The sequence below is a fragment of the Sorex araneus genome, chromosome 2 (assembly GCF_027595985.1).
Source record: "Sorex araneus isolate mSorAra2 chromosome 2, mSorAra2.pri, whole genome shotgun sequence".
Taxonomy (NCBI): Eukaryota; Metazoa; Chordata; class Mammalia; order Eulipotyphla; family Soricidae; genus Sorex; species Sorex araneus.
In genome coordinates, this window is record NC_073303.1 from 220,628,472 (window position 1) to 220,700,560 (window position 72,089).

At 37.4% G+C, this 72,089-nt stretch overlaps 3 protein-coding genes across 3 annotated transcripts; 1 reads left to right on the forward strand and 2 right to left on the reverse strand.

Moving 5' to 3' along the window:
* Positions 1–3,723: 3,723 nt before the first annotated feature.
* On the reverse strand, positions 3,724–4,662 carry LOC101540697 (olfactory receptor 6C2-like). Its single transcript, XM_004601579.3, has one exon. It carries the CDS (start codon positions 4,660–4,662, stop codon positions 3,724–3,726), a length of 939 nt encoding a protein of 312 aa, XP_004601636.2.
* Positions 4,663–14,920: 10,258 nt separating this feature from the next.
* Positions 14,921–15,862, reverse strand: LOC101539819 (olfactory receptor 6C2-like). The gene has a single exon (XM_004601896.2). The coding sequence runs from the start codon at positions 15,860–15,862 to the stop codon at positions 14,921–14,923; it is 942 nt and encodes a 313-aa protein (XP_004601953.2).
* A 51,164-nt stretch (positions 15,863–67,026) lies between these two features.
* On the forward strand, positions 67,027–67,980 carry LOC101539296 (olfactory receptor 6C2-like). The gene has a single exon (XM_004601894.2). It carries the CDS (start codon positions 67,027–67,029, stop codon positions 67,978–67,980), a length of 954 nt encoding a protein of 317 aa, XP_004601951.2.
* The last annotated feature ends 4,109 nt before the right edge of the window (positions 67,981–72,089 follow it).

The following is a 72,089-nucleotide window of genomic DNA, read 5'->3' on the forward strand; positions in this document are numbered from 1 at the left end:
ACAAAGACAGCCGACAGCCTGTGAAACGGGAAAGGATATTCACCCAATACCCTTCTGATAATGTGTACAAGGCACTGGTTGAACTCTACAAGAAAAAAACATTGAACCCCATCAGAAAATGAAATGAACAAAACTTTTTCAAAAAAGAAATTTGAATTGCCAAAAGGCACGTTAAAAAATGCTCTTCATTACTAATCATCAGGGAGATGCAGATCCAAACAACAATGAAATATCATCTCATACCACAGAGATTGGCACACATCCAGAAGAACAAGAGCAACCAGTGATGGCGTGGATGTGGGGAGAAAGGGACTTTCCTTCACTATTGGTGGAAATGCCGACAGGTCCGAACTTTTTGGGAAAACAATATGGGTGTTTTCGAAAAACTAGAAATTGAGCTCCCATTTGACCCATCAATAAAATTCTGGGAACATTTCTTGGGGGCCCAAAAATACACAGCAGAAAACCCATCTGCATTCCTATGTTCATTGCAGCACTATTCACCATAGCCAGAATCTGGAAAAAATTTTAGTGCCCAAGAATAGACGAATGGATTAAAAAAACTATGTCACATCTACACATTGTAATACTATGCAGCTGTTAGGAAAAATAAGTCATGGAATTTGCTTATAAATTGATGGGCATGGAGAGTATCAAACTGAGTGAAATGAGTCAGAGGAAAGGGACAGATATAGAATGACTTATTCATTTGTGGTATATTAAAAATATATAATAGAACACTAATATCTATGGTCAGGAAAAACCGGGAGTAGGTGGTCAGCCAATGCTTGGATTCAAACACCTGTGTGTGGAGGGGAGATGGGGGTAGGTAGATGAAGAAGAGACCAGTATTATAATAATAGCTGGGAATGATCACGCCGGACAAGATCTGAGTGTTAAAAGTAAGTAAAGGGATATTCTTTTTTTTTTTTTGCTTTTTGGGTCACACCCGGCGATACTCAGGGGTTACTCCTGGCTTTGTACTCAGGAATTACTCCTGGCAGTGCTTGGGGGACCATATGGGATGCCGGGGATCGAACCCGGGTCGGCCGCATGCAAGGCAAACGCCCTACCCACTGTGCTATCGCTCCGGCCCCGTAAAGGGATATTCTTGATAACCTTTCAGTATCAATATTGCAAACCACAATGTCCAAAAGGAGAGCGAGAGGGATGGGTAGAGAGAGAAGAAAAGAAGAAAAGCACCAGCCATAGAGGTAGGCGGGGGGGGGGGGGGAGGGGGTGGAGGGGGCGCAGTGGGGGAGGTGCAGGGGTTGATGTACCCAGGGAACCTGGGAAATGTACACTGGTGGAGGGAAGGGTGTTAGAAAATTGTGTAATTGAAATCTAATCATGAACAGCTTTGTAAGGGTCTATCTCTCAGTGATGCAGTACATTTTCTTTTTTTTTCACTTAAATTTTATTTTATTAAAGTACTGTTAGTTACAAAGTTACTCATAGTTGGATTTTGACAATGCTCCATCACTGATCCTGCTACCCATTTCAACCTTCCTTCACCAGTGTTCCCAGGTTCCCTCTCCTATCCCCATCCGCTCCGAAGCCCCGTCATGCCATCTCGATGGCATCTTCTACATTTGGTTATTAAAGTTTGAGTCTTGTGATTTCAGTGCCTTTGACTCTGTGTTTTGGATGTTTAGCTCTATAATTCCTTAACGCCATGGATGTAACTGAATTTCCTTGGTTCCTGTCCTCGTTGTTTCGAATATTCTTCCTCATCCCTTGTTACTTAGGGGTTTTCATTTGTTTTGGTTTTTGGTTTTGTTTTGTTTGGGGGTCACACCTGGCAGTGCTCAGAGCTTACTCCTCATCTGTCCCAGAGATCACTCCTGATATCTCTTTGGGGACTTTGTGGGGTGTTGGGGATTGAACTCTCTCAGCTGCGTGAAAAGGAAGAACCTACATTCTGTACATCTCCCTGGCCCTCCTCTACTTAGGTTTTGTTTGTACAGTTTTCACATTTCAATCTGCTGTGTAGATTGATCCTTGCTTTATTTTAGGTTTGTTGTAATATTAGGGTTATATAATATGGAAATATTTTTCTGGAGAAAGGTGAATATTAAAAATAAAGATAAATAAATATATATATATATAATCCATGCCAAAGATCATAATAGTTATCTCAGAATATGTGAGAATAGAAACTATAAAATGTAGGATTAACTCAGATGAAATGATCACAGATTCTGTTACAGAAATGGTGCAAGACAGATTATAGAGATTGTGGATCTTTATTTATATTTTTGGTGGGGTGGGGGGCACACCTGGCAGTGCTCAGGGTTTACCCCTGGGTCTGCACTCAGGCATCATTCTAGAAGAGCTTGGCGGACCATAAGGGCTGCTGGGTATTGAACACTGGCAGGCCGTGTGCAAGTGCCCTACTGTACTACTGCTCTGGCCCCAAGATTATGCATATTTAAGAAGGAAACAGTTTTCAAATTAATTTAGTTCTTTATTAAAGAAGGTGCTGACCTAAATTTTTGACACTTTGCCCAATATAGGGAATAATAATAATATTGGCTCTGTGCCAGAAACTTTTCAATGTCCTTTAAATACATTATGTCATATCTTTGCAGCTCTATATTAGAGTGGCAATTTTTATCAACCTTTTATAGATCAAGAAAGAAAAGATAGTTGTGCTACCTCTTTAATGGCATCTAGACATTGAAACTAGAAAATGGTTAAGTTGGGGATGAAATCAAGGTGGCCTGACTCTAATGGTTATGTTTTAGTTCTCAGAACAGGTGTCAGCTGTTATTTATCTAGGGATACTAAATTTCAGGTTTTTAAATATCACTTCTAACTCCCATAGGAAGCTCAAAATTATATATTATTTCAGTATCCCTAGATTTGAAATGAAGAAACAAAGTTAAGAAAAGTTAGTTATTTTTCTAATAGCCAGGTGTTATCATTAGTTTATAGGACTATTTGCTAATCTTCTTGTGTTTCATGTAAGTTATCCTCCTTGTCTAACATAGTTGGAAAAACAGATTTTTCTTTTTTAAATTTTTTTGACTTCAAATATTCTTAAGATGCTCTCCAAGTAATAGACAATTTGGTATATAGACTAATTAAAATGAATTGTTTTCAGGTTTGTGGGCATACTCCCCAACCCTAAATCTTTATGACAATTACTTGATCAACTTGCTAACAATTAATCATATTAGATATTTCAAATGCATGTGAAAAAGAGTCAATGGAGAGAATATTTCTATAACTCTACTTATCTGCTATTGGAATTGATGTTTTAACATGAGTATCTTCTAAAAGGAAGACTATGATGAAAATAACATTTTTATTAGTATTATGATTGAGTATGCTTAATATAAACTCTGTTGTGCTCCCCAAACAAAGAAGAATCCAAAAGATAGCAGACAAGGAATACTTGTCATCCCAAATATGTTCTTTTGGTATATGAATTATTTGAACAGGAGGTACTTGAGAAACAGACAACCCCAGGGGATTTGACCCATGTTTCTTTTGAAATAATTACAAAATAAGTAAAAAGACAAAGATGAAAGTTCAAATTCTTACTGTTAGATTCAAGAAACATTGACTCTTTTATAATACTTAGAGCAGCATATAAAAACTTACTTTTGACTTCTAAAAATGCACACCAAATTCTTTTTTTTTTGCTGATGAGCTCTAGTTCTGTATTAATCTATTATATTAAACTTTTCTGAAAAAATATACTATTTAAAAACTTTTCTATTTCTTTGGAAAAAATGTAATTTTTTTGATTGAGTCCCTCAATGCTTCTTTCACTTGCTTATTTCTCAGGGTATATATAAATGGGTTTAGCATAGGGGCTATGGAAGAAGTAAGTACTGACACACCCTTGTTAATCTTCACTTCTTCTTTAGCTGAAGGTTTGATGTAAATGAAAATGCAGCTCCCATAGGTCATGGAGACAACAATCATGTGGGAAGAACAGGTGGAAAAAGCCTTTTTCTTTTGTTGGGCAGAGGGAAATTTTAGGATTGTCTTGATGATGTATATGTAAGAAAGAACGACACACACAAGTGTCATGATGAAGGTCATCACAGCAAAGGCTATGGCCATCTGTTCTATGAACCATGTGTCTGTGCAAGAGATCTTGAGAATAGGAGAGGCATCACAGAGGAAATGGTCAATGATATTGGAGTCACAGAACTCTAGATTTAAGCCTAGACTAAGTGGAGGCATTATGATTAGAAGACCTCCAACCCAACAGAAGAAAACTAATCTTTTGCAGACTTTGTTACTCATTATGGTCACATAATGCAAGGGTTTGCAGATGGCCACGTAGCGGTCATAGGACATCACTGCCAAAAGAAAAAATTCTGTGGATCCAAGAAAAATGTAAAAAAATAGTTGACTAGCACAAGCGTTATAAGTAATGGTCCTGTCTCCAGTAGACATGCTGTAAAGAAATCGAGGAACGCAGACTGTGGTGAATGAGATCTCTAAGATGGAGAAATTTTGGAGGAAAAAGTACATGGCAGATTTTAGTTGAGAATTTACTAAGGTCAGAGAGATGATTGTCATATTTCCAGTTACACTCAAAATATAAGTGACAAGCATAAAGATAAATATGAGAACTTGAAGCTGTGGGTCATCAGTCAATCCCAGTAGAATGAATGTGCTTATTCTGGTGTTGTTTCTCATTCTTTCCTCCCAACTTTAATCCAATCTATTTGAAAAAAGAAAGAAATGTAAACAGGTATTAAAATGAGATTTGCTATGATCACTGACAAAGAATATAACTGATACAATTCATATAATTTTTCTTCTTGGTTATAATAATAAAATTGCAATAAATAGCTATTCTTAGCTCTACTGATATGAATTAGAATGCTCATTGAGGAAAGTTTTCACAAATTTTTTTTTGCTCTATAAGTTTTCTCATTTTTATAATTGTTTTCCCTTTTTCACTTTTTTTCAGTTTTTCACACTGTATATACTAATTCCATTTTATTCATAGGAATAGGAGATACCATTGCTATGGGAATTTACCTTTATTTTTCCCCCAATTTCCAGCAAGAATCCTGTAATCAAATTATTTGTCAAATTGAAAAGCATTCCCTCAATTTTCATGTCTTTGATTATGATTCTCTATTAAGTAATAACCATAAGCTCTTTATTTTGGCATTTACTCTATCACTCTGTGTAATTGCAATAGAACTTTGCAAAACATTACACTGTATTATCTAAAGACATTTTTAAAAATAAAAGAGTAAAAGAAGGAATTTTTGCTAGAGATGTTCATAAATGCTCATTCTCTTTTCCTATCTGGTGCCGATTTCAAACTTTCAAAATGAAGAACTTACTTTGCATTCTTGTTCATTCTGCATTGTAGCTCAATTTTAGATGCTCTAAAATAAATAATATTCCACCAGAAACTTGGTAAAACTCAAATGTAGATCTTTTACTGCTTTGATAAGCCTTGGTTTGGGGGTTCTTTATGTGTAGGTCATTCTTAGGCTTATTTTGATATATAAAAATATCCAAGAATAATTTGGAGTCAATTAAATTTTAGGCAGTCAATCTAAAAGTAAAATAATGACATCTCGTAAAAGCATATTGAAAATTTCATGTGAACTTTGAATCCCTAAGAATAGAATACTCATAGTTGACAATCGTAATATTTCATATAAAAGATTATAAAGGCAACAATTTTCTGTTAATAGGAGTATATATGTCTTACAAAAACAAAATTATTTGTCAGTACATCTCATTATATCTAGTTATATGTCTTCTAACTACAATCCTTTTCTTCTAATATTGAGATAGATTTTACTAATTTAGGATTTCTGTTCTTTAGAAAGTCATTCTGGATTAAAGACCTATATATCTGACCTGAATACAGAAAGTATCACTGCACTGCACTCTCATCCCATTATTCATTGATTTGTTCAATGAATATCTCCATTGTGAGACTTGTTCAACAAGTAACATCTCCATTGTCAGACTTGTTGTTACTGTTTTTGGCATATTAAATATGCCACAGGTATCTTGCCAGGCTCTGCTGTGCGGGCTGGATACTCTCAGTAGCTTGCTGGGCTCTCCGAGAGGGATGAAGGAATCAAAACTGGGTCAGCCACGTGCAAGGTAAATGCCCTATCCGCTGTGCTATTGCTCCAGTCCCCAGAAAGTATATTGAGGAAAATATATGCAGAACTTTTCATGACTTTGAATCTAGAAGCATCTTCAATGATCCAGTACCACAGGTCAAGTCAATGGAAGTAAAGATAAACAAGTGAAGCAACATCAAGGTCAGAAGCTTCTTAACAACAAAAGAAACAAATGACCAGTATAAAAAGAAATGAGAGTATTTTCCTATCACTCTTCTTTCTTCCCGACCTCCAACCACTTTTCTGATAAAGAATTAACGTACAAGACACACAAAGCACTTGTAAATATTATTAGCAACAATAAAATAATCACCCCCATCAAAAAGTGCAGAAAAAAGATGAACAGAAACTTCCTCTAAAACGACTTATGGGGGCTGGAGAAATAGTATAGCAGGTTGGACACTTGCCTTGCATGCTGCAGACCCAGGTTCAATCTCTGGCGACCCATATGGTTCCCTGAACACTGCCAAGAGTAATTTCTGAGTGCAGAGCTAGGAGTAACCCCTGAGCATCATCAGGTCTGACCCTCCCCAGTCAAAAAAAGAAGAAAAATGTATAGCAATGGACAGTACATTTATGAAAGAATTCTCTGCATAATTTGTCATCAGGGAAATGTAAATCATTCTTTTTATCTGCTTTTCTACTAGTACAAAAAAAAGGCAAAAAGTTTGATATATGCTGCAAATAAAAGCCCCTTGCTCCCATCTTTGTCCTCAATACACACAAATACTTCTGTCCTCAATAACAAAGTCAACTATTTGCAATGCTTCTGTTTGCGCAAATAATAGCATATGTTTAATAATGTTAAGGGTCCTCTTTATAACTTTATATTTATGTAGCAGTCTCTCAAATATTTGCTGTCTTCAATCATTGTCTGGATAGGTTGTCTTTATCTAAATTGCTGAATTGCAAGACCTTAATTAGTAGTTGTATTTTCACTGTTTTAAAGAGTTTCCATCTTAATAACTGGGAATAATAATACTAGCTCCCATAATATTCCTAGTACCACAAATTAGCCTAAAGAATTTATAGGTAAACAAATTAAGTGAAGAATAGGCTAAAGTTTTCATAAAAAGTGAGTTTCTCCACCTCAACATCAAAGAAAAGAGTTACAAGGGACATCACAGCGTTTACAACTGTGGTATAGAAATGAATGATATTTGCAGACAGATGTATCTTCTTAATTGATATCACGTTAATTTCAGATATATATTCTCTCTGATGTACCTGATTCAACCTGAATATACTAATATGTTCTTCAACATAGTCACTTTCCCCCCCACATCTTAATCTAGCACCTTAGACTACTTGGCCATGCTACCACAATCCCCCACATCTTAAGAACACTTTTGTTGCAGGTAGGAAGATGGGATTGGGGAAGAGTGGTGGGGGAAGCTGCTAACGTATGTTGGAAAAGAACAGTGTCTGAAACCCAAACCAGCTGATAGGAATTAAGGCCTTTGACTGGAAAGATCCTTCGCTAGAGCTTGGAAAACCACTGACATGCAGAATTCCAGGCCTAAGTATGGATGGATTGCTGCAAGAGGTGCCAGGAATGCACGGATAAAGGCTGTCATAAAACTCAAGAATAGACCAGAAGAAGTTCAGTACTTTTCCCCAGGAAAAATTTCCTAATTGTGTAAGGACTTTGAGACACAGACATTTATGGAAAATATCCACACTTAACCTCCCTCCAAATGCTACTTTGAGCTCTCCCTATTCTGGAGAAGGAGGTGTTCTCTCTCAAACACTTGTTTTTGTTTGTTTTTTTGATTGATTTTTGCTTTTTGGGTCATCCTCAGCAATGCACAGGGGTTCCTCCTGGCTCTGCACTCAGGAATCACTCCTGGCGGTGCTCGGGGGACCATATGGGATGCTGGGAATCGAAGCCAGGTCGGCCGCATGCAAGGCAAATGCCCCACCTGCTGTGCTATCACTCCAGCCCCCCAAACACTTATGTTTATCTCCCTTTCTCTTCCTTTCTTCTACCCCTCAAATCAATGTGCTTTACTTCATTATTTATTCCCTCCCCCCAAAAAAACTTTTGTGTGTGTGCCTGAGGAAAAGGCAACAGGCGAAAAATTTAGGTAAGATTTAGGACAGACTTGGCTTTTCTGCAAAGAACAATTCCTTGCTCCGACCCGAGTCCGTGAGACCTGGAGAACATGCTGGCAGAGAGACCCTCCACTCAGTGCGGAGCGAGTGTAATCCAGGTTGAGGGTGGCTTGAGGGATCCTTTATGTGGCTGTTAGCGTGTGAGCATCTGTAAAGTGCAGGGACTCATCGAGGACTCTCCTAAATTCTCAATTTCCCAGACACTTTCCTGGCTGATAGAGGTGGGTAAAGAGAGAAGCTTTAGATTCCCTTCTGGAAGCTGCCATCTCTCTTCCCCACTTTACATAAACCATCCGGGAACCCTATTCCTTTGGTGGGAATGTGGAAAAGGAAGATGAATCTCTTACCAGCATCCCTTACAACTGATTACTGGGCCCTGGTTTTCCTGGCTCTGAGTTTAGGAATTGCTCCTGGCAGTGCTCAAGAGACCATATGGGATGCAAGTGATCAAACACAGGTCGGCCATGTGCAAGGCAAATGCTCTATCTGCTGTACTCCAGTCCCTGACCCTGATATTCATAGAGCAATTGATACACAAAAGAATGAAAGACTAAGAGAAGGCAGGATCATTCACTAAAACATCAGCAAATTAGTCCCTAATGGAGAAAAGAAATCAGTGTATTTGTCTACATTTTCTTTAAAATGGGGGTAAGTTTGTAGCAGATAATACACCTACCTTTTTTTTTGCTGTTTTTAGATGAATTATTTATTATAGATGAAAACAAAATGATAGCGCAGCGGGTAGGGCGTTTGCCTTGCACACGGTGGACCCAGGTTCAATTCCTCAGTCTCTCTTGGAGAGCCCGGCAAGCTACTGAGAGTATCCCACCTGCACGGCAGAGCCTAGCAAGCTACCCATGGCATATTCGATATGCCAAAAACAGTAGCAACAAGTCTCACAATGGAGACGTTACTCGTGCCCGCTCTCGTGCCCCCTTGAGCAAATCAATGAACAACAGGATGACAGTGTTACAGTGCTACAGTGCATTCAAATGCCACACATCTCATAAATTGTCATTGAGTCTTTTGTTAACATATTAATGTAACAAATAATTTTGGTCAATTTCTGAGACAAAAGCATCATTTGAGAGTTCAAAACAGAAAAAAATGATAGAAGAAATACTTACTTTCTTATAGCCTTATTACTTCAGTTGTTCACTGAGCCCCAGAGTTGCAAAGTGTGATAAAAACACATTTAGGGATAGTTTATAATAGAGATAGGTAGAGGGACCTGACTGTTAATTCTTATGAACATATTTCAGTAAAGGCAGTCTAATTAATTCTTCCACCATCCACAATATACTTAAAAGTCTTAAAAAATACTCAGTCTTTTTATGAACCCAGGGAATGTTTCCTTTGCTCAAAATAGTTTAAGGAGCTCACTAAGTATCTCTCCTTACAATTGGAAAAGTTGATATTATGACGTTTCTAGAAAAAGAGATATGCTTCAACACAGAAAATTATCTTTTAAAACACTGGAAACAATTTCAGTTTAAATGAAATAAACTAAAATTTCCTTGGTGACCTTGTCTAAATATTTGCTAATGAATATACTATGTAATAGTCTGCAGAGACTGAGCAACACTTGGGAAATACACAGCACTTGGGAAAATATCCTTAGAGACAGGCATACAACACTATCAACAGATGCAGATAAGGCCTGCAACTAAAGTTACATTATATATATGTATATATATACACACACATATATATCACAAAATAAAATATATATTTCTTATAACAAAGATATTACACTGCATTACTATTGTGGTAAATTGGCTTACAGCAGTGTTAATGTTTATAGTTTTGTACAGTTACCTTATATTCGGGCTGGAGCGATAGCACAGCAGGTAGGACGTTTGCCTTGCACGTGGCTGACCCAGGTTAAATTCCTTTGTCCCTCTTGGAAAGCCCAGCAAGCTACCGAGAGTATCCCACTCGAAAGGCAGAGCCTGGCAAACTACCCGTGGCATATTTGATATGCCAAAAACAGTAACGGCAAGTCTTACAATGGAGACGTCACTGGTGCCCACTCGAGCAAATCGATGAACGAGACGACAGTGCTACTTTATATCCACCACTATCAGAGTGCTAAATCGCTTTCTCACTCTCCTTACTTTCATACTAGTTTGCACTATCATCTCATCTCTACCCATTCTCCTCCATTGTTAACCTCAGTTTTCTTGTTGGAGTCAAAGGCCTTATTTTCATTGTTGCATCTATTCACTTTGTGTCTTCATATACTTATTATGAGTGAAATCATCAGGCATTTGGTCTTCCTCTGAATTATTTCTCTTAGTATATACACCCTTTTATTCCATTAAGGTTTGTGGCAAAATATTTTATGTTTTCTTACAGCTGAGGAGCTTTTCTCATATATATATATATATATTCCTCACATATGTATATATATATATGTATATATACATATATATATATCCACACACACCCCACAATTTATTTACTCACTTATCTGTCATTGGGCTTTCATTCAGATTTTCCCTTTGTAAATGGTGCTGCAATGAACACACTCTAGCACTATAACACTGTTGTCCCTTTGTTTATCGATTTGCTTGAGCAGGCACAAGTCTCCATGGTGAGACTTGTGGTTACTGTTTTTGGCATATTGAATACGCCATGGGTAGCTGCCAGGCTCTGCCATGTGGGCAGGATACTCTTGGTAGCTTGCCGGGCTCTCCAAGAGCGATGGAGAAATCGAACATGGGTCAGCCATATGCAAGGCAAACACCCTACCTGCTGTGCTATCGCTCTAGTCTTTTTTTTTTTTGATAAGTTATCATCTTTTTTTTTTTAAATTTATTTATTTTTAATTAGAGAATCACTGTGAGGGTACAGTTACAGATTTATACACTTTTGTGCTTATACTTCCCTCATACAAAGTTCGGGAACCCATTCCTTCACCAGTGCCCATTCTCCACCACCCGTAAACCCAGCGTCCCTCCCACCCTCCCCAATCCCATCTCCCCCCCACCCCACCCTGCCACTGTGGCAGGGCATTCCCTTCTGTTCTCTCTCTCTAATTAGCTGTTGTGGTTTGCAATAAAGGTGTTGAGTGGCCGCTGTGCTCAGTCTCTAGCCCTCATTCAGCCCGCAACTCCCTTCCCCCACATGGCCTTCGACTACAATGTAGTTGGTGATCGCTTCTCTGAGTTGCCCTTTCCCCGGAACATGAGGCCAGCCTCCAAGCCATGGGGTCAACCTCCTGGTACTTATTTCTACAGTTCTTGGGTATTAGTCTCCCACTCTGATATTCTATATACCATAGATGAGTGCAGTCTTTCTATGTCTGTCTCTCTCTTTCTGACTCATTTCACTCAGCATGAAACTTTTCATGCCCATCCACTTAACTACAAAATTCTTGACTTCCTTTTTTCTAACAGCTGCATAGTATTCCATTGTATAGATGTACCAAAGTTTCCACAACCAGTCATCCGTTTTGGGGCATTCGGGTTTTTTCCAGATTCTGGCTATTGTAAACAGTGCTGCGATGAAAATACATGTGCAGATGTTGTTTCGATTAGCTAAAACAATTCTTGGGAAAAAGATGATGGGGGGCATCACCCTCCCCAACCTCAATCTTTACTACAAAGCAGTAACAATTAAAACAGCATGGTACTGGAACAAAGGCAGAGCCGTAGACCAATGGAACAGGGTGGAATATCCCTACACACAACCCCAAATGTATGATCATCTAATCTTTGATAAGGGAGCAAGAGATGTGAAGTGGAGCAAAGAAAGCCTCTTTAACAAATGGTGCTGGCACAACTGGACAACCACATGCAAAAAAAATGGGTTTAGACCTTGACCTGACACCATGCACAAAAGTCAGATCAAAATGGATTAAAGACCTCAACATTAGACCACAAACCATAAGGTACATTGAAGACAAGGTCGGCAAAACCCTCCACGATATTGAAGATAAACGTATCTTCAAAGGTGACACGGAACTAAGCAATCTAGTAAAAACAGAGATCAACAAATGGGACTACATTAAACTAAAAAGCTTCTGCACCGCAAGAGATACAGTGACCAGAATACAAAGACTATCCACAGAATGGGAAAGGATATTTACACAATACCCATCAGATAAGGGGTTGATATCAATGGTATATAAAGCACTGGTTGAACTCTACAAGAAGAAAACATCCAACCCCATCAAAAAATGGGGCGAAGAAATGAACAGAAACTTTACCAAGGAAGAAATACAAATGGCCAAAAGGCACATGAAAAAGTGCTCCGCATCACTAATCATCAGAGAGATGCAGATCAAAACAACCATGAGATACCACCTCACACCACAGAGATTAGCACACATCCAAAAGAACAAAAGCAACCGCTGTTGGAGAGGATGTGGGGAGAAAGGGACCCTTCTTCACTGCTGGTGGGAATGCCGACTGGTTCAGCCCTTCTGGAAAACAATTTGGACGATTCTCAAAAAATTAGATATTGAATTCCCATTTGACCCAGCAATACCACTGCTGGGAATATATCCCAGAGAGGCAAAAAAGTACATATATCTTTTTAATTAGTATTTTTCTGCCCTTGTGATAGCCCAAAGGAGTGAAGTCACAGTGCATATGGTAATATGATTTTAACCTTTTGGTTTCCCATATCATTTTCCAGATGGTGAAATAAATGACATTGTCATCAAACTCCAACAATTACCAGGTTCTTCTTTACCATTTAATATAGACCATTTTCTTTTTCTCTTCCTCCTCCTGTTTTCAGGAACCGTGGTTTACTATACTGTTACTGATAGTGTATCATTCATCTCACTTTACCTCCATTCAGCATCCAGTTTTTGTCCAGAAATAACCCCTCCTTCTATCATTGCCATAGCTGTTCCTTCCCTGACCTACCACTCTTCCCCCACCCCCGGTGACAAGCTTCCTACTAAGACAGATCTCTTGCTTTTATTTCTGTTGTCTCCCCTACTCTGTTACTTTTTACCCCGCATATGAGTGAGATCATCCTGTGACTGTCGCTCTCCTTCTGACTTACTTCACTCAGCATGACACAGACTCCAGAACTTTGATGATAAAAAATTTATTTTTTCACGGGTAAAGTACCTCAGGCATTCTAGAAAGTAATTTGCCAATAATTTCTGAGAATGATCAAGATCGTAATGATCAAGATGTGTAATCCCATCAACAGCCAACATACAGAGACTATAAAACCAAGCTCCCAGAAGAGAACAACACAGAGTCTCTTGCCTCTGCACCTGGCTGTCTTCACTGGGGCTCTCGGAGGGGATAGGTTGCGTTTCCCTCCCCGCCCCAAGCAGAGCCTTGGCAGTTGAAGACCTCCAGAACCCAGCCGCAGCCATGCTCAAGGCCACTCTCCATACGTTTGGATGATCTTCACACATGAAGGAACTGGCAGAGGAACCCAGGTGTGCATGACCTGGGGCCGAGATCTCCAAGGCTGCTCGGATCTGGACTGGGCCTCTCCCACCCATATACCCCACTTTCCAGTAGCTAGGCAGTTCATACCCATAGACTGCCCCCGCCATGTAATCTCATCAACGGCCAACATCCAGAGACTATAAGACCAAGCATCCTAATGACCTAGTTCTTCCTCTTGGAGAACCTGACAAGCTACCAATCGTCTATTGCCCGCACGGGAGAGGTTGGCAAGATCCCCGTGGAGTATTCATATCCCAAATACAGTTAAATATATATATACCTCTCAGAGAGCCTGGCAAGCTATGGGGAGTATCCCACCCACATGGCAGAGCCTGGCAAGCTACCCGTGGAGTATTTGATATGACAAAAACAGTAATGATAGGTCTCATTCCCCCGACCCTGAAAGAGCCTTCAATCATTGGGAAAGATGAAAAAAGTAGGCTGCTAAAATCTCAGGGCTGAATGTAATAGAGACGTTATTGGTGCCTGCTCAAGTAAATTGATGAACAATGGGATGACGGTTATACAGTGATATACAGTGATCAAGATAGTTATATGTATGTACGTATGAATGTATCTATTTCTAATATCTATCATAATTAGTATCACAGTTTGACGTCCACCAACAGGTGATTAGTTGAATGAGTGACCCTGTTTTAGAGGTAAAATTTGATTGATTCTCCAAAATCAATCAATGAGAAATGTCAGTCTAACTTATTCGTTTTGCAAGGAGGGAAGATTAATTGGTAGGGAACTGTACTAACTGAAACTCCAAAACTGTTGTCGATACGTAATCTGAATGGTATGAAGATATCAAAGATATTAAATAGTTTGGAAATTCAAGGCCAATTAGTGTTTCCTAAATTATTTATGGTAAAGAACATAACCTACCCCACTCCATTTTTTACATATTAATACTGCTGTATATTAAGAGGGATTACTTAAAATAGAAAAGAAAAAGTCATGTAGTTTAAGCTCAGATTTTTTTATTGTTAGGCTAAAAATATTGATATTGTTACATAGTACATACAGTAGTTGATAAAGCTTATGTCTGATTTTTGCACATAAAAAACAATTTGATTTTATCTCAGTCATACAATAACCATTATGCAAACGCTCCTGATAACATTATTCCCTATTTTATTATTTTACAATTTCTTTGAAAAAGTGCAGTTTTTGATTGAGTCAGCGAAGTTCCACATTAAACACTATACATTTTTTCCTGATAACTTGATTTACTAATTCATTTTCTTAATTTTTTTTGAGAAAAAATGTAATTTTTTTAATTGTGTCACTGAATGCTTCTTTCACTTGCTTATTTCTCAGGGTATATATAAATGGGTTTAGCATAGGAGCTATGGAAGTTGTGAGTACTGACACACCCTTGTTAATCTTCACTGCTTCTTTAGCTGAAGGTTTAATATAAATGAAAATGCAGCTCCCATAGGTCATGGAGACAACAATCATGTGGGAAGAACAGGTGGAAAAAGCCTTTTTCTTTTGTTGGGCAGACGGAAATTTTAGGATTGTTTTGATGATATATATGTAGGAAAGAACGACACACACAAGCGTCATGATGAAGGTCATCACGGCACAGACTATGACCATCTGTTCTATAAACCATGTGTCTGTGCAAGAGATCTTGAGAATAGGAGATGCATCACAGAGGAAATGGTCAATGATGTTGGAATCACAGAACTCTAGATTTAAACCTAGGCTGAGGGGAGGGAGTATGATTAATAAACCTCCAGCCCAACAGCACAGGACAAATCTTCTACAGACTGTGCTGCTCATGATGGTCACATAATGCAGGGGTTTGCAGATGGCCACATAACGGTCATAGGACATGATGGCCAGGAGAAAAAATTCAGTGGCTCCAAAGAAAATGACAAAAAATAGTTGACTAGCACAAGCGTTATAAGTAATGGTCCTGTCTCCAGTAGACATGCTGTAAAGGAATCGAGGAATGCAAACTGTGGTGAATGAGATCTCTAAGAAGGAGAAATTTTGAAGGAAAAAGTACATGGCAGATTTCAATTGAGAACTCACTAAGGTGAGGGAGATGATTGTTAGGTTTCCAGTTACACTCAACATATAAGTGACAAGCAGAAAGATAAATATGAGAACTTGAAGCTGTGGGTCATCAGTCAATCCTAGTAGGATGAATGTGGTTACTCTCGTGTGGTTTCTCATCCTGCCTTCTTGACTTCAGCCCACTCTATTCATAAATTATTAAGATTAAATTTAAAATGTTAATTGAAGTACACATGTATCAAAGTTATAATAGATGTTATCAAAGAATATCAATTAATGTGATTAATATATTCTATTTTTGGATTTAGCAATAAACTGTGAATATATATATCAGTTCTACCTGATGTGTCTAAATGATTTATTGAGGAACAGATCTCAAAATTAGTTTTACTCTATCAAAGTTTTAATTTTTATCACTTAGGAAATTTAAGATTTTCTAAAATTTCTCTTTTTGATGGTTTTACCCTGTGAATACTTGTCTAATTTACTTTTTAATCATAGAAGTAGAGATCACTATAAATAAAGGTGACTTCATTGGTAATATTCTATCCTTCCCCTCACCCCCACAATTAATTATGTAATTTCAAGTCATATTAAAAATTATTTCTCCTTTTTATGTTACACATCAAAAGAATAGAAATATCTAATGCTGGTGATAATGTGGGGAAGATGTAGCCCTCTTGTAATTGATGTTACTGTAGTCTGAAAAACTCTATGAATCTTCTTCAAAACCTATAGGGGGACTTCTAAAAAATTAAGAATTGAGTTTCGATATGGCCTAGCAATGTCACAACTTTGCACCTAGCTAAAAAACTATGAAATGATATTTTTAAAGGATTTGTACATGTTATTGTTAATAGTAGGACTGTTCACAGTAGCTAAAATATGAAAATAATCTAAGTACCCCAAAATTGATAAGTACATAAAGAAACTGCATATATGTAAAATTCAATACTCCTCTACTGAGAATTATCTATAATTCTGGATTTTAGTATCCATCAGGAAGAAATTATCTGAGTCAATGATGTATACAAATTATGCATTGAAATTAGCAGGATTACAGAGCTATAATAGCACACTAAAATATTTTATATAGGTTAAACATTTAATCTACTAAAGTCAAATGCATTTCCAATGTTATTTTGAATCATCTAGCACATACATTTTTGTACTTATAATTTAAACACAATTTTGAAATTCATCCACGAGTTTGTTTTAATACAGTAAATTTTACAGATTTCGTTCTACCTATGTTTTCTAGTATTATTATAAAAGCTTCAAAATATTTGTATGAACCCAAAAGCTCCCAGATAAGTTTTGAGAAAAAGATGATAGGATGCGTCACATCACCTCATCTTAAATTATAAGACTATGTTTCTCCATGGGCTGGAACAATAGCACAGTGAGTTAGGGTGTTTGCCTTGCACACGACCGACCTGGTTTGATTTCTCCGCCCCTCTCAGAGACCCCGGCAAGCTACCGAGATATCTCGCCCGCACGGCAGAGCCTGGCAAGCTACCTGTGGCGTATTCAATATGCCAAAAACAGTAACAACAAGTCTCACAATAGAGACATTACTGGTGCCCACTCGAGTAAATAGATCAGCAACAGGATGACAGTGACAGTGACTGTGACAGTTTCTTCATAGTAACATACAGTTACGGAAACAAGGGAAAAAAGTAAGTGGTACTGGCTTCCACGATATTTTCAGTGATTCAACTCCTTTGTTAAAAAACCTAAACCAAAATAAACAAATGGAATTACATCGAGATATAAAACTGATGAGATTACAGTTAAAGCAGAAATAATCCTACTGAGTGGGAGAAAATATTTTCTCACCATTCATCTGACAAAGGACTAATATCCTTCATATTTAAAACACTCACAGACACCGCCAACAAAACAAAAAGAGCACCTTAAAATAATGAGAACAAGAAATGAACACACACTTCTCCAAAAAATAATTAGAGACGATTATAGGTACATTAAGAAATGCTCATTACTACTGACAACCAAAGGAATACAACTCAAAATGATGATAAGATTTCACTTGCAAAGCAGCAAATAGCCTATATTAAAATAAAAAACTAGATATAGAAAGATTGTGCTCATCTGTGGAATATAAAATAGCAGAATAGGAGACTAACACCCAAGAATAGTGGAGGTAAGTACCAGGAGGTTGGCTCTATGGCTTGGAAGCTGGCCTCACATGCTGGGGGAAAAGGCAGCTTGGATAGAGAAGGGAACACCAAGTAAAATGTGGTTGGAGGACCCTCTTGGGAAGGGAGATGCGTGCTGAAAGTAGACTATGGACTGAACATAATGACCAGTCAATACCCCTATTGCAAACCACAACACCCAAAAGGAAAGAGAGAACAGGAGGGAATAGTTATTTTTAATTTTACCTTTTAAAAATGTCTTATAGAGGGATGGGTGTTCGAGCATTGTATAACTGAGACTTAAACCTGAAAACTTTGTAACTTTCCACATGGTGATTCAATAAAAGAAAAAAAAATTAAAATGTCTTATAGAGTCTCCTTTGATCTCCTTATTCCCTTATTGTGTATCAATAATTCGTTTCTTTTTCTTCCCAGATTGACTCTTCTAGAACTTCACCAATTTTGTTAAGAAATAGTAGTTGAACTTATTTTTAACTATAATTTTCTGTTATTTTACTTTACCAATTTTTGCTTTATCAATATGAGTTCCCTTTTATTTCAGTCTAATTCTTTCACTTATTGAATGGAAATTTTAGATAATTAAAGATATTTACTTTGTAATTATATTCAAATGTATTTCTCCTGATTTTTGGACTTTGATATTTTCACAAAATTTTCTTGTTATCTTATATTTTAAAATTTACCTTTTAGATATGCAGAGGTGCTTTTTGTACAATCTCAAATTTTTTCTTATTCTATAATTATAATTTTCTGTCACTGTCACTGTCATTTTCAGAAATTTTTATTCCAACTTAATTTCATCACTGTCACTGTCACTGTCATCCTGTTGCTCATCGATTTGCTCAAGCGGGCACCAGTAATGTCTCCATTATGAGACTTGTTACTCTTTTGGCATATCGAATATGCCACGGGTAGCTTACCAGGCTCTGCTTTGGGGGCGAGATACTCTCGATAGCTTGCCAGGAGGGGCGGGAGAATTGAATCCAAGTTGGCTGTGTGCAGCCAAAAGCCCGCTATGCTATCACTGTATCCCATTTAACTTCATATGGTTATAAAATTATAAATAATTTTAGTATTCAGAAATTTGTTAGGAGATACTTTATGGTTCAATATGTGTTCTATTTTTCTAACTTTCTACATGCATTTAAAAAGAGTACATATTTTATATTTGTCATTAAGATATTACATAAATGTCAATCATAACAACTAGGTTGATAGTATTGTTCAAATTTACCTGTATTGTTTTTTTCTTGTTTTATCAAGTATAGATCTTATTCAAACTTATAAATTCTGAAATTTTATTTATCCCTTTTGCTCTGTAAAATTTTTCTTCTAGTATTTTGATATTCTTTACTGGATAAAATAACTTCTATATAAGGGCTTCTTAATTTGTTTCCACTTACAGCCCTTTCTTTGTTCACAAAATGTGTATTCAACCTTAGGTTTATTAGTATATGAAAAAGACTTACAGAAAAATATTTGCTGACAGTCATATAAAAATTTATTATACACAAAATTGTTTAAAATTGTGGGACTTCATTATGCACACATTAAGAAGTAGATTTATATCACCTCTTTCAATTAAACATTACATCAACATGTAAAGAATACTACCTGGCACAATCTTATCTTTAAAAATGTGTGTAAATTGTTTTGGGTCTTTTTTAAATCACAATTAGCAACGTTGATTGTGATATTAATTCTGTTTATTTTATTTTAAATGCTAATTTTAACCTGTAAAGATAATAAATATATAACAAAACGGGTGGGAGAATGTATGTATATATAGCATTGTAGGGATTCCAGACAAGAACATGAGAAGCTGTTACTAAATAAAACAGAAATTTAATATATCTATATCCTAAAGACTAACAGACTGAAATACAGGTGATAGCCAAATCACATTCTCTCCGACAGCTCTAGATAAGAATATGTGGCTTCTTGTTTTTCTGTGATACTTGTCAATAGTCTTTGGAGTTTTTTTTGATAGCACAGTACCTAGAGGAGAGCTCAGTTATCTTGGTGGAGAGTCATTCATGAATGAAGTCATTATTTTTTCATTTAAAATATTTTTAGTTTTAAATTTTTATTATGTTCCTTTGCTCATCATGATTACAAAACAGTTCACAGGAATTTTAGGTCTTCATATTCCAACTTCAAATCCACCAACAGTGTCAATATACCTGTATCTACCAGTGATCCAAATTACTCACTCTCCGTATCCTGACCCCTCAGCAAACATTTTTATTCAAATATATCACTGTAGCACTGTCATCCTGTTGCTCATCGATTTGCTCGAATGGGCACCGCACCAGTAACATCTCCATTGTGAGACTTGTTACTGTTTTTGGCATATCGAATACACCACAGGGAGCTTGCCAGGCTCTGCTGTTCGGGCGAGATACTCTCAATAGCTCGCCAGGCTCTCTGAGAGGGACAGAGGAATCGAACCCAGGTTCACTGAGTATAAGGCAAACGCCCCACCCGCTGTGCTATCGCTCCAGCCCTTTAGATCACATGCCCATACTTCTTGGAATTTTATTGCAATGAGTTTATAAAAAATATCAAGTAAAGGAAGAACAGGACACAATTTCCTTAAAGGAGATTCTCCTACCACACACACCAGGTTAAGAGTTATAAAGGGAATCATAGCACTTCCAATTATGGTAGAAGGTGAATTATGACTGCACACAGTGCATCCCCTAAATTCTCCCAGAGAATTACAGTTAATTTATTCACTCTGAGGTGCCTTATTCAGCCTGAATAAAATAAGAATTTGATATGTTCTAAAAATATCATCACTTTTACCAGACTTCTATATTCCACATCTTACAGAACATTCTCAATATATTAAGGCAGATATTTAATAGAATTTACACTAAACAGTAAAAGATGATCAGAGAATAGGATATCAGAATACAAGTCATTCAATAAAGAAAAAGACCCAAAATAATTTACACACATTTTTAAGGATAAGATTGCGTCAGGTAGTATTCTTTACAACCATTTAATTTAATTTAATTTAATTTAATTTAATTTTTCTTTGTTTTGTTTTGAGATCACGCTGGCTGTATTCAGGGAAGATTCTTGGCATGCTCTGGGAACCATATGATGCCAGGGATCAAACCCAGGTTGGTCACTTGAAAGGCAAGTGCTCTACTTTCTGTACTATCTCTCCAACCCATTTTTGCCATCTTAGATGTCTCTCATTGCACTATAAATGAACATGGTTCTTTAATAATTATTAAATTTGTAAGTCATATTGGATAAACACACATCATAAAGTATCAAGGAAATTGTCCATAAAATTCTAAAGTAACAAACTATTTTTTTTTATTTTGTTGTGTTAGTCTCCTCAGAGGAAAGCACCATTTGAACATGAAACAAGAAAAACAACAAAATACTTACTTCTCTGAGAGTCTTATAACTTTAGATGTTCATTGAACTGCAAGTAGCAGAGCGTGATAAGATCATTTAGAAATGTCTTATAACAAAGATAAAAAGAAGGGCTCTGAGAGCTCATTCTTATAACCACAGATCAGTAACATTAATCTCACTAACTTTCCCACCACTCACACTAAGCAAAGTTTTTTTTTTTCAACAGAAATTCTGCCTTTTCCTGAGACCAGGAAATGTAATTCTTATTCTAAAGCTACAAGGAAAAAATAATTTAAACAACTCAGTTCTCATTTCTCTTCCCAGTTTAGAAAAGTTGATATTATGATGTTTCTGGGAGACAGGATTATATCAGTACAGAAAATTATCTTTAAAAAAAAAAAAGGCCCAATTTAAAGTTAAGTAAAAGAAACTACCATTTCCTTGGTGGCCCTGTTCTGTACATTTACCAATGAAATGTGTTATTCACTAGTCTTTGGGGACTAAGAGGAGAATAGGTAGCACATGGGAAATTATCCTCAGAGACATACAGAAAAACATTAGTATCAAAAGCCGATCATATCTGCAATAATAATCATATCACAAGACAAAGGGAATCTAGTTTTCTTTTCTAATTTACTTTTATTCTGTTATTTAAAAAAGGTTTTGCAGTAGCGGTTTTTTTTTTTAAATTTTTTGGGTTTTTTTATTTGCTTTTTGGGTCACACCCGGCGATGCAAAGGGGTTACTCCTGGCTCTGCACTCAGGAATTACCCCTGGTAGTGCTCAGGGGACCATATGGGATGCTGGGAATAGAACCCGGGTCAGCCGCATGCAAGGCTAACGCCCTCCCCGCCGTGCTATCGCTCCAGTCCCCATGCAGTAGCGTTTTAATTCTTATAGGGTACAAACTACTGCTCCTCTTCCACCACAGTGTCAAATCTTTCCATCACTGTCTTTATGTAACTTCTAGTCTGTCTTGTTCTTCCTACTCAAGACTCAGACCCCATTCCATAACTTCAGTCCTAATGTCAGAGTCCAAGGCCTCAGTTTCATTCCCCTTTGCTTCCTGGCATGTCAGATGTGGGTCATTCAGCATTTGTATGATACTTCTCCCTTTGACTTATTTCACTTGACATAACCCCTTTAAGGTCTAGTTATCACGATGCAAATGGCAAGATTTCATCTTTTATCTTAGCTAATTAGTATTCAATTGTATATGTATTTATGTTTATATATTTAATAATTTCTTTATTCATCCATAATTGGGCAGTTGGGTTGTTTCCAGATCTTATAAATAGCATTGGGCTGGAGCGATAACACAGCTGTTGGGCGTTCGCCTTTCACGTGGCCTACCCGAGTTTGATTCCTCCGCCCTCTCGGAGAGCCTGGCAAGCTACCGAGAGTATGGAGCCTGCACGGCAGAGCCTGGCAAGCTACCGAGAGTTTGGAGCCTGCACGGCAGAGCCTGGCAAGCTACCCATGCGTATTGGATATGCCAAAAACAGTAACAATAAGTCTCTCAATGAGAGACATTGCTGGTGCCCGCTAGAACAAATCGATGAGCAACGGGATGACAGTGACAGTGACAGTGATAAATAGCATTACCGTAATTTTAGGTATGCATGTATCTTTTAAAATAAATGTTTTTGTTTATTTGGCTACATGCCATTGAGAGGAGTAGCTGGGTTGTTTGGCGGTCCTATATAAAACCTACATATGCATGTAAGAGATGTGCTTCATCTATGCCAATCCTTTTCAAGCTTTTTAAGAAATTGAAGAAACAGAAACACTCCCAAACAGTTTCTGTGAGGCAAATTTCACCATGATAGCCAAAGTAGACAGAGACCACCAAGAATGAAAGTAATAGATCTATATTCCTGATGAACACATATAAAAATCCTCAACAAAATACTGGCAAATAAAATCCAAAAAATCATTCAAAAGATTATACACCATGACCCAGTAGGATTCATCCTGGGGATGCAAGGATGGTTTAACATTCTCAAGTCAATCAACACAATACACCATATCAATAAAAGAAAAGACAAAAAATCATGTGATAATATCAATAGATAGTAAGACAACATTTGACTAAATTTAGTGCCCATTCATGATAAAAATTAGCAACAAAATGGGAATTGAAGGAACTTTCCTCAATATAGACAAAGCTATCTATTAAAGGCCCATGACAAGCATTATTCTCAATGGGAACAAAGTGAAGGCTTTCCCCATAAGAAAAGATAAAAGACAAGTCTGCTCACTCTCGCCACTCCTATTCAGCGTAGTACGGAAACACTTACCATAGGCAAGAATAAGTTATCAAGGGCAACTAGAGAGAAAAAGGGAGAAGTCATGTTTTCACTATTTCCAGATGACATAATACCATACTTAGAAAAATCCTACAGAATCTACAATAAAGCTCCTGGAAACAGTAGATTTGTTTAGTAAAGTAGCAGGTTACAAAATCAATACCCAAAAGTCCATGGCTTTCCCTTATATAAGTAATGAAAGAAAAGAAAGAGATATTAGAAAAACAGTCCCGTTCACAATTATGTCTCAGAAAATTAAGTACGTAGGAGTCAGCTTAACTAAAGAGGTGAAAGACCTATGCAAAGAAAACTACAAAACACTATTACCAAAAATAAAGAGGGCATGAGAAAATGGAAACACATCCCCTGTAGGATAACACAGCCTCAGGTATTTAGGTTAACTTGGGTTACTCCCATCACAGTGCTCTCTTTTCTCTGTGTTTATTTATAACTTCTTTCTTTGTGCTCTGTTGACTTGTAAGTATTATTTTTCTCTTTTCCTTGAGTCCTTTGCATAGTTTATTCAGAGCCATGTCCTTTTGTATGGGCACAGGAAGACAGTAGTAAATGTTATGCTTTTGTAACCTGGAAGTCATTTGACTCTACATGATATTTTACCCTGGGCATCTGCTTCTCTAGACCTAAGCCTCAGCTGCCCTTAATTCCTCGTACCCCCAAAGGCAGAGTCCCGATGAGGGACGGGATGGAACCAGAGCAAGCGGTGAGTTATGTGCTACCTTGGCATCGAGATGGGCCTGGCCAAAGTGCCTTATGCTTAACTACAAGTTTAAGAGCTTGGTCATGGACAAATGCTGCCATGATCCAAAAAGAATAACTAGAATCGGACCCTGATAGGGTTAGGAATGATTAATCTGGCCTGAGTGCTGTAGTCTTAAATCTGTGGCAAGATGTTCCCTGGAGAGCTGCCCTACAAGCCTCAATGTATCTTTTACTGTGCCCAGGCAAAAATATCTAGTATTAAGATGTTGATTGAGTTTTTGGACTGTGGAAAGGAGAAAAACACCTTAAGAGGTATTTTGCCTGCAGGCAGTCAGATCTGCTTTGGAATACCTCTAAGTGGTGTTTCCTTTGAACCTGGTGGGCCCTCAGGAAGGGCTTTCTTATGTTGATTTTGCTGGGTATGACTAGAGGACAGGAGAAACAAAGAGGGATGGAGAGATTAGTGAAGAAGGAGAAAAATCCAGAGAGCTGAAATTGATGAATGAGGGGTAGTGTGAGACTAGAATGGGAAGCTCAGAGAGACTGGAACAGGCGCATGGAGAGAATGGAATAAACGACAACTGATCAATCAACCGGCTTGGCCCTCATTTTCTCTTTCATCTGTCCCATGGCCTGGGCTACCCCCTACTGGGCGAGCAGCCCAAGACTAGCCCCCCAAACCCAGGCAGCCAACAGGGAGAGCCATGGGGGGCTCTCCCCTGGCCGCCCCCAGGTAGATATTTTTTACAATCCCCTGCTCACAGATTGGGAAGATTAACATTGTCAAAATGGCAATATTATTCAAAGCCTTTTTGGAGAACAATATTGGCATTCCTCAAAAAACTAGAAATTCAACTTCCATATGACTCAGAACTACCACTTCTGGGAATATAACACAGGGACCCAAAAGCACACAGCAGAAATGCCATCTGCACTTCTCTGTTCATTGCAGCATTATTTGCAATAGCCAGATTCTGGAAACAACTCAAGTGCCTGAGAACAGACGACTGGTTAAAGAAACAATGGTACATCTACACAATGGAATACTATGCAGCTGTTAGGAAAAATGAAGTCATTAAATTCTCTTATAAATGGATGGACATGGGGAATACCATGCTGAGTGAAATGAATCAGAAAAGAGGGACATATATAGAATGACTGCAGTAATTTGTGGGATGTAAAAATACATAATATGAGATTAATTCCCAAGGACCTTAGAAACAGAGAACAATAACAAAGCAATCCTTGGGAAAAAGAAGACGGGTTACATCAAATTCCCCAACTTGAAGCTGTGCTACAAAACAGAAGTAATTAAACAGCATGATATTAGACTAGAAACAGATCCACAGACCAATGGAACAGAATTGAATATTCTGTCACTGTCACTGTCATCTCGTTGCTCATCGATTTGCTCGAGCGGGCACCAGTAACGTCTCCACTGTGAGACTTGTTGTTACTGTTTTTGGCATATCGAATACACCACGGGTAGCTTGCCAGACTCTGTTGTGCTGGTGAGATACTCTTGGTAGCTTGCTGGGCTCTCTAAGAGGGGTGGAGGAATTGAACCTGGGTTGGCCGCGTGCAAGGCAAACGCCCTACTCACTGTGCTATTGCTCAAATATTCTCAAATATATGATTCTCAAATATATGATCACTTAATCTTTGATAATGGAGCAAGAAATGTGAAGGGAAAAAAGGAAAGCCTCTGAAACAAGTGGTGCTGGGAAAACTGGACAGATACCTACAAAAAGTGAACTGTGACCTCTGTCTAATGCCAGGCACAAAAGTCAGTTCAAAGTGATTTTAAGACCACAGGTGAACTTTCTCCTGGACCACACAGCCACACTTGCAGCCTCATGACATGTCATGCCTACACCACTAATATTCCAAGAGTAGCACACCATATTTGGTGGGGTCTAAAGTGGAAAGCAACCAGTGTTAGTGGGAAATATATTTTAAAGATTTTATATTTTATATATATATAAACACACAAGGCTCGAACTTCAACAACATGTTAGTAATCTCTTATTGGAGGGCTTAGTGGTCCCTGGGTAAATAACAATCTTTACAGCTTTCCTCTAGGGAAATTGTTTTGGATCATTTTTAGTGGCTTATTCATAACAAATAATAAAAAATGAATTATTTTGGTTCTGCTTTGGGGCAGGGGTTGGGGCTCGGGATGGGAACACCCAAAATATGGTGCTGGGAAAGTGTTGTGGTGGTGGAATTGGTGTTTCAATATTGAATATAATCCAATATTGTGAACTACTGCATAAAAACTAAAAAAAATTAAAAATGATCAATAGCAAAAAAATGTACATATCCATTTGTTTAAGTGCAATATCCTGATAAAGAAATCCATGTCCCTACTATTGATAATTTTCTACATATGAAGGGACATTCTATTAACTTATGATTTGTAGACTGTTTATGGCATGACTCAATTACTGAGTGAAAGCAATCAATATATTTTAACCAATTTGATAATTGGTTCAAATTCCATACTTTCTTAATGCAGCAAAGTAGCATTGCTGCTCTAAGAAAGTATAAAAATCTAGCATGTTATGTGTCAAAGACAGATGAAATGATTTTTTTTTTTTTTTTTTTTTTTTTTTTTTTGCTTTTTGGGTCACACCTGGCGATGCACAAGGGTCACTCCTGGCTCTGCACTCAGGAATTACCCCTGGCGGTGCTCAGGGGACCATATGGGATGCTGGGAATCGAACCCGGGTCGGCCGCGTGCAAGGCAAACGCCCTACCCGCTGTGCTATCACTCCAGCCCAGATGAAATGATTTGAATTGTTCATATATCCTGAATAGTTAAGGTCTAGTATAGCTTTAATACTTTAGTCTTTAATAGAATGAAGCTCTACAAGTAAATGTAGTAACAAGTTCATGTCACACTATGAACAGTAAGTTAAATATAAAAATAAAGTCAAATGTCCTTTTCTGCAAAATAAATACTTTTGAAAGTCTGTGGCATTGGCAATTATTCTGTCTTATTTCCAACATTAAAAGATTCTTAACATTTTACTTATGTAGTTCCTTTTGCAAAACTAAATTATATTTTTCCCCCATAGTATACTATGCATAAAAAATTAAGAGACTAATATTCATCCGCATGGAAAATAACTTGCAATATACTTGCATGTTTATTTATATATTTCTTTGAAAATGGAGATATGAAAACATTTTTTTATTTGCACTTTACTATTTGACTTGAAGAGTTTCACAGTAATGTATTTCCATTAGGGGACTGTTGGTCTCTAAATACATGCTGAGTAATTTTAGAGACTGTTAACGAAGTCACATTAGAGATTGTTAGTCTCTAAGTACATTCCTTGCATCTTACTGTCCCCAGAGATTGGTTCCCATGGTTCTAAGTACGAATTAAGTTTTTCCAAATTCAGTTCATGCTAGATTCATTAGCCAGTTTGATCTTTGGTCACCAAGGATCAATTAAACTTCAAGTGGCTGTAAAACTTCATTAATAAAATAAGTATCTTAATTCATTTTATAAAAAAAAACTGTCTCTACTCAGAGATATTAGAAATGGCTTCTTTTTGATTTTTTAAAATTACCTTACATTTCAAAAATTGTGTTTGTATATTAGTACTAGAATACAAAAATTATTTCCTACATTTAATTAGAATAAAATCCCATCAGCACAATTTAATATGAGTTATGAAAACTCATATAGCATCTGCCACCAAAATATTGTGGAAAACATAAAGCTTAATAAGATGGACATATTTTAATGCATAAACGTCAGCATATATTAGTTTCTTATTGGGAGAATCAGAATATCCTATTATATGTTTGCTTATGCTTGATAATTTCAGTTTCTTCATTCAGTATTCTATTTTCCCTTTTTTGAAAAAAATACTAGATTTTTGTTAAAATTAAATTGACAATAATCAATTTGGATAACTCAGGCAAGGAAAAGAGCTAGTCCTGATGTTACTGTGTCCTATAGATGACAAATGTGATAAATTAGATGTCTTAGAAAATATTTCTGGGGTAAAATATTTCTGTGATAGCACAGCGGGTAGGGCATTAGCTTTCCATGCCGCCGACCCAGGTTCGATCCCCAGCATCCCATATGGTACCCTGAACACCACCAGGAGTAATTCCTGAGTGCAGAGCCAGGAGTAACCCCTGGGCATCGCCGGGTGTGACTCAAAAAGAAAAAAAAAGAAAAAGAAAATATTTCTAACACAGGTTGTTTAAAATTAGTATCAATTATTCTATTCTTTTTCCTTGGGTAGCAAAATCAGTAATGAGTAAAGGAAAATATAAGAGACTCTCAAAAATCATGGCTTACATGAATGTAAGTACTCATTGAAATTAGAATAACGCGAGGGACAATCTGAAGTAGTCTGTTTGACTTGTAATGTGCACCAATTAATACTTAGTTATACCATTACGTACCTATACTCTCCATTTTCTGTCAAATTAACAACTATAATCTTATGAATCTCAGAGATAATTAATTATACATATTTCTGAAAATATGATACATTGAAACTACACACGAGTTAATTTATTTTATGAAAGTATATATTTAATATCTATATATCAGAGAGAAAATTTCTGAGAATCATAAAGGGGGAATGGTTTATATTCTAGCATATTTTTTGCCTTAGAATACCAAAGTGAATTTCTGAGAGGTTATGAATACTCATGACTTATTTCAAAAGGGCCAATACTTAGACATTCTTTCCAAAGGGCCCAAATGTGTCTTTCCTCTTGAACGTGGGTTATTGATCTTTTCACACAACATTTGCTTAAATCATAGTTTCTAACATATAGATAGTCTCTATACTCGTTATTTGCTTGATGAAAGCTAAACTTAATTTTGTCACACTAAGAAAACATGATTTATGTATATTTTGGATGGAGTTAATATGAATTAGATAAAAAAGCTTTCAGTGATATTGCTAACTAATGGGATTCTCAAAGGGAGATTCTTGATTCATTTTATTTTGTTTTGGGGCCACACCAGCAGTGCTCAGAGCTTATTCTTGATTCTACAACCAGAGATTACTGCTCAGTAAACCATATGGGATGCTGAGGGATTGAACCTCGCTTGGCTGCGTGCAAGAAAATGCTGTTCTCACTGTATCATCGTTCTGGCCCCATTGAGATATTTTTTTCTATTCCACTCCAGCACAAAGAAAATGAAAATGCATGCATTCATTATTTACTAAAACAAACATATTTCTTAAAATAATTACATGGTTATGGTTGACACAGAACTGTGGAAATCTAAGTGTAGAGTCTCAGAATTTGGTCTTATTGAACTATTATAAAACTTCATCTGTCTGGTAGAGAATACATGAAAGAAAACACATTATCATAGTGGAATTTACTTGGTGTATATTTGTATTAGCATAAGTTTTCAAGTAATTTATGGGTTAAATAGAAATAGTAAAATAAATATTAAATGAATTTAAGCTAGACATCTCAGTTACTCTCTGTCAAGGATATGACAAAATAAATGTTACTAAGTGAAAAGGTGATTTATAAATATTTCTCTAAAAAATCTAAAATATAACCTGAATGAGGTATCAAGGAATAGTATAAAAATAACTAGGAAAAAGAGTGCTTAAAAAGGAAGTGAAATTAAAATTTATAGAATGATGTTTCCCAGGTGAAAATCCTTATTAAATTGCTTGCATTAATACAGTATGGAAAACTTTAAGAAACTCTATCTTAAATTTCACCACCATAAAACAAAAAACTAAACTATTAAAACTTCCGATTTTACAATTAGGAATATATCAAAATTTAGAGAAAATATCTTTGATATAAAAATTATTGCCAGTGAGAGATAATGGAAAATATTTTTTTATCTAAGTGGTGATATGAATCTATGCATTTTTAATTTTGTTACAACAAAGAAAGAATTTGGTTAGAATTACAGAATGGAATTCTATAATTAGCAGTCTATGATTATTATTATTATTATTTTTTTTGCTTTTTGGGTCACACCCGGTGATGCACAGGGGTTACTCCTGGCTTTGCACTCAGGAATTACTCCTGGCAGTGTTGAGGGGACCATATGGGATGCTGGGAATCGAATTCAGGTCGGCAGTGTGCAAGGCAAATGCCCTACCCACTGGACTATAGCTCCAGTCCCTAGCAGTCTATTTTGATTTATCTATAAAACCTTTGGCTTCTTATTTATGTGCTCAGAATTTTTAGTGTTGGGGATACGTCTCAAAGAGTAGAGAAGTAGAACATATATAACTGTTATTGGTGAGGTTCTAAGTTTGATTTCCAGCTCTACATGCCTCAATTGGAGAGCTACTATGAAGTCTTGTCATATCCCAACATCTCTCATACCTGAGCTTATCTGAGAGTGACTCCTACAACATAGTGTTTAGGCAAAGGTTCTATTGTTTTAAGATTTTATTCTTGAAAATGACCTTAATGTGTTAACAGTTGTTTTACTTTTGTGCATTTTTAAAAACTGATTTAACATTACATTATATTACTTTATATCACATTACATTATCGTGTATTTTGTTGGAGTATAGTTTTATTACATAAATATATAATTCTTAGGCTTGCTTCATTCTCTGTGCTCACAGATTACTCCTGACAAGGGCTCAGGGGATCATGTATGATGCCATGGATTGAACCTGTGTCGAATATATGCAAGACAATCTTAATAATGACTGTATTATCTTTCTGGCCCCAAAACAATTTATTATAATAGATTCCCTTTCCTATTTTCTTTTTTCTAGTTCAGTTGACATAACTGCCAATATAACTGATGGTTCATTTCTGAACTCAATTCATTTCTACCAGTGAGGGTATGCTTTCATATCAGAAACACACTTTGGGAAAAAAAACTATAGTATTGTAGTAGAGTTTAAAGGACACTTGAACTTTATTGATGGGATTGGAAGTTAGCACAGTTATTATGGACAGGTGGAATTTCCTTCAAAAGTTTAAATAGGACAACCATAAAACCAATAAACCCACTTCTGAGTTTATATTACCTGAATTGAAATCAGAATGTTGATGAACTATCTGTTCTCCCATGTTCATTGACACATTATTTTGATAACAATGATCTGGATGCAATCTAATACTCATTAGATCTTAGGGATGAGTGAAAAACATTAACTTTTCTAAATATCCAACAAAATATCAGGCATTCAAAAGGGAGGAAAATATGTGAGGGGAATCTTCATCTCTTCATCTCTCCTAAAGAGAGTTCATGCAGTATTTGAGGATGAGAAGATGTGATACGAACACATAGTACTTTGAATGAAATATATGTAATGTAAAAAATATTGCATTAAAAAATATTGCATTCATCTGTAAATTTGATGCTTTTGAAGTGACAAGCCCAAGAATTTACTCCTTTCCCTACCTCCACAGCTACTGATTAAAACTTAAATTTTATGAAACTTAAAATATATACCTAATAAGGGACAAGGGAATGATTTTACATGGTATACCTTTTTATTTCTTTGTACATTTTATATATATTTTGTATTTATTATAGTTCTCATTTAATAATGTTTTATACTTAAGTATTATTATACACACTTATTCTTGTACTTAATTATTAAGTAAATATACTTATGAAAATAATTAGTTTGATAAATAATTTATACTGATAAGTATAATAATAGATAAGTATAGCTATATACTTAAATATTAATTTATTATTAAAATATCCATTTACTTTGGCATTACTGCAACTTTAGTATTAATCCACATAGAGCAAGTCTTATATCCATACTTGTTTATGCAATAATTGTAATAGTCTTCTTAATTTTCACTTTCTCTAACCTACTGGGTTTAATTTAATTACGTTTTATGCATTAAATTTTTATTATGTTGCATTAATGAATTCATGATTCCTAGTAGTTATCTGGTTAGTTTTGAGAATTTTCTATATGTTTCCTGTAATTTGCAAACAATGACAGCTTGGATAAAGAGTACTAACAGAGAAATCAGCAAAAACTATCCAACTTTGCCTTCAAAAAGTGCAATCTATGAGTGCAGTGGTTCATAAAATTTCTTACGTGTGTATATTTCTCTTTTCCCTTTTACATAATTGCATTCATTACCTAGAGACGGCAGCTCCGTCTATAAACTAGAACATGTACATCAATGTAGTGGTATGTGCATGCAACACACTAACTGCTGGAGTGTGCGATTAAATAAGACTCTAAATAAATTTTTTTTTCCCACTTGGTTATAAACCTCCGATGGATTTTTGGATTTTAGTCAACATTAAATCATGTGGGAAGTAGCATTGGAAATAACCCTCTGCCTGCTGCCAGGAGCAGGCATTTCAGCATTGACTACCAAGTTCAGCATGGTCCACCAAGGGAAACACTTTATTAGAGGAAAGACAATGGAACGCAGGGAATCTCACAGATTATGGGAGGGGGGTGTCTCCCAAAGAAGGATTTCCCTTATATATTTTTAAAAACTTAATTTCTCTTAGACTTTACACATTAGATATCAAACATTACACATATCTTAGATATTACATTATATCCCCACATTATATTTTATTAAAATATAATAAATGAATCTGTTTTACTGTAAGTAAATAGCATTTGATCATTGTTCCCATTTACTGCATTCATTTAAGAAATTTTTCTTTGTGTTGTTTATTTTCACTCTCACTTAGATTCTTTGGGCCCAGAATCAAGAAAATTGCAAAAGTAATAATTCCCCATTGAAAGTATATAATTAGCAAGTATATTATCTTGCTTGGAGAATATGATGATTCTTTGGTATAATAAGCATTATTATTTTACACCATTAAATCTGAAAAAATTAGTAAATTGGTATATTGGAGATAGAAGTTAGGTATTTTGCATTTTTAGCTACATAAAAGTACATTGCTTACATTTTAAATAGCATGCAAAGATATAATTAAGGTGTTGAAAAATTATCAGAAGCAAGAATGCACATCATCATTTTACAATTGATACTTTCAATATTAATTTTTAATTTATTATTAAAAATATAAATCTACCCTGAGTGTTCTTATTACCCATTAAACTAGTACCCATCATCTTGTTTGATACCTTCTGGAACAAATTACAGATGCATCATTAAAATTAAAATTAAAATTAAATTAAATTAAATTGCATCATTAAAATTAAGCATAAGTAGAATTCCACTATGCAAATAGGCAACTATTAAGAGAATCAAACAAAGTATGTCTCTTATTTTATTTTTTGCTTGTATTTGAAGTGCACTCATCACCCTGAGCAGTATTTTTTTTTTTGGGTCACACCCAGTGATGCACAGGGGTCACTCCTGGCTCTGCACTCAGGAATTACTCCTGGTGGTGCTCAGAGTACCACATGGGATGCTGGGAATTGAACCCGGGTCGGTTGCGTGCAAGGCAAACACTCTACCCCCGTGTTATCGCTCCAGCCCCATGAGTAGTATTATTAGGATTAACTCACAGCTCTCTTGACCACAGCTTGGGTAGCACAAACAAATGAAATAAAATAAACAAAAAGAGCTGTAAGAAGGAATATGAGATAAGTCAGCACAAAAGAGGTGATTCTCTTTTCTTAATGTGTTGTCAAAAAACTCTGTTTGAAAAAAATAGTTTGGTCACAGGCAAGTTAATAAAACCTTCCTACACAGTAAAAGATTTTGATAGAGGATTATAGAAATAAAAACTTATTTCTAAATCTTTTTTGATAGTTAAAATTTGTTCACTTTTGGGGGCTGGAACGATAGCACAGAGGGTAGGATGTTTGCCTTGCACGCGGCCGACCCAGGTTCGATTCCCAGCATCCCATATGGTCCCCTGAGCACCACCAGGGGAAATTCCTGAGTGCACAACCAGGAGTAACCCCTGTGCATCTCTGGGTGTGACCCAAAAAGAAAAAAAATTGTTCTCTTTTTGACCTAATTATAAACATTTGTTAGTTACCTTTTACTTACTATTTATGCATGTCCATAGAGATGACAAATGGACTAGAGATAACTATTATTACATTATTGAGGGTCAATATGAGTGAGATTATTGTTGATTCCTAAATTAATTTGAGGTTTAAATGATTTTGCTTTTCAAAACCAGAGAATCTAGTCTATATGAGGAAGTGTCAGTTGATCTCACCATTGGTAGAAAATGTAGACAGAACAGAAAGGGACTAAATACATAAGGTTAGAGTTTACTGTATGCTTGAGTTACCATGATCTTAATTATTAATTTCTTGAGAGCAGTAGGTTTTATTCTTGAGGTTCCCCCCCCCCCCAAGAAGGAGCCACACCAGTAAGTGCTCAGGGCTTATTATCTGCTGTGTTTTCAGTAATCAGACTACCCTGATCAGCTATACACAAGACTGGTTCCTTAACCATTGTGATATTTCAAGAGTATTAGCTTTTTCAAAAAGTCATTCATGGCGTTTTTCACTTGTTTGTTCCTTAGTGTATAAATAAATGGGTTTAACATGGGAGAGATGGAAGTAACTAATACTGATACTCCCTTATTAATGACCATTTCATCTTTCGCAGAAGGGTTGGTATAGATGAAGAAACAGCTGCCATAAGTGATGGAAACCACAATCATGTGGGAGGAACAGGTAGAAAATGCCTTTTTCTTTTGCTGAGCAGAGGGGAACCCAAGAATCGTGCAAACGATACTTCCATAGGACCAAAGCACAAACGTGAAAGTAACTAGTAGGATGAATGAAGAGAATAAAAGAATCATCTTCTCTAAGAATTCTGCATCAAAACATGAGATCTTCAGGAGACCATTAGAATCACAGGCAAAGTGATTGATTTCAGAGTAACAGAATTCCAATGTCAGTCCATAGCCAAGTGGTGGTAGTAAGAGAAACAGTGTAATTATCCAACAGCCAGAGATAAGTTTTTTGCAGACCAGGGGATTCATGATAGTTGTATAATGAAGGGGTTTGCAGATGGCTACATAACGATCATAGGACATAGTTGCCAGAAGAAAAAATTCTACTATTCCAAATAGGTCTATAAAAAATACCTGACCTATACAAGAGTTATAGGTAATGACCCTATCTCCTGTTGCTATACTGTACAAGAATCTCGGGATACAGGAAGATGTGAATGAGATTTCTAAGAAGGAAAAGTTTTGCAGAAAATAGTACATGGCAGTTTTAAGGTGGGCATCTACAAAGGTGAGGATAATGATGGTCAGGTTTCCAATGAGGCTCAACATGTAGGTGATAAGTAAAAATATAAAAAGTAGAATTTGCAATTGTGGATCATCTGTCAATCCCAGGAGGATGAATGTAGTTATTGCTGTGTGATTTCTCATTCCTGACTTCTGAGTCTTCTTGATCTGTGTGTAAAAGGGAGAGAGATGACTGTAAGATAAAGAAAACTGTTTCTTTTACTTGGATTTTACTTAGAAATACTAATTAAGTGGTATATTATTTGGTTTGATTTCCAAATCCTGCATATTTTGGGAAACATAATGGTATTGGATTTGTTTGAGACCTTGGTTTTCGGTATGATAACAAAAATTTAAATGAGGACAGGTAGGTTACACGGAAATCAGATACAGAAAAATTGATAAATTTGCATCCTTGCATGTATGATTGAGAATTTCTTTTAATGGGCCTAGAGATAGTACTACAGGTAAGTTGCTTGCCTTTCATTTGGCCAACCCAGGTTAGATCTCCAATACCACACATGGTCCCTAAGTTTTACCAGGAGTAATCCTTAGGCAGTACTAGAAGTATGCCCAGTCTGACTTGGCTAGGTATTGTCCATGGCAATTAATTAATTAATTAATAAAATAAAAGAAGAAAGGGACAAAGAAAGAATATCTTTAAAATTTGGAATGGGGAAGATTGGGACAGTACTGGTTAATATCAGATATTCTGGCTCTGAACTCAAGGATAATTTCATGCTCTTCTATATGGAACCACATCTGGTGCTGGGAATTGAACCTAGATCACCTAGTAAGAAAAGTACTTTAAATCCTGTATAATCTTTCTAAACCCATGTCAAGAATTTTGAAAAAGATAACTGAACATTGTTATACTGCCATTATCATTAGTTTTCTAATCTATCATAAGAATAGAAATTATTCTACTTCTAAAAACAAATGTCATTAGACAGGAAAATGATTTATTGTTAGACATTACCTATGGTTTGTAAACAACAGTCATTTTTAAGATTCACTGAACAACAGTACAATCCAAGGTGTAATGATATAGGTTTCATCCTTATTAAAACCTTGCTTTACCTTCTTCATTTAATCTTTAGAATATACTTATTCATAGCACTGTACTACTGCCGTAGAACTGTCGTCCCGTTGTTCATCAATTTTCCTGGTGAGAGACTTGTTGTTACTGGTTTTGGCATATTGAATATGCCACGGGGAGCTTGCCAGGCTCTGCTGTTCTGGCGGGATACTCTCGGTAGCTTGCTGGGCTCTCCAAGAGGGACAGAGGAATCCAACGGGGATCGGCCACATGCAAGGCAAACGTCCTACCTGCCGCGCTATCACTCCAGCCCAGTAAAAAAACGTTTGCCAAAAAATACTATAACATTAACAGTATTGTATCCGTTATCAAAACAATAGGAATGTTTTGAAAGGCAATTATAAAATAATCAAGCAACAATCAATTTGCTGCTAAATAGATGGATCTGAAGACTACCATTCTTAGTGATAGATAAGATGATATCATTCTTAGTCGGGGGAGAAAGATGGACATAGACTGATCTCTCTGATATGTGGGTAAAAACAAACATGGTAGGGCAATAGCAAATGCCCCACATGACTAGAAACAAAAAACATATGAGAACTGGATTTTAGTAGGAAATATGATAGTGGGTGTTTCTGGCTGGGGGGGGGGCAGTGAGGGCACTTTGTGACAAGGAGTGGGTTGACTTTAGAAAAGGGAAGAGAAAACTATGATGGTTAAGTGCTCCAGCAGAAGAGCACAGGAGGTATTAAAGGTGATCAAGTGTTATCCAGGATGCCCTATTAGTGCCCTAACTGTAAACCTGTGTGCAAAGGGCTTCTAACAGGGGCAGGCTGAAGAATGGGAGGGAAATGAGACATTTGTGGAAGGAAGTGGACACTAGTGAAAGGATTGGTTTTGGGACACTCTCTATGCCTGAAACCCAATCATAAATAACTTTGGAATTTGCAGTGGCTAAATCAAGAAAAGAAAAGAAAAGAAAATGGAGTAAAATTGCTTCAAAAGTACATGACATTGAATATTTTATCACTACTGCCAAGGGCCTTTAGTACCATTGATTTATCAAGCCAATGTACTTCACTTCTTAATACATCTACTTTCACCATCTCGTAAATTCCATGTGCATAATTATCGTTTCTCCTTTTCCATTTCATGTTTATTCTTAATGAATTTTACCATTGCATTATTTAAACTTCTGGTGCAACTTCATCATTAGCTTCCCACTTGCTTTATTACTAAAGTTAATTCTATATTCATGAACTCAGGCATAGGCACCATGGTTCCACACATACCTAAATATTATACTATGCCTTATTGTTCTCTTTGCAACTGGCCCTTCTTTCCCTTCTAATTTCTCCCTTTTCCCCTTTTATCATCACCATGATTGACAGCACACCTAAAATCCTCTAGGCAACCTTCTCTTTCATTCTGTTTTTTATCATAGATATTCTCATTTCTATTGAGAGTTGAAATAGACTGATTCAAAAATTAATATATGTAGGAGAAATAGATTACAGTGTTCTAACCTCAATACTCACATAAGTAGTTACTTTAAAAAGTATTAGGGAAAATATGTACAGATGTTGACTCCTTTTGGAGTGTTCTGGTCTATTTACTTAAATGACTGATTTTTTCCTGTTCAAAATACAGTCATTTTATACCTCTCCACATTGTATTGATTAATTTATATAACTAAGTGAAAACATTACTGCATATTTTTACTTATCTGTATTAGGAAGGGGTGAATATCTATCATTGTTCAGTATTGAAATATAAATATTTTCTTGTTTAATTTTGCAATTTAAGTGAAATACACTGTGCATGTGTATTTCAAGAATACAATATAATTTCTCTTGTTTTTTAAAAGTATCTTACTATTCATGTAGATTTAATATTTTACCTTACAACTGGAGTTTATCACAAGTTTTTATTATTTTGAATATTAAATAACTTTTAAAGTCTCTATTCCTGTTATAGTATCAAAAATAGAGGATTAAGAGCATTGTTAACCTTGACTTAAAGATAAGTAAAAGAAATGACATCTGCATTTGTATGTTCATTGCAGCACTGTTTACAATAACCCAAATCTGGAAAAAACCAGAGTGCCCAAAAAGATGACTGGTTAAAGAAACTTTGGTACATCTACACAATGGAATACTATGCAGCTGTTAGAAAAGATGAAGTTATGAAATTTGCATATAAGTGGATCAACATGGAAAGTATCATTTTAAGTGAAATGATTCAGAAAGACAGAGAGAGACAGAGAAAGATTGCACTCATCTGTGGAATATAAAATAACAGAGTGGAAGACTAACACCCAAGAGTTGTAGAGATAAGGATCAGGAGGTCTGCCCCACAGCTTGGAAACTGGCCTCACATGCTGGGGGAAAAGACAGCTCAGATAGAGAAAGGAACACCAAGTAGAGGATTTTGGGAGGATCCATTCGGGTTGGAAGATGCGAACTAAAAGTAGACTATAGACCAAGCATGAAGGCCACTCAATACCTCTATTGCAAACTACAACACCCAAAAGGAGAGAGAACAAAAGGGAATGCCCTGCCGCAGAGGCAGGGTGGGGTAGTGGGGGATGAGGTGGATGGTGAGAGGGATACTGGGATCATTGGTGGAGGTGAATGGGCACTGGTGGAGGGATGGGTAAACTATCACTGTATGAATGAAATGCAAACACATATGTTCTTAAGTTTGTAACTGTACATCACAGTGATTTTCTAATAAAAAATTTAAAAAAATATAAGTCAAGTATGGAGATTAATGAAGTGTTTTCAAACATTTTGTTATGTTTGAGTAAACTGATAATTAGGGATAAAGAATTCTACTTTCAGAAGCATTATAAATTTTATTATGCAGAGGACTATAGGTTTGGCAGAAAAATGTAGAGATCAATGGTTCTATATGAGGTTGCTATTATAGGGGGCTTGTGCCATATCCCACCGATATGGTGAGAATAAAAAAGGAACTGGGCCATTTCTAGGAATTTTTCCCATGAATATATCAAGCACAATAAAAATAGGAAAATATATTTTTAATAAACTTAAATGAAAGGGCTTAGACAATCTCATAGAATTTCTCTTTCTCAAGACAGGTAGAAAGTAGTTTATTCATCTACCTGTGGGTTTTTAACCCAGTAAACCTATTTAGAAATTCCTAGAAGAAATTTCCTTTGCTAGACTATCAGGCCTAAATGAGCTCTTCTCTTACACCCTTTAATCACGATTATTTCCATTTAAGGAGCTTTTCTTTTGTTTGTTTGTTTTCTATTTTGGATTTTCATTATACCTGGCTGTGTTCAGCTCTTTCTCTTTTTTTTTTTTCAGTCAGAGAGCACTCGTGGTAGGCTTGGGGGTATCATATGCAGTGGTAGGGATCATCCCCCTTACCTATATCTCTGGTACTATATCTCTGGCCCCTTTTAAAAATGTCGTATTTGGTACTAACTAGAATAGATTTTCCAATATTTTATTGCTGATTTTATTATAGCTCAGAATTTTCAATATTGTTAAATTTAATATTGGAACACTTTTTTCCAATGGCATGTGTATGGTCTCTGAAAAATCTCTGGAAATGAGATTTATATAAAGATGAATATAATCAATGCTTTAAAAACCAAAAATATTATCTTTGTAAAACAGCTTTTACTGACTCTCAGGGAAACTTTTCTATTTGATTCTATTAAAAGTGTATACTGCATTTGAACCCTGCTTTTGGCATTACCTAGACATGATATCAAATTTCAGCATGGTTTCCTTAATTAAAAGAAAAGAGGTATAAATTATTTAATTCAGACCAAAACTCTTGAATGTAAAAAAGAAATATACTAATATTATAAAGTATAAGCATACTTACCAATAGAATGGGAGATAAGTAAGCCTCAGTTGAACATATAATCATGATAGTTTCAGTATATTCCTAAGTGCCCTTCCATAATACTAAACCATTTGTGGGATATTAATGTGCTCTCAGAATTTTCAGTTACTCTTGAGGTAAACAATCATTCTGAAGAGCCTAATCCACTTTCAAATGATTTTTGGTAATTAAATATTGAAATAGAAATTTTTTTTAAAAGTTAGACAAATATGAGAGGACTTTTAAAAGATCTAAAAACAGATACAGCCGCGGCTCGGGGCTTCTCCTGAAGCCCCTGCCTGGCACCTTGCCGCCGCCGCCGTCGGATCCTGACCAATCTCCATCCTGCAGGTAAACAGGCAATCCCTTGGAGAGCCTGCCTCAGCGCGGAGAAGCCCCCCTCCCCGCCCCCTGCCCGCCGCGGCTCGGGGCTTCTTCTGAAGCCCCTGCCTGGCACCTTGCCGCCGCCGCCGTCGGATCCTGACCAATCTCCATCCTGCAGGTAAACAGGCAATCCCTTGGAGAGCCTGCCTCAGCGCGGAGAAGCCCCCCTCCCCGCCCCCTGCCCGCCGCGGCTCGGGGCTTCTCCTGAAGCCCCTGCCTGGCACCTTGCCGCCGCCGCCGTCGGATCCTGACCAATCTCCATCCTGCAGGTAAACAGGCAATCCCTTGGAGAGCCTGCCTCAGCGCGGAGAAGCCCCCCTCCCCGCCCCCTGCCCGCCGCGGCTCGGGGCTTCTCCTGAAGCCCCTGCCTGGCACCTTGCCGCCGCCGCCGTCGGATCCTGACCAATCTCCATCCTGCAGGTAAACAGGCAATCCCTTGGAGAGCCTGCCTCAGCGCGGAGAAGCCCCCCTCCCCGCCCCCTGCCCGCCGCGGCTCGGGGCTTCTCCTGAAGCCCCTGCCTGGCACCTTGCCGCCGCCGCCGTCGGATCCTGACCAATCTCCATCCTGCAGGTAAACAGGCAATCCCTTGGAGAGCCTGCCTCAGCGCGGAGAAGCCCTCCTCCCCGCCCCCTGCCCGCCGCGGCTCGGGGCTTCTCCTGAAGCCCCTGCCTGGCACCTTGCCGCCGCCGCCGTCGGATCCTGACCAATCTCCATCCTGCAGGTAAACAGGCAATCCCTTGGAGAGCCTGCCTCAGCGCGGAGAAGCCCCCCTCCCCGCCCCCTGCCCGCCGCGGCTCGGGGCTTCTCCTGAAGCCCCTGCCTGGCACCTTGCCGCCGCCGCCGTCGGATCCTGACCAATCTCCATCCTGCAGGTAAACAGGCAATCCCTTGGAGAGCCTGCCTCAGCGCGGAGAAGCCCCCCTCCCCGCCCCCTGCCCGCCGCGGCTCGGGGCTTCTCCTGAAGCCCCTGCCTGGCACCTTGCCGCCGCCGCCGTCGGATCCTGACCAATCTCCATCCTGCAGGTAAACAGGCAATCCCTTGGAGAGCCTGCCTCAGCGCGGAGAAGCCCCCCTCCCCGCCCCCTGCCCGCCGCGGCTCGGGGCTTCTCCTGAAGCCCCTGCCTGGCACCTTGCCGCCGCCGCCGTCCGATCCTGACCAATCCCCACTCTGCTGCTTAGGGGCGTGTCCTCATCTCAGGGGGCGTGGCCTAAAAAGTGGGCGTGGCCTTTTTCTGGAGCGGCGGCCGCTAACGCGGCCGCAGTTCTTTTTTTTTTTTTTCTACCATTCCATGCCTTCTCCTTTGGCCACAATTGATAGAATTCATTCTATCTGTGTCTTAGTGGGCGTGGTCTAAAGTGGGCGTGGCCTCCTCTCAGAGCGGCCAACGCTAACGCGGCCGCACTTATTCTTTGCTACCTCAGCTCAATCCGTACTGTGGATTCCTTTGAAAACTCACTTTTGCGAGCTCAAACATTTACGCAAAATAGCCATTAGCTTAGGCTGACACTATAAAAGCTATCAGTGAATAAGGGAAGTTTAGCACAATCGGAGCCCCTTCTTCCCACAAAAAGGAAGAGGAATAAATAACTACAAGGTGCCAACTCTGCACTTCCGTGACAATATGAAGAAACAGCGAAAATCCCCTCCACCAAGAGTGGGAGAACAAAAGATACTAGAAACCTCAAAACAGTCTCCCAACATCTACGACCTCTCAGATAAACAATTCAGAGAGGAAATATGGAGGAGAGTCGACCTACTCCAAGCAACTATGGAACAGACATCCAATAAATTAAGGGAGGAGATGAATCAAGCGCTGGAAAGGTCTACCAAGAAAATACAGGAAGAAATGAGAGCAGAAATGAGAGCAGAAATCTCAAACCTTCGAACCGAAGTCTCACAAATAAAGCAATCGGTAGATGAAATAAAAATCTCACTAGATGCCCTCAACAGCAGAATGACTACAGCCGAAGACAGAATCAGCGAGCTTGAGGATGAGCTGCAGAAAGCTTACAGACAGCAACAAATCATGGCCAAAGACCTCAAAATGGCTATAGAGCGAATCAGAGCCCTGGGGGATGACTTCAAGAGGAACAACATAAGAATCATTGGAGTACCAGAACCACAGGGAAGTAACCCCAATGAAAAAAACATAGTCAAAGACATCATCACTAAGAAATTCCCAGAGCTGGAGAAGGCAGGCGTCCAGATACAAGAAGTCCGAAGAGTGCCAGCAAAAAGAGACCCAAATAAAAAGACTCCAAGGCATATCATAGTCAGAATGGCGGATGCTGTAGATAGAGACACAATTCTACAAGTAGCAAGGTCAAAGAGGGAAATCACATACCAAGGAGCACCCCTCAGATTTACGGCCGATCTGTCAGAAGAAACCCTCCGAGCCCGAAGACAATGGTGGGACATAGTGAAAAAACTCAACGAAATGAATGCCTCACCAAGAATACTTTATCCAGCTAAACTCTCACTCAAACTCGAAGGAACTATACACTATTTCTCGGATAAACAACAGCTCAGGAACTTCATAGACTCAAAACCAATCTTGAAAGAAGGTCTAAAGGGGCTACTGTAAGACAAGGAGGAGCCCCATAAGAACAACAAATCCCACAGAAAGATGACACAAAACCACATCACAATAATCTCTCTCAATGTCAATGGCCTAAATGCACCTATCAAAAGACACAGAGTGGCTAAATGGATCCGGAAATTAAACCCAACATTCTGTTGCCTGCAAGAAACACACCTGAACAAACAGAGTAAACATAGACTCAAAGTCAAAGGATGGAAAACAATCCTCCAAGCAAACAACCCCCTTAAAAAAGCTGGAGTGGCCATCCTGGTATCCGACAACATAGATTTCAGGATGAAAAAGATCAAAAGGGACAGCGAAGGTCATTTTCTGTTTATCAAGGGATATGTACAACAGGAAGAAATCACACTCTTAAACGTATATGCTCCTAACAAACGACCGGCTAAATATTTAAAACGACTCCTAACAGACTTCAAAGAGGACATCACTAACAGCACAATTGTAGTCGGAGACTTCAATACGGCCTTATCACCTCTAGATAGATCCACAAGAACAAAACTCAACAAGGAAACACTGACTCTGAATGAAGAAATCGAAGAGAGAGGCCTAATAGACCTATACAGGGCCTTACACCCCAAAAAGAAAGAATACACATTCTTTTCCAGTGCACATGGAACATTTTCAAAAATAGACCATGTACTGGGCCCCAGAACATACCTCAATCGAATCGGAAAAATAGAAATTGTATCAACCATCTTTTCAGACCACGATGCGCTGAAGATAGAAGCTAACCACCCACAAATACGGAAAATCAAATCAAACACCTGGAAATTAAACAATTCCATGTTGAACAATGAGTGGGTCAAGAAGGAAATCAAGGAAGAAATCAAAAGATACTTAGAAACAAATGAGAATGAAGACACAAGCTACCAAAACCTATGGGACGCAGCTAAAGCCGTGTTAAGGGGAAAATTTATAGCTCTCCAAGCATTCCTCAGGAAGGAAGAAAGGATCCACATAGATAGCTTGACTTCACGACTCAAGACCCTAGAAAAGGACCAGAGAAAGGACCCCAAACCAGACCGAAGGAAAGAAATAATAAAAATTAGAGCAGAAATTAATGACATCGAAACCAAAAAAACAATCCGAAAGATCAATGAAACAAAGAGTTGGTTCTTTGAGAAAATAAATAAGATTGATAAACCGCTAGCAAGTCTCACAAAGAAAGAAAGAGAGAAAACTCTAATAAATCGAATCAGAAATGAAAAGGGGGACATCATAACAGAAACCAGTGAGATTCAAAAGATCATTAGAGACTACTTTGAAAGTCTTTACGCCACAAAAAAGGAGAACCTAAAAGAAATGGATGGATTCCTTGATTCCTATAATCTCCCAACACTGAAGAAAGAAGACCTGGAATACCTGAATAGACCCATCAATGTTAAGGAAATTGAAACGGTAATCAAAAACCTCCCCAAAAACAAAAGCCCAGGCCCAGATGGTTTCACTGGCGAATTCTTCCAAACATTTCAAGAAGACCTATTGCCTGTTTTCCTCAAACTTTTCCAGGAAATTGAAAAAACAGGAACTCTCCCAAACAGTTTCTATGAAGCACATATCTCCCTAATACCAAAAGCAAACAAAGACACCACTAAGAAAGAAAATTACAGACCAATTTCCCTGATGAACACCGATGCGAAGATCCTCAACAAAATACTAGCAAATAGGATCCAACAACTCATCAAAAAGATCATACATCACGACCAAGTGGGATTCATCCCAGGGATGCAAGGATGGTTTAACATTCGGAAATCAATCAACATAATCCAGCATATCAACAAAAGTAAAGATAAAAACCATATGATCATATCAATAGATGCAGAGAAAGCATTTGACAAGATCCAACATCCTTTCATGATGAAAACCCTCGCCAAAATGGGGTTTGGAGGAACTTTCCTCAAGATAGTCGAAGCCATCTATCACAAGCCTACGGCAAGCATTATCCTCAACGGGGAAAAACTAAGGGCCTTTCCTCTGAGATCAGGCACAAGACAAGGATGCCCACTCTCACCACTCCTCTTCAATATAGTACTGGAAGTACTTGCGATAGCTATTAGACAAGAAAAAGAGATTAAGGGCATCCAGATAGGAAGGGAAGAAATCAAACTCTCACTATTTGCAGACGACATGATACTATATCTAGAGAAGCCTAAAACCTCTACTAAGAAACTCTTAGAAACAATAGACTTATACAGTAAAGTTGCAGGCTACAAAATCAATACCCAAAAATCCATGGCCTTCATATATGCAAACAATGAGGCAGAGGAAAGGGACATGAAAAAAGCAATCCCATTCACAATCGTGCCCCAGAAAATCAGGTACCTCGGAATCAGCTTAACCAAGGAAGTAAAAGACCTTTACAAAGAAAACTACATAACGCTACTCCATGAAATCAAAGAGGACATGAGGAAATGGAAACATATACCCTGCTCGTGGATAGGGAGAATCAATGTTGTCAAAATGGCAATACTCCCTAAAGCATTATACAGATTCAATGCGATCCCTATAAGTATACCCATGACATTCTTCAAAGAAATGGATCAAGCAATCCTAAAATTCATATGGAATAACAAACGTCCAAGGATAGCTAAAACAATTCTTGGGAAAAAGAGGATGGGAGGCATCACCATCCCCAACCTCAAACTTTACTACAAAGCAGTAACAATTAAAACAGCATGGTACTGGAACAAAGGCAGAGCCGTAGACCAATGGAACAGGGTGGAATATCCCTACACACAACCCCAAATGTATGACCATCTAATCTTTGATAAGGGAGCAAGAGATGTGAAGTGGAGCAAGGAAAGCCTCTTTAACAAATGGTGCTGGCACAACTGGACAACCACATGCAAAAAAATGGGTTTAGACCTTGACCTGACACCATGCACAAAAGTCAGATCAAAATGGATTAAAGACCTCAACATTAGACCACAAACCATAAGGTACATTGAAGACAAGGTCGGCGAAACCCTCCACGATATTGAAGATAAAGGTATCTTCAAAGGTGACACGGAACTAAGCAATCTAGTAAAAACAGAGATCAACAAATGGGACTACATTAAACTAAAAAGCTTCTGCACCGCAAGAGATACAGTGACCAGAATACAAAGACTATCCACAGAATGGGAAAGGATATTTACACAATACCCATCAGATAAGGGGTTGATATCAATGGTATATAAAGCACTGGTTGAACTCTACAAGAAGAAAACATCCAACCCCATCAAAAAATGGGGCGAAGAAATGAACAGAAACTTTACCAAGGAAGAGATACGAATGGCCAAAAGGCACATGAAAAAGTGCTCTGCATCACTAATCATCAGAGAGATGCAGATCAAAACAACTTTGAGATACCACCTCACACCACAGAGACTAGCACACATCCAAAAGAACAAAAGCAACCGCTGTTGGAGAGGATGTGGGGAGAAAGGGACCCTTCTTCACTGCTGGTGGGAATGCCGACTGGTTCAGCCCTTCTGGAAAACAATTTGGACGACTCTCAAAAAATTAGATATTGAATTCCCATTTTACCCAGCAATACCACTTGGGAATATATCCCAGAGAGGCAAAAAAATACAATCGAAACAACATCTGCACATGTATGTTCATCGCAGCACTGTTTACAATAGCCAGAATCTGGAAAAAACCCGAATGCCCCAGAACGGATGACTGGTTGAGGAAACTTTGGTACATCTATACAATGGAATACTATGCAGCTGTTAGAAAAAAGGAGGTCAAGAATTTTGTAGTCAAGTGGATGGGCATGAAAAGTTTCATGCTGAGTGAAATGAGTCAGAAAGAGAGAGACAGACATAGAAAGATTGCACTCATCTATGGTATATAGAATAACAGAGTGGGAGACTAACACTCAAGAACTGTAGAAATAAGTACCAGGAGGTTGACTCCATGGCTTCGAGGCTGCCCTCACGTTCCGGGGAAAGGTCAACTCAGAGAAGCGATCACCAACTACATTGTAGTTGAAGGCCATGTGGGGGAAGGGAGTTGCGGGCTGAATGAGGGCTAGAGACTGAGCACAGCGGCCACTCAACACCTTTATTGCAAACCACAACAGCTAATTAGAGAGAGAAAACAGAAGGGAATGCCTTGCCACAGTGGCAGGGTGGGGTGGGGGGGAGATGGGATTGGGGAGGGTGGGAGGGACACTGGGTTTACGGGTGGTGGAGAATGGGCACTGGTGAAGGGATGGGTTCCAAACTTTGTATGAGGGAAGTATAAGCACAAAAGTGTATAAATCTGTAACTGTACCCTCACGGTGATTCTCTAATTAAAAATAAATAAATTTAAAAAAAAAAAAAAAAAAAAAAAAGAAAAGTAACAGGAGGTGCATTAAAAAAAAATAATAAAAATAAAAACAGATACAATCTAATTACTCTAGACAAAGATAGATTTTTTTTTAAGTTGGGGAGCACACCTCGCAGTTCTTAGGACTTACTCCTGACTCTGCAACCAGGGATCATTTCCGTTGGGACTGAACATTGAACTTGGATGGGTAGCATGAAAAGCATGCACCCTACCTGGAGTACTCACTCCAACCCAAAGATAGAACTTCAAAGAATGGATTGGGGTAAATGTTTTATCACCACAGTGCTTTATCATATGAGTCCCTCTGTGGAAAAAATGAGTAATCCTTTGTGACCAAAGTTTACTCATGACTAATGAAACTAACAGAACGGCAAACAATGTCTTACACAGAGATGTCACTGGGAACTATGTCTTTGGGGACAAGAAATAATAACTCTCCTAGGTATGTAATGGGTTTTAAAGTTGCCTGTTAACAACCCCTACTTAGGGACCTCTTAAACTCATATACCCAAGTGCAAACAGAATATATCCGAATTTTAGTACAGAAAAATGTAGGTAGACACAGAAGTGCTACTCAATGTTACCATGAAAAATAGTTATAATTCTCCAGGCAAATAATTATAGATTTGATGGGACAGTAGAGATAGTCCAGCAGGTAAAGAGATTGGCTTTTTGATGACTGACCTGAGTTCAATGGCTGACACCAGATTCCTGGTACTACATATGGTCTCCAGGCACTGTGAGGATTGACCACTGAGCACAGAGCCAAGAGTGAGCTCTGAACACATTCAGGGGTGACCCCGTCTAAACAAAAACAAAGAGGAGAAAAAGCTTTTCTGAATAGTATGGGCCCTTAAATCATGATCCCAGAAATTACTTGTTTTTTTATTTTTTGTTTTTTTTTTTTTTGCTTTTTGGGTCACACCCGGCAATGCACAGGGGTTACTCCTGGCTCTGGCTCTGCACTCAGGAATTACTCTTGGCAGTGCTCAGGGGACCATATGGTATGCTGGAAATAGAACCCGGGTTGGCTGCGTGCGAGACAAACACCCTACCCACTGTGCTATTGCTCCAGCCCCGAAATTACTTGTTAATTGCATTGTTTTTGAATAATGCTTTGGTTGTGATAATCATTTTGAAAATGTGTAATCTCGGGGGCCGGAGCGATAGCACAGCGGGTAGGGTGTTTGCCTTGCATGCGGCCGACCCGGGTTCGATCCCCGGCATCCCATATGGTCCTCTAAGCACCGCCAGGAGTAATTCCTGAGTGCAAAGCCAGGAGTAACCCCTGAGCATCGCTGGGTGTGACCCAAAGAAAGCAAAAAAAAAAATTGTATAATCTCCTAACTATGAACATGGAGTAATTAAACAATTTCTGCTGTTGTTTTCTACTTCTTCCAATAGTGATTTATAGTTTTCCATATGCAATCTTTCACCTCCTTTGCTAAGTTGAATTGTAGGTATTTAATGTTTTTGGACATCACATAAATGCACTTTTAAGTGTAGTAGAATTGGGTAGTGGGGAGTTCAAGCAATACTCTGGATGCTCAGTGGGGCCCACCAGAGATTCTTGGCCAATCAGACTGGTGGTTCAATACTAGAGTCCATGGATGCAATGCTCATTAAACAAGCTTCCACAGTAGTCACAGTAGTCGGGGCAGCTAGGCTGTACTCAAAGTTGCATAGGTGACCAGGTAATAGTGGGAATGATAGGTGGGTCAGGTACACCTTATTTACAGTATTCTCCTAGGACCTGAAGAAATATTTTATTTCTTTGTCTATTTTTTTTTTTTTGCAAATAGAAATGCAACCCCTAGATTCACTGTATCACTGTCATCCCATTGTTCATCAATTTGCTGGAGCGGGCACCGGTAACATCTCCATTCATAACAGCCCTGAGATTTTAGCAGCTTCTCCTTACTCGTCTTTCCCAACATCGAATACGCCACAGGGAGCTTGCCAAGCTATTTTGGAGATGGAGCCTGAGAAAACAGCTACCACATCCAAGGAAGGCAGCAGGCGTGCAAATTACCTACTCTTGAGCCGGGGAGGTAGTGATAAAAAATAACAATACAGGACTCTTTCAAGGCCCTGTAATTGGAATGAGTCTACTTGAAAGCCTTTAACGAGATCCATTGGAGGGCAAGGCTGGTGCCAGCAGTTGCAGTAATTCCAGCTCCAATAGCATATATTAAAGTTGCTGCAGTTAAAAACTGCAGATCCAACTTGTAGTTGGATCTTGGGAGTGGGCCAATGGTCTGCCTGGAGGCAAGTCACCACCCATCTCCACCCCTTGGTCCCATCCCCTTGCTTCTTGGCGCCCCCTTGATGCTCTTAGCTAAGTGTCCCGTGGGGCCGTCGAAGCATTTACTTAGAAAAAAATTAGAGTATTCAAAATAGGCCCGAGCCACCTGGATGCCGCAGCTAGGAATAATGCAATAGGACCTCGGTTGTATTTTGTTGGTTTTCAGAACTGAGGCTATGATTAAGAGGGACGGCCGGGGGCATTCGTATTGCACCACTAGAGGTGAAATTCTTGGACTGGTGCAAGACGGACCAGAGTGAAAGCATTTGCCAAGAATGTTTTAATTAATCAAGAACGAAAGTCAGAGGTTCAAAGATGAGCAGATACCGTCGTAGTTCCGACCATAAATGACACCGACTGGTGATGCAGCGATGTTATTCCTATGACCCGCTCATGACCTGCTGGGTAGCTTCTGGGAAACCAAAGTCTTTGGGTTCCGGGGGGAGTATGGTTGCAAAGCTGAAATTTAAAGGAATTGATCAGAGGGCACTACCAGGAGTTGATCCTGCAGCTTAATTTGACTCAACATGGGGAAACCTCGCCTGACTTGGACATGGACAAGACTGACAGATGGACAGCTCTTTCTCCATCCAGTGGGTGGTGGTGCATGGATGTTCTTAGTTGGTGGAGTGATTTGTCTGGTTAATTTCGATAACGAGACTTGCCTCTCTAGTTGTAGATTATTCTACTACTAGAATTATCTTCTTAAAACAGATGTTATTACATCACATCTCAATGATTCTCTATTGCTTTGAAGTTCAAACACAAGGGAACAGTTTACATTATTTACTGTACGCAATTTCAGTTTTCTCCTATTTAAAATCCTATCCAGCCGTATCCCCTGGTAATCTAACAACTTTCAGCTATTTCCTCCTGCTCACAAAGCCCATAAGAGCCTCTACACATAAAAATCCTTTTCCTGTATAAAGGAATCCTACTTCCTCAAATACAAATGCTGCCTTTTCTTTATTGGACTGCTTTTTATAAATATAAGGAGTTAAATTGCTCCTGCATCCATAACATTGTCATATTCCTGCATCTGTGCTTCTGTGGCATTATCATATTTCTGTATAGCTCTATTTCATTCTTAATTTTACTATGCATATTAGCTTTTACTTATTTAATTTACTCTATAACTCCCTATTGACAAACATGTAGCTTGTCTTAGGTTTAAATCTAAGAAAATACATTTATTTAACTGAGTAATCACTCATGGCAGAAAACAATTCTGTTGTTTCTGGATGGGGGTAGGGGAGCCAGGGATCAAACATGGTTGACTGTATGCATGGAAAGAGTCTTGCCTGCTATTCTATCTCTCTGGCTCCCATTTTTTTTTGTTATGCACATATATACAAGCATATAATTTTATCAACTGCATATGGCATTGTAAGATCTAATGTATTTTTTATTCTTCTGACTAGAGGTCAAAGCTATTACCTAGTTTTGAGTCTTCATCCTTATCTATCCAGTATAAAAAGTTTAATGATTCCAGCATAAAATGTTGAACAAGTTCAATACAAAAAAAATTTTTAGAACAATGTCATATGCCTATAGATGACTTTAACCATGCTTGTTTTAGCAAATTGGCAAAACAAACTTTTAAAAGAAATACATTTTAACAGGCCCAAATATAATTAAATAGAAGCCATAAATCTATAAAAATTATAAAATTCATGTGTCTTTATAGAGTATAAATGTGGACTAGTCTTCAAGACCAAAAAAAAAAAAAAGAGAGATCCTTTTAACATCATCTACCTATCTCATCTTGGACTGGAGCAATAGCACAGAGGGTAGGGCGTTTCCCTTGCACACGGCCGACCCAGGTTTGATTCCTCTGTCCCTCTCTGAGAGCCAAGCAAGTTACGACAGTATCCCACCCACACAGCAGAGCCTGGCAAGCTACCCATGGCATATTCGATATGCCAAAAACAGTAACAAAAATGGAGACATCACTGGTGCCCGCTTAAGCAAATCGATGAACAACAGGATGACAGTGCTACAGTGCTACCTATTTCATCTTACACCCCGCTCAATTTTGCTCAAAATCCCAACTTCCATAAAACTCCAACCAAGGCCAAAAATGAGTCTTAAAAGTTTTCTCCAAAACTATTAAAACTTTATAATTGTAATGTGCATCCAATTTACAGGAAAATATTCAACAAAAATGATAAAATATTTGCTTTGTATTTACCTTTGGTGCAATTATAAATATGTATTCCTTTCCTCATTTGGTTGTACTTAAAATAAATTTGACTCAAAATATAAATAAAAATATTCTAATAGTTTCAGAAATATAGAAAATAACACAACTTTCCAATTCCATAAAAACTGGAATTATCTTAACAAATATAGTTCAACCTGAATTTATTGAATAAATGAAAAAGTTGAAAAATCTTGTGAGTGACCATATTAGGTGTAAAGCGGACAACGAGATTATGTGGGGTTAAGGCGTTTGCCTTTTACATGGCTGACCCTGATTCTATTCCTGGTACTGCTGATGGCTCCTAGAATCCTGCTAGGAATGATCCCTGAGCACAAATTTAGAGTAAGACCTGAGCATACCTTAATTTGGCTTATTGAACATCTCCCTACAAGCAAATACAACACAACACAACAAAATATTAATGAATATATGGGGCTGAAGATACAGCATAGTGGTGGCTGATCTGCATTTGATCCTTGGCACCCCATGTGGTTCACCCTGGCCTTGGCCCTACCAGGAGTGCAGAGATAGGGGTAAACCCTGATTATTGCCGTATGTGTGCCCATGCCCACCCAAACAGTTCTATTCTGTGTAGCATTTTTAATAAAATAAGTTCATTTGAACATTTTATGTTTTTACATTTTGTGCTCTTCAATGGTGAGTGAAATAAAGTATAAAATAATTGATTTTATGGCACATTTTGCTATTAAGCTAAGATTTAATTCTTTACTAAAAACAAATATATTACTTTGTTCATAGTTGACCTATGATTGCTCTTAGTATTGATAAGCTCAGCATTAGATGTTTGAAAATTCAATACTTAGTTTTTTCTCCATCTTATCTAACATTAGCCCCCCCCCAACCCCAATTGTGGTTATTTCCAATCATTGATCATTTCTCCTAGCCCCTGTTTTCCCTGGCTTCATATATTAGCCTTCTACTATATATCACTTCACTTGTATTACTTGTCATCCCGTTGATCTTCAATTTGCTGGAGCGGGCACCAGTAACATCTCCATTTGTCCCTGTCATGTGCTAGTGTAGCCCAATGATATCTGCTCGCTCCAAAACAGGAAGAGCCTCAAAATGTTCATTTAGGGTTTTGATGAAGAAATCTGACCACCTTATTGTTGGACAGCCACATGGTCTTTTGACGTCCCCGTGGAATCCAGTTGGCAACAGCTCTCTCTAGTCCAGCAGTCATCTCTGAATCTCATTACAATAATGTGATTCTGCTATATATTTTTTTAATTTTAAAATTTTATTTTCATACAGTTTTTCACATTAATTGATAGCCTTCAATATTTCAACACCAATCCTAACACCATTACACCTTCCAACCACCATTATTTCAAATTTTTCTGCCACCATTTAAGCCTGCCTGCCTGCCTGCCACAGGCAGATGCTATATAATTTATTTTCTATTGCTTATTATGAATATCATAAGAGGTCTCATGGCCATGAAAGTGGCTTGTATCATGGGGGTTTATGCCATCTTTCTATAGGAATTTGTTGTGTCTGTGGGGTTTGTCTTGCCTTAGAGTAGCCCCTTCAGTTCTTCTTTTAAGGTTGGTTTTGATTCTATTAAAATCCTGATCTGTTTTTTATCCATGAAGTTGTGTATCACGAATCACAAATCACGGAATCCCATTAATCGTCGACTTCTCGAGCGGGCTCAGTAACCTCTCATTCGTCCTTTCCCTGAGATCTAGAAGTTTCTCTTGACTTGGCCCTCCAAACGATGTCACACTGGAGGCTCTTTCAGGGTCAGGGGAATGAGATCTAGCTTGTTACTGGATTTAGTATATGAATACAACATGGGAAGCTTGCAAGGCTGCCCCATGTGGGCAGGAAACTCTCAGAAGCTTGCCAGTTTCTTTCAGAGGGAGAAGCAGGCTACAAGATATCGCGAGGCCACTTTGCGGCCGTGCACTTCTGGGAGCTTGCTTTTAAGTCTCTGGATGTTGGCCATTGATGGGATTACACAGACCTGGGTTCCTCTACCTGTACCTTCATGCATGAGGCCTGTCCAAATGTGTGGAGAGGAGCCTCGAGCATGGCTGCGGCTAGTTTCTGGTGATCTTCGGCAGTCAGGAGCTCTGCTCGGGGCGGGGAGGGACACTGGAGCCCATCCCCTCCGAGGGGCCCTGGGAAAGACAGCCAGGCGTGTGGGCAAGAGACTCTGCTGAAGTTGTGTATGACTCCTTCAAATCTGAATGAGAGTCTCTCTGAGTATTCTTTTTTATATAAATCTTATTAATTTTAATTTTTTGATGAATCACTGTGGGTTCTACTATATATTTTTTATATACCAAAAAATGAGCGCTGTCATTATATATCTGTCCCTCTCCTTCTGACTCATTTCACTCAGCATGATACTCTCTATGTCCATTAATTTATAGGCAAATTTCATGATTTCATTTTTCCTAATAGATTCATAGTATTTCATTGTGTAGATGTGCCACAGTTTCTGTATCCATTCATCCATTCATGGACACTCACGTTGTTTCCAGATTCTGGCTATGGTTAATAGTTCTTCAATGAACATAGAAGTGCAAATAGTGTTTCTGCTGTGTGTTTATGGATCCTTGAGGTGTATTCCAGAAGTGGTATGCCTGGGTCAAATGGAAGCTCAATTTCTAGTTTTTTGAGAAATGTCCATATTGTTTTTCAAAAAGGCTAGAGCAGTTGGCATTCCTACTAACAATAAAGGAGAGTCCCTTTCTGCCTACACCGATGCCAGCACTGGTTGCTTTTGTTCTTTGGGATGTGTGCTGGACGCTGTGGTGTGAGATGATATCTCATTGTTGTTTGGCTCTGTGTCTCCCAGATTAGTGACGTAGCACATTTTTTTATGTGTCTGTTGGCCACTTGAATTTTTTCTTTGAGAAAGATTCTGTTCATTTTATCACCCCATTTTTTGATGGGATTGGATGTTTTTTTCTTGTAGAGCTCAACCAGTGCCTTTTATATCTTTGATATTGACCACTTACTAAACAGATATTGGGTGAATATCCCTTCCCATTCTTCAGGCTGTCTTTGTATTTTGGTCACTGTTTCTTTTGAGGTGCAGAAGCTTCTTAGTTTCAGATAGTCCCATTTGTTTATTTTTGCTTTCACTTGCTTGATTAGTGGCATTTCATCTTTGAAGATACCTTTAGCTTCAATACTGTGGAGGGTTTTGCCAACCTCTTCTTCAATGTACCTTATGGATTCCAATCTGATGTTGAGGTCATTAATCCACTTTTATCTGAGTTTTGTGCGTGGTGTTAGGTAGAAGTCTGAGCCCATTTAGTTTTGTACGTAGCTGTCCAGTTTTGTCACCACCATTTGTTTAAGAGACTTTCTTTGCTCCACTTCATGTTTCTTGCTCCATTATCAAAGGTTAAATGATCATATATTTGGAGAGGGTAAAGATATTCAAACCTATTTCATTGGTTTGCAGGTAGGTCTGTAACTATTCCAATACCATGCTGTTTTAATTATTACCATTTTGTAGGACAATTCTTCCCCCACCCCAAGAATTGCTTTAGCTATTCATGGGCACTTATCATTCCATGTGAATTTCAGAAGTGTTTGATCAATTTATTTGCAAAATGTCATGGGTATCCTTGTAGGAATTGTACTAAATCTGTATAATGCTTTGGGGAGTATTGCAATTTTCACAGTACTAATTCTCTCAATGAGCAGGGGATGTGTTCCCATTTCCTCATGTCCTCTTTTATTTCTTAAGGTAGCATTTTGTAGTTTTCTTTGTACAGGTCCTTTAACTCCTTAGTTAAGCTGATTCCGTGGTACTGGTTTTCTGAAGCATGATTGTGAGCGGGATTGTTTTTTTCACATCACTTTCTTCTCTCATATTATTTGCATATAGGAAAGCCATTTACGTATTGATTTTTTGTAGCCTGCAACTTAACTCTACAAGTCTATTTTTTCTATGATCTTTTTGGTAGAGAATTTAGGTTTCTCTTGGTATAATGTCATCAGCAAATAGTGAGAGCTTCATTTCTTCCTTTTTTTAAAATCTGGATGCTCTTAATATTTTTTTTTCTTCCTTAGATGTTATGGCAAGTTCTTCTAGTACTATATTGAATAGAAGTGGTGAGAGTTGGCATCCTTGTCTTGTCCCTGATCTTAGAGGGAAGGCTTTCAGTTTTTCCCCATTGTGGATAATGGGGCTTGTGGTAGATAGCTTTGGCTGTATTGAGGAAGATGACTTCAACTCTCATTTTGCTGAAAGTTTTCATCATAATGGGTGCTAGATCCTGCCAAATGCTTTCTCTGCATCTATTGATATGATCGTATTTTTTTTAATTTTCTTTTATTGATACAGTGGATTATGTTGATGGATTTGCAAATGTTAAACCATCCTTGCATCCTGGGATGAATCCCACCTGGTTTTAATGTATAATCTTTCTGATGAGTTGTTGGATTCTATTTGCTAATATTTTGCTGAGGATCTTTGCAACAATGTTCATCAGGGATATCAGCTGTAGTATTCTTTCTTTCCCCTTTTTTTGTGGAGTCTCCACTTTTGGTATTAGCATGAAATGTCCCTCATAGAAACTGTTTCAGAGTGATTCTGTTTCTTCATTAGAAAAGCTTGAAAAAGACTGGCAATAGGTCCTCTTTAAATGTTTGAAAGAATTCTCTAGTAAATCCATCTGGATCTGCGCTTTTGTTTTGGGTAAGGCTTTTGATTATTTTTTCAATTTGTTTTATAGCAACATGTCTATTCAGGTATTTCAAATCTTGCTTCAGCCTTGGGAGAATATAGGAATCCAAGAATTTATCCATTTCTTCTATGTTCTCTTATTTCGAGGCATGTGGACTTTCAAAGTGATCTCTGATGATGTCTTGAATTTTTGTGGTTTCTGTTGTGATGTCCCCCTTTTCATTTCTGATTTGGATTATTAGGGTTCTCTCTCTCTCTTTCTTTGTGAGTTTTGATGATGGCTTATCAATCTTGTTTATTTTTTCAAAGAAACTACTCTTGGTTTCATTGATATTTTGGATTGCTTTTAGGGAACCCAGCTTGTCTATTTCTACTCTATGTTTAATTATTCCCCTCCTCCTGCCTGGTTTGGGCTCCGTTTGTTTGTCTTTTTCTAATATCTTAAGCTTTGAGGTTAGTTTATTTATGTGGGCCCTTTCTTCTTTCCTGATAAATGCTAGCAGTGCTATAAAATTTCCCCTTACCACTGCTTTAGCTGTGTTCACAAGTTCTGGTAGCTCATGTCTCCATTGCCATTTGTTTCCAGGAATCTTTTGATTTCTTCCTTGACGTCCTCTCTAACCCACTGCTTGTTCGACATTGAGCTGTTTAATTTCCAGGTGTTTGATTTGATTCTTCCTTTCTGTTTCTGATTAATTTCTATCTTCAGTGTATTGTGGTCTGAAAAGATGGTTGGTACAATTTCCATCTTCCTGATTCTATTGAGTTATTTTTTTTGGCCCAGTGTATGGTCTATCTTGGAAAATGTTTTATGTGCACTGGAATAAAATGTGTATTCCAGGAATGCAAGGATGGTTTAACATTCACAAGTCAAGCAACATAATACATCATATCAACGAAAGAATAAATATAACCATATGATCTTATCAATAGATAAAAAGGTTTTGGCAAGATCAGCAGCCATTCATGTTAAAAACTCTCAACAAAATGGGATTTAAAGGAACTTTCTTCAGTATCATCAAAATCATCTACCACAAACCCATAGTAAGCATTACTCTCAATAGGGAAAATCTAAAAGCTTTCCCTCTAAGATCGGAGACAAAACAAGGTTGCCCACTCTCACCACTTCTATTCAATATCATACTGGAAGAACTTGCCATAGCAGTTAGGCAAGAAAAAAATATTGATGACATCCAAATAGGAAAGGAAAAGTTCAAGCTTTCACTATTTGCAGATGACCTGATACTAAGAGAACCCTAAAATTCTCTTAGTTCTCTTTACAAAAAAACTCATAGATTTGTATAATAGAGTGGGGAGTTACAATATCAGTACCCAAAAGTTAAATGCTTTCTTATATGCAAATGAATGAGAAGAAAGTTATATTTAAAAAAAATCCTGTTTACAATTGTGCCACAAAAAATCAAGTACCTTCGAATCAGCTCAACTTAGGAGGTAAAGGACCTGTACCAAGAAAACTACAAAATGCTACTTCAAGAAAATGGAGTTCACGAGGATATGAAAACACATCCCCTGCTCATGGATCATTGTAAAAATGTCAATACTCTCCAAAGTCTTATATGGATTCAATGCGGTTCTTATAAGGAAACTCATGCATTTTTCAAAAAAAATTGCTCAAACACTCCTGAAGTTGATATGGAACAAGAAACCCCCTGAATTTCTAATGCAATCCTTGGGGAAAAGAAGATGGGTCGCCTCACCTCCCCCAGCTTCAAATTGTACTACAAAGCAGTAGTAATTAAAACATCATAGTATTGGAATAGAGAGAGACTTGCAAACCAATGGAATAATGTTGAATATCCTGGCACAGACTTTAAAATATACAATCACATAATCTTTGATAAAGGAGCAGCAAATATGACGTGGAACAAGGAAAGCTTCTTTAATAAATGGTGCTAACAAAACTGGACAGCTACATGTAAAAAGAAAAAGAACTCTGAGCTCTATGTAATGCCATGCACAAAAGTCAAATCAAAATGGATTAAAGAGCTCAAAATCCGACCAGAATCCTTAAGATTCTGGTTGAAGAAAAGGTTGGTAAAATCCTCCATGGTACTGAAGTTAAAGGTATCTTCGAAGATGAAATGTCACTGATCAAACAAGTGGAAGAAAAGATAAACAAATGGAATTCATTAAACTAAGAAGCTTCTCACTTCCAAAGAAATAGTGATGAAGATACAATGACAGCCCATCGAATTGGAAAAATTACCCAATACCCATTTGAAAAGTGGTTAATATCAAATATATATTAGTCACTGCTAAAACTTTACAAGAATAAAAACATACAACCCCATAAAATGGGGAGAATAAATGAACAGAAATTTCCTCAAAGAAGAAAATTGAATGGCCAAATGGCACATGAAAAAATATTCTTCATCAGTAATCATCGAGGAGATGCAAATCAATTCAATAATGAGATGTCATCTCATGCCACAAAGCCTGGCCACATCCAAATGAGTAAGAACCGCCATTGCTGGCACGGATGCTGGGAGAAAGGGATTCTCATTGGTGGGAATGCCAACTAGTCCAAACTTTTTGGAAAACAATCTGGACATTCTTCAAAAAACTAGAAATTGAGCTCCCATTGAGCCCAGCAATACCACTTCTGGGAATATACCCTAGGGGTCCAAAGACACAGAGCAGAAACACCATGTCCATGTTCATTGCAGCACTATTCACAATAGCCAGAAGCTGGAAACAATCTGAATACCTGAGAACAAACATATGGATAAGGAAACTATGGTCCATCTACACAATGAATATGACACAGCTATTAGGAAAAATGAGCAATGAAATTTGCCTATGAATGGATAGAGTTGAAGAGTACTATTCTAAGTGAAATGAGTCAGAAGAAGGACAGATATATAATGACTGCATTTATTTGTGGGATATTAAAAAAAGCAGTATGATACTAGTACCCAACACCAGGAAAAATGGGTCAGGAGGACTGGTCAAAGGTTGGCCAATGGTGTGAGAGATGGATGGTAGTTAAGATAGAGGAGATTCCATCATGAAAATAGTAGTTGGAAATGATCACTCTGGACAAGAACTAAGTTTTGAAAGCAGGCTAAAGGATTTGCATAATACCCTTTCAGCATCTGTATTGCAAGCTATAATGCCTAAAATGAGAGAGACACACACACACAGAGCACAGAGAGAGAGAGAGAGAGAGAGAGAGAAAGAGAGAGAGAGAGAGAGAGAGAGAGAGAAGAACAGTGACTGCCCTAGAGGAAATTTGGGGTAGGGGTGGCTTGAATGGGTGGGAGGGAAACTGGGGACAATGGTGCTGGGAAATTACACCTTGGAGGGGTAGGTGTATGACTGAAATGCAATCATGAACAATTTTGTAATGCTATATCTCATGGTGATTCAATAAAAAAGCAAAATAAAACCCCATACGTGCAAGAAAATTTTAGTTAATGAATTAATTTTCTATAAGTGTTACCAAAATCATTTTTATATAATTGAATATTTAAGAATATTTGAGTTGTGGGGTTGGGGAAATAGTACAGCATTTAGGATGCTTAGCTGTCAAGTGGCCAATCCAGACTGATATGGGATCCCCAGCATTCCATATCGTCCCCTGAACACTGTCTGGAGGAATTCCTCATTGGAGAGCCAAGAGTAACCTCTAAGTATTGCAAGATGTGGCCTAAAAACAAGCAAACAAAAAAAATTAAGTTGTGATATATCTAGGTTCAATCATTTTAAAAAATTGAACCACCATGAGATTCAGTTACAAAGCTTTCATGTTTGAGTTTCAGTCATACAATGATCCAACACCCATCCCTCCACCAGTGCACATTCTCCACCACCAATGTCCCATGTCCCCAATTCCCCAACCCCATCCTTCAGTTTAATCATTTTATCATTGAATATCTATTATTTTATTTAGTAGGTTATTTAATCGATTATGTATAAATGTTTGAAGTTGGAGTTACATAGCAGATAAATTTCCATGATTAGTTAAAAGGACTGTGATAAGATTTTTATAATGTGATTCACGTAAGTGTCAAAGTTGCCAAAAATTCACACCGTTATGAGTGATTCCTGAGCACAGACTCAGAAGTCTGAGAAATTTTGGGTGTGACACCAAAAAGAAAAATTTGTAAAAGAATTTTTAAAATATGTGGCACTTTAAAATTAAGTCAGGAAACTGGAAATATTTTAAATTATAATTTGAGTGCTATATTAAATGTTATTATTGGTCTTAGATTCATGTATGTATCTATTTGTTTAAGTACAATATCCTGATGAAGGGGCTGGAGTGATAGCACAGCAAGTAGGGCATTTGCCTTGCACGTGGCCAACCCAGGTTCGATTCCTCTGTCCCTCCCGAAGAGCCTGGCAAGCTACTGAGAGTATCTCGCCCACACAGCAGAGTCTGGCAAGATCCTCGTGGCATATTCAATATGCCAAAAACAGTAACAATAAGTCTCACAATGGAGATGTTACTGGTGCCCACTCGAGCAAATCAATGAACAATGGGATGACAGTGACAGTGACAATGATCTTGATGAAGAAATACATGTCCTCTACTATTGAAGTTTCTACATTTGGAGGGGTAATCTATAAATTTGTGATTTGTAAACTGTTTAAAAGCATATCTCATGCAATTACTGAATGAAGACAACCAAAACATTTTAGTCAGTATTATAACTGAGTCAGTGAGGTACTATTGCTGCTTTAATGAAGTATATAAGACTTAGGCTGTAATACACCAAAGACAGATGAAATGATTTGTCTAATAAATCCTGAATAGTTAATGTTTTATATAGCTATAATATTTTAGTCCTTGTATGATTATGTTTTAGTCCTTGTATTGAGTTCCACATGTTATTATATTAACAAATGAATGTCACATTATCAATACTAAGGTAAATGTAAAAAACAAGTCAAATGTCACTGTACTTTTCTGTAATATAAATACTTCTTGGAAGAATCTGTGAGAATTAATAATTATTCTCTGCCTTTTTCCATATTTTAAAAATTCTCAATATTGGGGTGGGGAGAAAAAAATTCTCAATATTTTATTTATGCATGTTCTCTGCATCAATAAATTATATCCTTCACCCATTGTATAGACTATACTATGTAAATTAGGAAACTAATGTTTATCTGCATGGAAAACAACTGCATATATATCATACATTCTTATGTATTATATATTGCTACCATTGAATACAGAGACATGAAATCACTTTTCCTCTCAATTTTTATCTAATTTGAAGAGTTTCAGAACAATGTATTTTCATCAGGTAATTGTTAGTTTCTAAATACATGCTGAGTAAATTCTTTGCATCCGACTGTCTCCAAGGGCATGGCTCCTTTGGTTCTATGCCCCAGGTAAGTTTTGCCAAGTGCAGTTCATATTAAATTCATTAGCATGTTTCATGTTTGGTCACCAAGGACCGATTAAACTTCATATTGATCCTACAAATCTATAAAACTGCATTAACAAAATAATCACCTTAATCCATTTCATAAAAATCTGTCTCCACTCAAAGATATTAGAAATGACCTCTTTCTGAATATTGAAAATTTACCTTACCTTAGTTTTAAAAACAAAAAATATGTTTGTTTTTTAGGACTAATACACAAAAAATTGTTTCCTAGGTTTAAATTTGAATAGAACTTCATCAGAATAATTGAGTGGTGGATAACTCAAATATCATATCTATTCCAAAATATTATGGAAAACATAAGGCTTAATAAGGTGGACATATTCTAATTTAAAAGATTTAATATATATTAATATACCGTTTTTCTTGTTCAAAGAACCAGGGTATCATATTTAACTAAGAGTAAGTATGTTTTTGCTTCAATTTCTTCATTCAGTGTTCTATTTACTTTTCTGGAGTAATATTTTAACTTGTTAAAAATTATAATTGCAATAATCAATTTGAATAACTAGGTAAACAAAAGATCTAGTCCCGATGTTCTTGTGCCCTATAGGTGATAAATGTGTTTAATTAGATACCTTAGAAAATATTTATAACATGGCTCATTTAAAACTGGTGTCAATTCTCTTATTCTTATTCTGGGGGTAGCAAAATCAGTAATGAGTAAAGGAAAATATTAGTGAATGTCAATAAATACGGATCACATGCCTGTAAGTACTTTGAAATAGAATATGTTGACAGAGAAACTGAAGTTGTTGCTTGACTTCTAATGTCCACAATTAATATTTAGCTACACTATATGTACCTATGTTCTCCATTGTCTGTCAAATTAGCAACTATTATCATTATATATATCCAAGATAACTCACTACAAGTTTTCCTGGAATATATTAAATAGAAAATATACATGAGTTTATTTTTCATAGTATATTTTTAATAGCAAGACATCAGAAAATTTGTTAAAATTACAAAGTGGAGGAATGATTTATAGATTTAGCACACTATTTTGAGTTAAAATATCAAAGTGAATTCCTGAAAGGTTATGAGTCTCCACAATTGTTTCAAAAGGGTCACTATTTTGGGATTCTTTTCAAAGCGTCCTTGATTGCTAAATGATTATGTTTCCTCTTGAACTTGGGTTATTAATATTTTCATCAATATTTGATTATATCAGTTTCTAACATATAGACAATCTCTATCTTAGTTGTTATTGACTTGATGAAAGATAAATTAAAATGAATTTAATCAGATACGAAGAAAACATGATTTAGGTATATTGTAGATAGAATTAATATAAATTAGGTAAAAAGCATTTGGTGATATTACAAACTAATGGTATTCTCAAAGGGAGATCTTTGATTTGTTTTGTTTTGTTTTGGGGCCACAGTTGGGGATCAAACATGGGTTACCCACATGCAAGACAAGTACCATACCCACTGCACTACTGTTTTGGGAAATCTTTATCTATTTCAGCACAAAGGAAATATAAACATTTGTGTTCATTATTTACTAATATAAATATATTTTCTAATATTAATTACATAATTATGGGTCACAAAAAACTGTGGAAAACTAAGTGCAGAGTTCCACAGTGTGACCCTAAGTATTCACGAACATACATTAAACAAGTTTAGTTTTAAAATTTCACCTGCTTCATAGATGATGCAGTAAACAAAGCACATTTATCACAGTGGCATTTGTTTGGTGGATATTTGTATTAGCATGAGTTTCCAAGTAATTTATGGATCAACTAAAAGAGTAAAATAAATATTAAAATGAATGACAAATAGAAATCTCAACTAGTCTCTGCCAGGATATGACAATACAAATAAGTTACTAAATGTGAAGAGTACTATGAATATTTCTCTTAAAAAATCTAAAATATAGTCTGAAGAAGGCATCAAGAAGTAGTATAAAATAAAAAGAAAATAAGAAAGTTTAAAGAGGAAGTGAAAGTAAAATTATTGGATGATAGATTTTCCAGGTAGATAATCCTGTTTAATGCCTGCATTAATACAGTATGGCATATTAAATTCTATCTTGAATTTCACCACCATAAAATAAAATCTAAATAAACTATTAAAAATTTAGTGGATATATTTTTGATATAAAAATCATTTCAAAGGAGAGATACATAAAAATAATTTTTGATCTAAATGGTGAATACAAATCTATGTATATTTAATTCTTCTACAACAAAGAAGGAATTTGGTCAGAATCAAAAGTGTATAGAATAAAATTCTATAGTTAACTGTTCTATTTGACGTATCTATAAAACCTTAATTTATTTCTTTTTTGTTCAAAATTTTTAATGTTGGGGATATGGCTCAAATCGAGGAGCAAAAGCCTGTGTTTGGTGAGATTCTGGACTTCATTTCTAATCCTGCATATCTCAACCAGAGCACTACTACTACATGTGGCATAACCCAACGTCTTTCAATACGTATCTGAGCATTTCAGAGTGACTCATACTATGGAGTGTTTAGTGTGGGAAAAGATCCTATTGTTTTCTGAGTTTCTTGTTCTTGAAAAAGCCTTAAAATGTTAACAGTTGTTTTCATTTAACTTTTGTCTACTTTTAAAAACTGAGAGAACATGACAATATATTACTTTATATCACATTATATTACTGTGTATTTTGTTGAGGTACAGTTCAGAGACTTTGATTTTTTTAAAGTTCCTGTCATGATACCCAAAAACTTAAAAAAAAATTTTAATTTTTTTCTATGGAGAAATATATTCATAGCAATATTCTTCTTCCTCCTCCACCTCCTCCTCTATTCCTTTTTTTATTTCTAGATCTGTGCTCAGGGATTACAGCTGCATCCATGCTCAGTTATTCATCCTGGCTCTGTTCTTAACGATCACTCCTGGCAGGATTCAAAGGACTATGTGTAGTGCATATACAGGTCAAGCCTGGTTTGCCAAGTGGAAGACAGATGCCCTACCTACTGTACTATCACTCCTACTGGCACATTTATGCTTTGTTGGCTGGAGCGATAGCACAGCTGTAGGGCATTTGACTTGCACATGGCCGACCCGGGTTTGATTCCTCTGCCCCTCTTGGAGAGTCTGGCAAGCTACCGAGAGTACCTCGCCCACAAGGCAGAGCCTGGTAAACTACCTGTGACGTAGTTGATATGCCAAAAACAGTAACAAGTCTCACAATGGAGAAGTTACTGGTGCCCACTTGAGCAAATCGATGAGCAATGAGATGACAGTGACAGTGTATAATTCTTACACCTTAACACTATTAAACACTATTAAACACCCCAAGGCTAATGTCCTGTGATACTTGTGGTACACCTGTCCATTTTCCACAGCTGCCAGTTTAGCACCCTCATCCAGGGCCAACAATTTTTTGCATTACTTACCATATATTACATTTTTTTGTTTTTTTTTCAATACCACAGATGAGCCAGATAATCTGGTATTTTCCTCCCTCTGACTTAATATACTAAAAATGATTTCCTCTGATATTTTAAAATATATTTATATATTTCATGAGACAGAAGAGAAATAATGTAAGTAATAAAAAATGTTGTGCATTTTTCAAAGCTTTTAGATATTTAACTATTGTGCTATATTGTACAAATTTGGATTTCTTTATGCAATGCAGTATATATGTGGGTCTCATATATATAATGCTCATAATGATTGAAAACCATAACTTTAGCATAAAGAATGACAAAAAGATCATGCATAGCCATAAGAGAATTTTTTTTTCTTTTTGGGTCATACCCATCGATGTTCAGGGGTTACTCCTGGCTCTGCGCTCAGGAATTACTCCTGGTGGTGCTTGAGGGACCATAGGGATTGCTGGAGATTGAACTCAGGTAGGCCTCATGCAAGGCAAAAGCCATATCTGCTGTGCTATCATTCCGACCTGCCATAAAAGTTTTTAATATAGCAAATAGCTACTCAAATGAAAAACCCTACTTGACTTGTTTATTAAAAATTCCATATGAGGTGCGGGAGATCTCGGGATGGGGGCGTGTTACCGGCACTGCTCTCCACCCAGATGTGAACTCGAGCAGCTACACACAAGCGGCCCCTCCGTTGCTGAGCGCCCATGATCCCGGAGACAACTAACTACTTTCTGCACCCAGTGGCTTCTTGCAGAAAAGCCTCTAGACTGTGAACTAAGCTACAGTCCCATGCCGCCCTGGGAGGGGAAAGGTTTTTCTCTCTTGGTTTTTCCTTTCCCTGGCGGCGGCATGGTAACTGCCATCTTATAAGGCCCACTAACAGAGGTATGAGCTTGCAATGATGTGATTTCTGGCAAAAATTTCTCTGGACTTAATTACTAAAATACCAGAAAGTCATAACTGCATGGCCGCTGTTGCAGCTGCACGACCCCATATGCTCTTCATTCTCAGCAATGGAAAACAAATATCAAATGATGCCTTTTCGTCAGGTCTGATTGTTGGGGGAAAATTCCAAATAATAATAGTGAGTTTTCTGTTGAAAAATTGAATGTAATAAAAGTAAAGAGAAAGTAAAGTGAAAATCATCAGCGACACAGGTGGGGGTGGGGGTGGAATGGGTTCTTGGTGGTGGAACTTCTGCACTGGTGAAGGTATGGGTGTTTGATCATTGTATGACTGAGACTTAAGCCTGAAAGCGTTGTAACTTTTCACATGGTTATTCTATTAAAAATTAGATAAAACTAGTATAAAAGAAATTCCATATGAAAATATATTTCTCAAACTTCCTGAACTCATCTCTTTGTTTACATATAGATTGCAAGGAACTCAAGCATCAATAATGAGAAACCACACAGCAATAACCACATTCATCCTCCTGGGATTAACGGATGACCCACAACTACAGATTTTCATTTTTATACTCCTACTTATTGCCTACGTGTCAAGTGTAACAGGAAACCTAACTATCATCATCCTTACATTAGTGGATTCCCACCTCAAAACAGCTATGTATTATTTTCTTCAAAATTTTTCATTCTTGGAAATCACCTTTACTTCTGCATGCATTCCAAGGTTCTTGTACAGTCTATCAACAGGTGATAGAATCATTACCTATGATGCTTGTGTATGCCAGGTATTTTTCACATATCTGTTTGGAGTAACTCAATTTTTCCTCCTGGCTGCTATGTCTTATGATCGGTATGTAGCCATCTGTAAGCCCCTGCATTATGTGACCATCATGACCCATAGTTTCTGCAAAAGACTCGTACTCTACTGTTGGACAATCACTTTAGTGATGCTATTCCCAGGACTTATTTTATTTCTGAATCTGGAATTTTGTGACTCTAATGCCATTGACCATTTTTTCTGTGATGCGTATCCTATGCTGAAGATCTCATGCTCAGATACATGGTTGATAGAGAAGATGGTTTTATTCTGTTCTACATTTATCCTTGTAGTTACTATTATTTTTGTTGTCCTATCCTATATAAGTATCATTCAAATGATTCTAAAATTCCCCTCTGCTCAGCAAAGGAAAAAAGCATTTTCCACTTGTTCTTCTCATATGATTGTGGTTTCTATTACATATGGTAGCTGTATCTTTGTTTATATTAAACCATCAGCAAAGGATGAAACAGCCATTAATAAGGGTGTTACAGTTATAAATACTTCAGTCTCCCCTATGTTAAACCCATTTATTTATACTTTGAGAAACAAACAAGTTATTCAAGCCTTTAACGGTTTGGTTCAAAAAATATACAGCTTTTGTGGAATTAGAAATATGCTAAAATAAAGATGAAAAGAAATTTTATCTGAATATAAATATACATATATATATTTCCACACATGTGTATATCACTGTATCACTGTGTCACTGTCATCCTGTTGCTTATCATCAGTTTGCTCAGGCGGGCACCAGTAACGTCTCCATTGTGAGGCTTGTTGTTACTCTTTTTGGCATATCGAATATGCCATGGGTAGCTTGCTAGGCTTTGCTGCGTGGGCGAGATACTCTCGGTAGCTTGCTGGGCTCTCCGAGAGGGGTGGAGGAATCAAACACGGGTCGGCTGCATGCAAGGTAAATGCCCTACCCACTGTGCCATCGCTCCAGCCCATGTATGTATATATATATATATATATATATATATTAAAATATTTTCAATAGTATATAATCTATGAGCATTTCAGACAGTATATTAACAAATGTTTCTCTAAGAAAAACATAAAATGACACTTTATAACCCATTTTTTCTTGTTCTAATTGCAGTTTATCAAGACTTACCTTTCTCTCTATATACTAGAGTTTTTATACTTTTTCCTCCCAATACCTGTTTTACCAAATAAAATCAACATGGGCAAATGCTGATAACAACATTTCAGATTTATTATGTGATTTATCTCTAATACATTGTTGGTTAGCTAACATTCATAATTCTTTTACTAATCTCAAATTTTTGGCACCCATACATTCAATATTAAGCCACACGTAAAGATTGTGATCTAGTTGAGTTTAAAATGTAATAATAGCAGTTGGTGGTACGTGAAGAAACAGAAAAAGCAGATGAATAATGTCCTATAACAAACCTTTCCTTTTTGAGTACAGAACTGAGGTTCCCAAGTATTATAGGGAATATTCTTGAGAGGAGCTGAAGAATCAGACTAAAAGTGACACGAGGACTATTGTGGAGGCTCTTTGGTATGTTCTGCATCTATTATAATTATGATAACTAAAGTACAATATATTTTTAGAAAAGCAACTAGGCTATACTGTTTCTTGAAAAAAGACAAAAAACAGTATGTTAAGAACTATTACTATATGTTAACCATATTTCTATATATATGGAAAATATGTATGTAAAATATACATATTAAAATATATGCTTCGAGAATGCAATGATAAAATCAATGAATATTCAAACACTAATCCCACCACCATTACACCTTCCCACTACCATATTTTGGGTGTTCCCATCTCAAATTCCAATCCTTGCCCCAAAGCAAAACTGAAATAACATATTCCCTCTGAGGTTGGTTGCCTCCTACTTTGAATTCCATTAGATGTGGTGTGGTACTCTTGGAGTGTGGGGAGAGTGTGCCCTGTGAAATGTCCAGGAATAGGTTCACTCGTGGGGAGGCTTGCCCCAAACGTGAGGAGAGCAGCCGTGAGCAGGGGAGCAATTGAATTCTGGAGGTTTTTGGCTGCTGGAACTGGGTCCCTTGGGTTGCAGAGGGGTCTCACCCACCCCCTCTGAGGCACCCCAAGTGAAACAGCATGGCATGGGTCCTAAGGCATGACTATGGCGAGCCTCATGTTGCTTCCTTCCGGGAGAGAAGGACGTGAAATCTGGATCGTGGCCAATGAGATTATCTGGTGCCAGTCAGAGGTGGTTTATGGGCGTGATTGCTGAGGAGAACTCTTAAGAAAAGTGTACCGATCTGGAAATTGTAGAAGGAACTTAAAATGCCAAGAACATAACAAAGGAACACAACAAATTATAGGCAAAAGATTTTAGAGACCATTTGTCAGATCTTTGACATACGCTAAAATATTCTCTACATTTTTTATGCTTATTCAGAATTGTATTTGATTACTGAGTTCATAATTAATATTTTTAGGAAAAATTGCCATTTAGAAAAGAAATGAGTGAAAATTTTCTGTATGTTGAATGGACATGACATTGATAAAGCCATATACAAAAGTAAATTTTAGAAGTAAACGGCTCATTTCATTTTTACATTTTGATTTCGTTTTGGGCCTCAACCATGTTATTCTCAGGATTTACTCCTGGCTCTGTGCTCAGGGATCACTCTTGATTAGTTGGGGGTTCAATGTGGAGTGCCAGGGTCAGTTGCATGGAAAGCAAGCAGTCTACCTGCTGTTTTCTCTCCATCCCAAATTACTGTTTAGTTTTTAACACCTATTAATATCTTTTTTCTTTGTTTTAGGGCCACACTCTATGGTGCTCAGGGCATACTCCTAGGTCTGTGCTCAGGGGTCACTCCTGCTAAGGCTCAGGGACTATATTGTGTACCAAGAATCAAACCTGGGTCAGTCCCGTGCAAGGCAAGTACTGTATCTACTGTACTATTTGCTGTGGTTCCTATTAATATCTTTTTTTATGTATGACTCTATGTTGTTGGCATGAACATAGATAACTGTATTATTCCAATGTGGAAGTTTTTATAGACATAATTTCTAGAATCAAATAAAGTTCCTAACATATGTTTGAATTTATGAAAACGTCCATAGTTATTAACTATGCTCTTAATAGCATAATTCTTAACCCTTTTTTTACTATTTTTTGACCCCACTGTTTAGAACAAATAAATATGTCCTTGATTTCCACATAAATTGTCTTAATTTAATTTGTTCACAAAGACTCAAATTTAAGTCACTTACACTGGTGACAGTGACAGAGATACTTAATAGTGGGTTTCTATATATTTTTCTAAATGCAGAAGACAAAAGGACTAGTGCAATTTATTATAAATATATTCATGTCTTAGAAATATATATATAAATATTTTTACTTTTTGGCCCATACCTGGAAATGCTCAGGGCTTACTACTGACTCTGCCCTCAGTGATCACTCCTGGTGGGGCTCAGGAGACCATGGGGTGTTGCAGAGCATCTCAGGTTGGCCATGTTGCTAGGCAAGTGTCCTATCCACTGCACTATCTCTCTGTCTACTCAAAAAAGTAATTTTTGGGAAAAAGAAAACGGGAGGCATTGCTTCTCCTAACTTCATATTGTATTAAAACCTATATTAATTAATACTGCATGGTACTAGGATAAGAATAGACTCTCATATGAGTGAAATATAATTGAAAATCCAGAGACAGATCCATTCAGCATGTATCTGAACAGTTAATCTTACATAAAGTAGGAAAAAGTATAATGTGTAGCAATGAAAGTTTTCAACAATGATGCTAGGAAAATTGGTTTTACACATGCAATAAAATGAACCCAGGCCCCTTTCTAACACCATGAGCAAAAAGCAAATCAAAATAGATTTAAGACCTTGATATTAGACCTGAATTCATTAGTTACATGAAAGACATAAAGACATGCTCTTTATGCCATCAAAGCTATAGGTATCCTTAAGGATGCAATGTTGCTTGCTAGCAAATGGAATTAAAGATAAACAAATGGGACTATGGGACTACATAAAATTTCTAGCCTTCTGCACTTCAAAGAAAATTATAACCAAAATAAAAAGATACCCAGAAACTAGGAGAAAATATTTGCCCATCATCTGATTGAGGTTAATATCCAAGGTATAGACTTGTAGAAAATTACAAGAATAAAATATCCAACCCCATTAACTAATGGGGAGAAGAAATAAAAGAAACTTCCAGGAAGACATAAAATGGCCAAAAGGCATATGAAATGCGCTAAAATGCTCTGCATCGTTATTTATCAGAAAATTAAATTCAAAACAACAATGAGATGTCATTTCACACCAGAGAGACTATCATTCACTAAAGAGAATGAAAACAACTAGTGGTGGTATGGATATGGGAAAAAAGGCACCCTAAATGAGGTTTCTTTTTGTGAATGATTGCAGGTAGGAATGTCAGTGATTATAGCCTCTTTGGAAAACAATATGAATATTCCACAAAAAAAACTATTAATTGAGCCCTTATATGACCTAGCAAATCCACTTCTCAGAATAAACCCCAAGTCTCCCTCCCCCACCTCTTATTCCCCACCCCTCAAAAAATATACAGGAAGAATATTTGTACTCCTATGTTCACTGCAGCCCTATTCACAGTAACCAAAATCTGGAGACAACTCAAGTGCCTAAAACAAGATCTGGGCTCTGGCCCAGCCTAGTCTTTGGGATGCAAATTTCAAATGCTGGCCCAGTTTGTCTTGGGATGTAGATTTCAAGTGCCAGC

Coding starts and splice junctions, on each gene's coding strand:
- LOC101540697 (XM_004601579.3), bottom strand. CDS start 4,662: ATGAGAAACAACACCAGAATAAGCACATTCATTCTACTGGGATTGACT.
- LOC101539819 (XM_004601896.2), bottom strand. CDS start 15,862: ATGAGAAACCACACGAGAGTAACCACATTCATCCTACTAGGATTGACT.
- LOC101539296 (XM_004601894.2), top strand. CDS start 67,027: ATGAGAAACCACACAGCAATAACCACATTCATCCTCCTGGGATTAACG.